General features: G+C 34.2%; 1 protein-coding gene across 3 annotated transcripts; it reads left to right on the top strand.

Moving 5' to 3' along the window:
- The first annotated feature begins 33,924 nt into the window (after window positions 1–33,924).
- Window positions 33,925–69,956, top strand: LOC114178510 (DNA topoisomerase 1). Of its 3 annotated transcripts, none has more exons than XM_028064458.1 (22): window positions 33,925–34,100; window positions 34,233–34,730; window positions 35,758–36,122; window positions 38,241–38,892; window positions 39,017–39,103; window positions 39,397–39,443; window positions 39,988–40,097; window positions 40,189–40,289; window positions 41,664–41,756; window positions 42,715–42,783; window positions 44,518–44,601; window positions 46,957–47,025; window positions 48,326–48,385; window positions 53,241–53,312; window positions 53,708–53,815; window positions 53,965–54,041; window positions 57,453–57,536; window positions 61,190–61,301; window positions 61,381–61,470; window positions 64,831–64,896; window positions 65,754–65,849; window positions 69,496–69,956. In XM_028064458.1, exons 1-22 carry the CDS (start codon window positions 34,020–34,022, stop codon window positions 69,622–69,624), a joined length of 3,150 nt encoding a protein of 1,049 aa, XP_027920259.1. In that variant the 5' UTR covers window positions 33,925–34,019; the 3' UTR covers window positions 69,625–69,956. The 3 variants fall into 3 exon arrangements, with proteins under 3 accessions (XP_027920259.1, XP_027920256.1, XP_027920255.1); XM_028064455.1 differs by having other exon boundaries at window positions 34,227–34,730; window positions 35,761–36,122; XM_028064454.1 differs by having other exon boundaries at window positions 34,227–34,730.
- The last annotated feature ends 2,133 nt before the right edge of the window (window positions 69,957–72,089 follow it).

Genomic DNA, 72,089 nt, shown 5'->3' with positions numbered 1-72,089 from the left:
AATCTTATCTGTCAAAATCTTTGTACAATCACATTTAATGTTATGACATCTAATGCTTCCTTCAAGTTCAAAATATTTAGATTGTCTTGTTGTTGAGACAAACTCTTCAACGCTTATTACAAAAGACTCATTCAAGCCTCTTTTACCACTCTAGCAATGACCATATATTCAAGTACGATAGAAAGAAACATCGTCCATGTTTTGGGACAACAAATATAACATAGTGTATTAAGGCAAATTTTAATCTATACGAGAATCAATACCTTCAAGTGAATTCAAGGAAATGGGAGGTATATGAAAATGTTAAATCAAAGTAGAATATATCTCTAATTCTAACAAAAAAAATCCTAATCAAGCTAATCACTCATCATTTGTTAATAATGTATTAATAAAGTGTTTTTAAAGACGTTTTCAAGTCTAATTAGTATTTTTGTTCTATAATAGCTTTCGTTCTACAATGGCTTTTAAATGTGTTTAATTCCTATATTAATCTGCATCATTGTTCAGTGGTTTAGTTTTAGTTCATATTTGCATAGTTGTAATGGTATTTTCCATTAGGTGACCCAATTTGTTAACTAAAATCTATAGAATACATTTTTTGGATTATTTGCTAAGTATGGTGGAAAATATTTGAAAAACATTTAGTTAATTGCACATGATATGGATTTGTTTTATTTATTTACTAATTTGCTTTGAATTTATTGACACTTGTCACATTATACTATAACCCACCATCACTCACTTGTGGATAGAGAAAATAGAAAAGGATTTCATTGAGATCACCAACACAAAATGCAATCTCAATTGAACATTGGTCCTAATAATGCTACTTGGACCTATAATATAATATATAATTTGGATTTAATTAAAACTTGCATTTCATATCAATCCATTTTAAAATAATGAATATTTTAGGTATACATTCTTGGTAATAGTTATACACAGGTAGGGCTGTACAAAAATAACTTAACTGTATTGTACTTAAGTTAACTGTACTATTTTAAACTAAAAATAACTGAATTATTAACAGTAAAATAAAACTGTACTATTTTGTAGTTAAAGTTAGAAAAATTGTACTGCAAACAGTTAACTGTTCACATCCAGTACACTGAAGTGTGATTTTTTCTTTCTCTTCGATCCCAATCAGTCCACACACACTTCTTCTTTTTTTCTCCACCGAGATTCAACCACGACCAAGACAGATCCTGTCTCCGTCGCCTCGCCGTCGTCGAAGGTTTCGCCGTCGTCGAAGATTGTTGTCGTCGAAGGTGATCTCTTTTTATCTTTAGGTTTTCATTTCGCTTCTTCTTTTTTCTCCAATTCGATCATTCTAATCTTTTATTGGGATGAACCTGTTAGGGATTTCTTCGTCAACAACATGAAACCCAGTTGAGAAACACAACCCTGTGCACTTCAGATTTTACTGTCTCCCAATTAGGATTTTTGGCTTCCAACTTCAGGTCAGTGAAGTCGATTACTGGAATAGATATGCTACATATTAAAACATTTATGTTGTTCTATTATATTGTTGTGATTTGAACATTCTATGCATTAATAACTTGTGATTTGAAACAACCAAACATATCAGGCTGACATAGAAAGCAAAATTAGTTGGGTTTCTGGTTCAGGCTCTGTTTTAGGCTTATGTTATGGAGTTTTTTACCAATCAATTTGTTGCAAACGTTGAACAAAATAGGTTGGGTTTCGACATCAGACTCTTTTTTGGGCTTATTTTAATGTAATGATTAGTATAAAAGGCAATGCTCATTTGTGATTTTGAGTTTTGATTGAATGGTAGAATGCTCAGCAAACACAACAAAAGCCTATACTCAGTCCAAGAAAACACAGTTGTTAATTATTTGCTAAAAGGATTAATATACATTTCTTTTTATCAAGTCCCTTCAATGTTTTCCCATACCAGTTTTGTTTTCTTATGCTTCTAAAGCCTACTTTTCACCACTTTTTCTTTTGCTGCCACCATTGATGAAAACCAAGTGAGGGAAGCAAGTGCTTTACTTGAGTGGAAAGCTAGCTTCGAAAACTAAAGCCAAGCTTCTCATCTTTTCCCAATCTGCTAACTCTGGATGTTAGTAACAACAGTTTCAGTGATACCATTCCTCACCAAATTGCTAACTTGTCCAGAGTTTCTGAGTTGATAATGAATACAAATAATTTTAGTGGTCCAATCCCCATTTCTATGACCAAGTTAGCTACCTTGAAGATTCTAAACTTGAAATACAATAGCATTTTTGGCCCTCTTCCCAAAGAGATTGCAGAATTGAGAAACTTAGAGCGTTTGTTATTTCAATCAAATCACCTTTCTGGTACCATTCCTCCAACGATTGGAAGGATGGCCAACCTGGTTGAACTTAATATGCAACTCAACTCTATCATTGGTACAATCCACCCTTCAATTAGAAACTTGACAAATTTAAAATTCCTCAAGCTCCAACAAAATAGTCTTTCTGGCCCCATTCCACATTTCATAGGAGAGATGACCAATTTGCATGTTCTTGAACTTGATCAAAATAGTCTTACAGGACAAATTCCTTCCAATATTAGAAACTGGACAAAGATGGTTAATCTGTCCCTGACCCGTAACATGCTTTATGGACAATTCCTCCCTCCCAACCTAATGTTAGGAATGTTCTGTTTTCTTTTTTCTGAAGTGAATAAGCAAGCACAAGATATATTATATGTGTTTTGAAAGTGATCATAAAGCTCCCCATTCAACAATCCTCTCCCAAGATAGATCTCCATAATCTCAATCCCCAAGTGTTTCTTTCCCTGTTTCCAATGTTTGGTGTTTGATTACTTTGGTTATTAGGTTGTTCTCTTTTGATTTCTTGCTCCAGAATAAAACCATTATTTACCCATGTTAAAAGAATAGACACAAGTGGGCTATCTTGTGCAAATATTGTTGAGTGAGTATAAGCTTTTTTTACTCCATTTATTATTCTTTGGTTCTAACGATTATACTCCAACCTATTCTAGCTTGCTTTTACGTGAATTTAGACCATAAAAAAGTTAAATGGTTAAAGAAAAAATACTAGGAAATTCTGTAGAAGTCAAAATAGTACTATTTTTGTATTTTTTTTTTCCATTACTTGATATAAACTTTGAAGGCCTTGTGTATTGATTGAACAATGATGCTTTTAGTTGAAGAAAATCATTTTATCAATGTAATTAGTGTAAGTATGTGTTTTGATCTAAGTGCATGATAATCATATGTATTAAGATGTATAAATATTTTGATTTTGGTGTATTGAAGTATGATGTATATTTCAAGTATTATTTCCTAAGCACTTTCAAATTATAAACTTTATATTATTATTGCGTATTACAATCATATGTAATTAGTGTAATTCGGTTCAAAATAGTGTAATTCAGTTCAAACATAGTGCAATTCAGTTCAAAATCAATGCAATTCGGTTCAAAATAGTACAATTTGGTTTAAAAATAGTGAAGTTTATTCAAAATTAGTGCAATTCGGTTCAAAAACGGTTCAAAAATAGTGTAGTTAAGTTAAAAATAAGTGTAGTTCAGTTAAAAAATAGTGCAGTTCAGTTCTGATATAGTGCAGTTCATAAAACAGTTCTGTTTATAACAGTTCAGTTCATATTATAATGTAGTGCAGCGCAGTGCAGTTCAGTTCAATTTATTTTTAAGGAAAATAGTTCGGTTTAGTTCGTCCGAACTATTTTTCAGTTCAGTGCAGTTCATGCGAGCTGTTTTTTAGTTCAGTACAGTTTTTGGTAGTTCAGTGCAGTTTGATTTATTTTGCCCAGCCCTATACACAGGGCTTTAAAGTAGGGGCAAGAACGTTAAAATCTAAAATGTCATACATGAACTAGAAAGTTGACAAGTAATTCATTTTTGTAATTGACAAGCCACACATGGCTTCAAAGTAGGGGCAGTCCAAAACCAATGAACTAAATTACAAGTCAATTGAAGTACAACATGTGAAACAAATCCAATGAATAAGAATACCATAATTGCAACAATGACAATCATATTTTGTCTTTAAACATGACAACCATAACTGATGTAATGAAATGAAAACTATACTACCATGGCCAAACTAAATTCTCAGTATATAAATGTTAAACCTACCAAACTAAATCCTTAATATATAAATGTTAAACTAGAGGTGTTATGATGTAGGACGATTTCAATCCAATTGAAAGTCGTTATTGCACCTAACGATTTCTTTCAAATTGAATGTTGTCACCATGCATGACGACTTCACTAGTTTAAGATTTTGTGGAAAAGTTGTCCCTATGCCATACGACTTTAAAATAATATTATGACGTCCTTGTTTCAAATTGAATGTTATCACCATGTAATGAACTCACATATATATTTTGTACTTTATAGTGTAATATTATGAGACAAAAGCAATACATTGGTTCTGCTTTAACAAGTAAAAAAAAATGGTTGAGATTCATGATATGGGTACTGTAAGAGAATATTCATATTGTAACATCCCTTTCGAGATGTCATGTGAAAAATTTTTTCAATACCAAACAAAACTTTAATATCATCCTACACTTAGAAACTTAGTAAAATTACTTCATAAATACTTGTCCAAATTTATTCAAGTGAAACACCATAACTTTTTTTTCCAAACATCATTAAACAGTCCATTACAATTCGTCAAATCTAAGAAAAACCAAAGAAATAAATTCCAAACGAAGTTCGAAATCCATTTGCAAAAGTCTTCCAAATCTCCCAAAGTTCTCACCATCGCGTCTCCTCGCATTTATGCATTTGCACTATTATCTGCATTCACATATGTTTCCGTATAATACACACATTATACGATCATCACACAACCAGTACAATTGCAATGGGTGAGCTTAACCAAAAAAAAATACAATATACAACCATATTGTGATATGATACAACTCACCTCATAATCACAACATAATAATTCACCTAAATCATGTTACCATCAAATAATATCACATAGTATATCATTCTCTCACACCTAACCATTTCCTTTCATGCGCACCGCCTCCTCTTGGAAAGAATTTCTTACCTGCTTTCCATAAGAATTACAAGCAACAACCCTTACCTGCTCACCAAAGTCGTAGGCAAAAGCACTTTTACTAAGCTTAAGCCAAAGTCTTACAGTAGAATAAAATCTCTTTTTACCCGACTCACCAAAGTCATCTGGGTAAAAGTGCAATCTGGTTTTACAATTATGAGACAATTCATATTGTTCTATCACATATGTGTATATATGCACGCATCATCTCATCACATGGTTAACATACCTAAACTCAACATGCAACTACATTATATCATGCCACATCATACCATACCATATGTATATGCATATAATTCTCATAATTAGATAAGTAACCACACATCATTATCATATCACATCATCTCACGTAATCCATCATCCATCAATTCATCATGTTCAAACATCCATTATACTACAAGCAAGACCCATGACAATTTATCACAACAGAAGTATCAACACAATACAATCGGAAAAACAAGAATCATGCGTGTCATATATCTCTAACCACATACATCCAAACGAAGATCACACCATTCGAACTAAAGCACAACATGGTATTGACCAATTGTCAAAATTTTAGCTCAATCAGCGGTTAATGAATCGATAACACAATTTTATGAAAATTACACAGACTAGAAAAGTCAATGGTGCCCGATGCCCTGAACCTAGCGCCCAACGCCCAAAAACGAGAGGCCTACCCCCTGGCACCCCAAAATCCCAAAAAATAACGTCAAAAGCAAACCAAAACCCATTTTCAACACATGAAAACATCCAAAATATGCAATCATACTTACCCAACATCTAATCAACGTAATACTTCGATTCCATAACCTTAAGACAACCAAAAAATTTCTTACTCCAATAAATCATCCAACCCAAAATGTTCACAACTTCCAAATTCATTATAACAAAGAAAATCATGCACTTGTAATCAAATTACAATGATCAACCATCAACTCATTTTATTCTTTAGTTAACAACCTTAAAGTAAATATTCAATTTTTTCCATATATTTGTAATTCTTTCATCATTGATATCTTTAGAGTATTTTCTTATTTGTAATCATTTTATTGGGATACTCTTCACATACTCAATCTTTAATCTGCCCTTGAGATATCTTCCATATAACCTTGTGATGAGATCTTTCTTTCTTTAGCTTCAACATAGATGATTATTATAGAACACAAATACAATTTATTTCATATTTATATTAATCGATATTCAAATCTTCAATGTTGATTTCAAATATAATTTTCTTCTCTTTTTATTTTAAGTTAATCAAATCTTTAATCAATGGATTTTTCTTTAATTCTTGAATCATTTAAGGAGGTACTTAATATTTAAAGTGTTGGTATGATATTTTTTTTAACGTTCAAAATTTTCTTCATTAAATAAGTTAAGTCACAATGTATCAAACTTAACTCTATAGTCATTTGGTGAATTGTTTGGCCAATATATAGCCTTATGAGCTTCACCTTCTTGGCTTTTTCTTTAATTATTTTAGTTGATTCTTGTTTCACTTTGTCTTATTAGCATTATCTTTTGAATCATATATGTAGGTAGATTCGTATGATAAATTTTCTCATTCATCTGTCCAACTTTGACTACATTATTGGTTTGGTTAACTCATACTTGATTCGTCTAATGAATCACTTTGTTTTATTTCTTTTTAGAGAGCTTTCATTGTCTGACAGTGACTATTTTTCTATCATCTAGTTAGTACATTTGACTTGAATGTTTGGTCATTGTAAGACCCAAGAAAATTAAATAATTAAATAAATAATTATTTAATAAATGTAGGTAGGGGGAACCTTTATGTCATTTAATGTCGGCATTTATGACATGGAATAGTACTAGCTCAAATGGTTGAGAATACTTGGTTATTATGAAAGGACTTGGTTTGAGTCTTGTGTATGTCATTTGTGTGTTATTTTAATTATTTATTATTTTTAATAATACGTTTGATCATGATGAGTGATAATATAATCCTAGATGTATAGGAATTATCATGAAACATGAATTGGTTATTTTGGTCGTGCACATGCTTTTGAAATTGTGTGGTTGTGCGTTTGAACCTTGACTAACGCAAAATAGGTTCCTTTTTGCCAAATTTCTTTTTGGTATGAATGAGAGGGATTAGAAAACCCTAGCCGTCTAAGAGGGCAGTTGGAAGGGGTTGGAAAACCATGATAGAACAACCATTGAATGACAGTTAATCTTATTTTTAATGTAATTTTTCGTTTTCTTGCCATTCAACCTAATTAAGATGTAGTTAAGAGCCTTTGTGTGGGAGAAGAGTAGGTTTTTGAGACTACCATAGTGTGAGGACTGTTGAAAGAGTATTCTGGACACCAAGTAGAAAGAGTATTGAGGGTTGAGAGCAAACTTGGAAAGGAGACAAGGGCTAGAATTATTGTGGTGCACCTAAGACTTTAGCAATTTCAAAACTTGAGCAACGAAACCAGGTTAGGGGTGCTGGCTGAATTCATGTTTTAGTCATGTTTATAGTAATTGTATAAATTGCATGAGTTGTATGAATATTATGTTTAGTTGTTCTGGATTCTATGCTAGTTTTCTAGAAATTTTCCAAAAACTGTCTGGCGGCATTGACGGCCCGCGAGGTGACTCATACCATTATGTGAAGATTTCTAGGATTTTACCAGAAACCGCCTGGTGGCACGAACAGTCCGCCAGGCGACCCAACCTAAACAACCATGTTTCTGGGTTTTGACATGAACCGCCTGGTGACGATGAATACCCACAGGCGACGCAAGCAAAATTGGCTCGATTTAGGGTTTTGTGTGTTCTAGGTTGTTTTTGAGTGGTGGAAAAGGTGTTCTTAATTATGGGTTGATTGAGGGAAGGGATTATTTGTGAAATTACGATGTGGTGCGAGGGGATTGGATGAATATGGTTATATATGCATATTAGGGTTTGAGAATTTGGGGGTTTTGAGGTTGGATACAAATTGTGTGATGAACAACAATAGCATTATGTGTAATTGCAATCTAATGTAATAATTGTGAACTTAAGCACATGATTGGTGTGTATAGAGTGTATAATTGAGAGACTGGTATAGATTGTGGGGAAGAGGGTTTGCGAAAGTGTAGAACTAAATCTGGAATTTTAACAGAAAGTGGTGCACCGCCTAACGGCTAATGGCTTGCCGCCAGGCAATACCTAGGAGGCGAGAATTGAGGAATTTCTGGGAGGGCCGAAGTGGGTATCAGACTTTAGGAAAATATGTGAAATTGGAATCATTATAGAGTGGTATGGCTTAAGACATAATATTGAATCTTGATTGTGATGTTGAGGACATGGAAGTAGTACAAAATTGTGGCTACAGTTTGGGAATATGTGTTGTTGTGTGAAATATAAGCATGGGTGGACACTATGGGCAATTTTTAGGAGTTCAAATGTCTTTTTTTGTCCAAGCACATGTGTGTGGTATATTGAATGGTGAATATTTAGGTTTTCCTAAGTTGAATTGGAGGTCTTAGGAATTGGTTTGCATATGACTTGTGGGTTGTGGAATATCATTGAGAAATGGCAACTGTATTTAGATTCTTAAGGGTTGGAAATGTGGTGGAATATAACCAGTAAACTCGTTGTATTAGTGTAGCGCCTAGCGGTGAAGTTTGAACCGCCAGGCGATAGCTACAATTATAGAGGGGTCATGAAGCGTTAACGCTTAGTGTAACATCCCTACTCGATATTACTTATTTAAAATAAATAATTAAGAAAAGAACATCAAACTTTTATTATTATTCCCAATTGCGAGAAAATTCATAAATTATTCAAAGCGCTAAAGAGCAAGTAAAGCTAAAAAAAACTAGTCTTATTACAATTTCCAAAATCTAATAAAGATAACAGAAAACATAAGTAAGTTCCTAGCTCGAATCCCAAGCTAGCCCCTCTCTCTGTCTCAAGTGTTAGCAGCATCACCTGTATCCTCAACTGCTTTCGTATAAAGAATTACACGATCATTGCCAAGCACAAACAGAAAGGGTGAGCTCAATAATAAACGGAAAACGCATCAACTAAATAATATAAATACCCCTAGTTATATTGTTATAGTTAGACCTTGGCCAAGTTCTTAGTACCCAAAGGCTTCTCAACCTTTAATTCACATAACAAGGTTAGCCATAGACTCAGGATTTATGATGCTCACACGAACCTGTCTGGTCATGGTCCTGCCTCTACGAACCTCCCTGCTCGTAGTCCTACTCTACGGACCTGCCCACCCATAGTCCAACACACTTGATCCACAAGCTACGTACCTCCTCGCAAGCAACATCTCTCAAGTGTGGGCACGAAACATACGAACCTACCTCGCTCGTATCCCCACACAAGAGTACTGGATATGAACCTACCCGCTCATACTATCATGTGTTAAACACCATCCATGAACCTATCCGCTCATGGCACAACATCTCATGATCCACATCCACATCAATGCATACAATAACGCACACAAACTGCACTAAATTCGCTTGGGCTAGAAGCCTTAGCTTAAGCGACCAGGCCTGACTCGCTTAGGCTAAGCTTTCTCGCCTAAGCAAGCGTGCTACAATGGCTTACTTGCGAAGCCTGGCTTATGCGAGCTCATCTTGCTTGGGTGAGATCTCCCTTCGCCCAACACAAACATCTCTCGCCTAGGCGGCAAGTTAGCAGAAAAACACTCATCAGGTCATGATTTCTCTTAGGCGAGTACCTCTCGCCTGAACGAGATGCTCTGTCGCCCAATCCATGGGCTCCTCGCTTGAGCGAGACCTTCGAGCACAACCTCACAACTTCTCGATTTCTTGCTTAGGCGAAATGCTCTTGCCTGAGCGAGATACTCGAACAAACCAGGTTTTGTGTCTCTGCTAGTTTCGTCTAGGCTTGTCTTGCTTGCCTGAGCGAGAATAGCAGACATTCTCCTTGTTTACGCGCGCACAAAACCAAAATTTCAGGCCAAAACCCTAATCCAAACATTATCACAAAATTCTTAGGCAACAATAATTCTTATGGACATGCTTTAAACCTAATTGAACCATCACTTTAAGCTTGAACAACAACAGTCATATAATGCAAATACCCCCATCATATTCATACCCAAATGTATATGAGGCCTTTCCAACAATGCCAACACATCAATTCACACAGCATATCACACAGGCACAAAAATTCCTTGTCAATAAGGCATAAAATTATGAGACTATGGCTCTCAAACATGCGCATAGCAGTATACACGAAAATGGCTCCCCTTACTTGGAAAATCCTTGCTCCTAATGGTCTTTTTTCCCCTTTTTTTTTATGATACCAATTAGCCTTCCTTTGCCACTCCAAAAACTCAGCTCTCACACTCCCAAAACAATTAGAATGATTCTGTAAAACTCTTTTCTCAGCCCCTAACGAAATTGCAGTCTCAAAACCCTCATAGTTGCCTTATTTTCTCTTTTTATATGGTCCTAATTATGATTAAATAAAAAAAATGCTTTTAATTGACTATAATTTCCTTTAACAACCCATTATGGGCTATTTTCCCAGCCTCCCTTTGGTTGTGTCCACTATCTCTAGGGTTTCCCCACCCTTTCTCATTCAAACCACAATTATACTAGCAAAAATAAAGAGGTTAATTTCATTATGAGCAAGGCTTGAACACACAAGCCTGCAATTACAAAGTCAAAGCACAACCAATTCAACCAATTCATGTTTCATGATAATTCCTAAATTCTCAGAATTACATTATCACTATTCCCATTCAATATATAACCTAAAAAAATTGCACCAATTAAAATAACATACAATTAACATACATAAGACTTGAACCCAAGTTCTCTCACACAATAAAGTACTCTCAACCATTTGAACTAGTACTTTTTCACGCCACAAATACTTGTATTAAATGCCATAAAGGCTCTTATTACCCGCATTTATTAAATAATTATTTAATTAATTATTTAAATTTCTCAGGTCTTACACCTAGAGATGAGGATTGTCTTGTCAGGCTATGAAAATGGATCCATCAGGCGATACCTTCAATTCTAGAGACCTTTGGAGCGTGTGACGCTTGGCGGCTTTTAGCTTCTGCCAGGCAGTCTGCAACTGGTTTTTGCTTGGCGAAGCTTGTAAGACCCGCGAAATTTAATTAATTAAATAAATATTTAATTAATAAATACAGGTAATGGGAGCCTTTATGACATTAAATGTTGATTGTTGTGACGTGAAAAAATACTAGCTTAAATGGTTAAGAGTACTTGATTATGTGTGAGAACTTGGATTCGAGTCCTATGTATGCCATTTGTGTGTTATTTAATTTATTATTATTTTAATAAAATTGCTTGATCATGATGAGTGATAATATAATCCTAGACTTATAGGAATTATCATCAAACATGAATTGGTTAAATGGTTGTATTGAATTGGAGAAAGAGCTAAGGCAAGTTGTTCCTTTTACTTCCGTATTGTTTAATTGCATCAAATGTATGATTAATTGGATGCATATACTATGTCCAGAAATCGACTGACGGGTAACTGCCGTCAGGCGACTCATCCCTTTTCTGCGTGATTCTAGGTTCAAACCGCCTGGCGGTATCCTTTATGTTCGAGTTAATGATTATATGTCGTTAATTGTTGACATACATTGTGACCGGAGTCATTTAGAGGGGATTAGAAATTTGGGGGTTTAAGGGTCTAAGATTAACTATTGTTTAATTAAACTGTAAAGTGTTACTGGATACAGTTTAAGCGAAGCAATTGTACACTGTGATCATGGGAATCACAAAATTGTAGAAATAAATAGACGAAGAAATTGGGAAAACTAGAATTGGGAAAACTAGGAGGGTCTTACAGGAGTTGGAAAAATCTAGGAATTTCCCATAAATGCATGCACTGCCTAGCAGCACGGGGCCTAGCGCCTAGAACGAAATTTTTGCATGGCTGTGAGGAGTAACGATGGATCTGGAATTCTTGAAAATCAGATTAATGTTGAATGTGGGATTGAGAAATTGCCTAGACAGAGATTTAGGGTGATTATATATATATATATATATATATATATATATATATATATATATATATATATATATATATATAACATGTTAGTATAAATTAATTTGAAGGTTAGTGGAGAGTGGGAAGCATCATTATCATAATAAAAGCACCATAGGGAAACAAAAGAATTTTGGGAATTGAGAGCTATAGTACAATTAGGAATTGGAAGTACTAAATGAAAATGCACTAGTGGGATATGCAATATGGGTTTATTATATGATAAGGTTATTACGCAGGAAAGATTCCTATTGGAAGTGGGCAAATTGGGTTGTGCATGACTAAACAGAAATGTGGTAATGGTGAATTTGGATCCTATGGTGTAATGAAATACTTGACTTAGAGAGTTGATAGATATAAAGATAAGGTGTATCTATTGATTAAGTGGAAAATGATGAAATTGTGGTATATGAGTCACACAACATGATGGAATCACCTAATTCAGAGGGTAAGTATGTTTGCAATGATTTGGGAAACGTGTGAAAAAGGGGTTTGTAGTGCCTAACAAAAACTAGTACTACGCAAGTATTGATGTAGTGTCTGGCGGTATTGGTCTCCGCCAGGCGATGTTTGTAGATCAGTGGGCTCTGAGGCGTTTGGCGCTTAGCGGCACGTGTTTCCCGCTAGGCGGTCTAGAAGCGAGTTTCGCTAGGTGGCTCAAGAGCAGTGCCAGGCGATATTACAGAGGCAGAAACTATGTTTTGGTTGCTGTGAGTGTGCGTGATCTACAAAGCTTTAGAGATACCTCGAAGGTGGACTTGTAGTGTTCCTTGAGTTGTGGCTCGAAACATATCCCTTGAGTTGTGGCTCGGGATAAGGATTAAGCACGTGGCATTCCTTGAGTTGTGCCTCGAAATGGCATATCTTGAGTTGTGGCTTGGGATGACGGATGAACACGAAGAACTCTTGAGTTGTGACTTGGGTTGGCGAGTGTTGTCAGTGTGAGTGTGCGAATTGTGGCGTACAGATGGGTCCAGATACATGACCCTCCTCAGTATGTGGCTGACGAGTTTGGTAGTCTTAGGACGTTATGAACTATGTTTCTATTGGGAACTCCACCTGGCGTTACGGAGTATGGTTCGTAGTAGATTTCCCGCACGTGTTCTACAAGTTGTGGCTTGTAGGTGAGGCAACAATACATCTTGAGGTATTCGTCTAAAGACGTAGATCACGGGTAACATGGTGATGGCCATGTGGTATGGAATCAAAGGAGGGAATTCCTTTGGTGTGTTTGTATTTACATATGTTTTGTATGCATGTTTTATATATTGTTAACTCACCCTATCTGTAAGACCCGTGAAATTTAATTAAATAAATAAATAATTAATTAATAAATGTGGGAGGGAAAAACATTTATGACATTAAATTATGGTTAGTATGACGTGGAAAAGTATTAGCTCAAATGGTTGAGAGTACTTTGGTTATATGAGAGGATTTGGGTTCGAGTCCTATGTGTGTCCATTGTGTGTTATTTACTTATTATTGTTTTAATATTATGGTTTGATCATGTTTCTTATAATATAATGCTTGAGTTGCATTAGTTAGCATGAAACTTAAATTGGCTTGATGGTTTGGCATTGACTTGACATGTGCATGGTTGTGGTATTTTGGTAAATTGTATGAGTTTTCGCGTTTTTGGAAACTCTCCAGAAACCGCCTGGCGGGCTGCTCATAGCCGCCAGGCGGCACATGTCATATTAGTGCATTTTCTGGGTTCCATGAGGAACCGCCTGACGATGAATCCTTGTACCTATACCCCAATTTCTGGGTTCTATGATAAACTGCCTAGCGGTCATGCACACCCGCCAGGCGACGCGAGTCAAATTGGCTCGGTTCTGATGTTTTGTGTGATCTGGATTGATTCTGATCGGGTAAAATTGTAGTCCCACTTGAGGATTGATGATTTGGATTATTCCATTGAAGGGTTTTCCATGGTTTAATGTTTAATTTGAGAAAGTCCTATGAAAATATTTTGTGGTCGAATGTTGGGGCATATCGTTGTTTAATTAGACATTGAATCATGTAAAATTGTAGCTAGAATAATTAAATGAAGTTATTAAGATTTGAATTACTATGATTGGGATGGAATTTGGATGAAGAATACAGGAAATAGCAAAGAATGGTTAAGTGGTAGGGATACGGGTTCTGGAAAAGAATCTGGAGTTGGTAGATGGTATGCACCGCCTGGCGGCGCGGGGCTTGCCGCTAGGCGCCGACGCAGAGGTCGTAATACTGCATTGACGATATGAACGTTGAGGGTCTGGGTAGTTGTCCTGGATAGAATTGATTCAGTATGATGAAATTTGGGGTCGCGGGATCAAGAGGTCATGACTTGCCTTCTACTTAAGTGGTAGTTAAGTGTGTTGGGTTACATATATGCGAATGTTAGAATATGAGAATTTTAGGACATTGGTGGGAGGCATAAATCTGATTTCACCAGGTTGTATGGTTTTGATGAGGCTGGTTTGACAACCATAGTAAATACAAGGGTTAATAAGATTGGGGTATGAGATGGTGTGTTGGTTGTAGTATGTAAATAGGTCATGAAAAAAATGTAAAAAGGGGAGCAAGCTTTTACTACGATAACGGTTACTGCCTAGAGTAAGGAATAAAACACCTTGATTGGTATTAACGATTCTGTTAGCTTGGCGTTTCAGGTATTAATCATAATAAAGCTTTAGAACGGGACTGTGAAATTGGGAATCTATGTGGTTGGAACACATTAGTGATTAGCTTAACTTCTAAGATTTGACATAGTATGGTAATTTGGTAAGTTTACAATTGGTGCTAGAAGTCTAGTAATATTGAAAAATTCCAAGTTGTAGACCATAAACCAGAAGACCCTGTTGTCTTAATACAGCGCCTGGCGAGAGCAGGAATCCGCAAGGCAGTAGTCATGAAAACGAAGAACACTGGATCGTAGGCGCCTGGCGGCAGAAGTGGCTCCGTCAGGCGATGATATGATAACAGAAGGTTACTGGGACAGGTGCGCCTGGCGGTGGGGGCCTTTCTGCCAAGCGGTACTAATAGTGACGCTAATTTTAAGGCATTGGGCGCTTAGCGATACGCGACACCCGCCAGTCGGTCTATGAGCTGGCAGCGCCTGGCAGCACGTGTCCCCCGCCAGGCGATTTTACTGCTGTAGTTTGGGGTGGTGGAGTACATAGATTGCTCTACAATGCTTTTAGTGATTGCTTTAAAGGTGGGATTGCTGGTGTTCCTTGAGTTCTGGCTCAGAACGTATCCCTTGAGTTGTGACTCGGAACGTATCCCTTCAGTTGTGGCTCGGGATAGCGGTAAGCACGTGGTATTCCTTGAGTTGTGGCTCGGAATAGCATCTCTTGAGTTGTGGCTCGGGATGGCGGATGAACACGAGGAACCCTTGAGTTGTGGCTCGGGTTGGCGAGTGTTGCAGGTGTGAGTGTGCTGGTTGTGGCCAATACGGACGGATCCAGATAGATTGCCCTCCTCAGTAGTTGGCTGACGAGTTTGGTAGTCTTGGGACGATACGAACTATGTTCGTATTTGGGAACTCCACCTGGCGTTATGGTGTATGATCCGTAACATGGTTTCCGGCACGTGCTCTATCGATTGTGGACGATAGGTATGACAACAAGTCATCTTGAAGTATTCACTAGAAGATGTAGAACACGAATAATCTAATTGTGGTCAGGTGGCATGAATTAAAAGATGGGACAATTTGGGATGTTTGTTTTTCGTAGTGACATGTGTGTGTGTGTGTGTGTGTATATATATATATATATATATATATATATATATATATATATATATATATATATATATATATATATATATATATATCTGTAAAATTATATATGTTTTGTCTGTTAAGCTCATCCTATTTGTTTGTGTTTGGCGATGATCGTATACGTGATATACGTGAGCAGATGGTGTTAATGCAGGTGGTTCTGGTGAAGCTTAGCTGCGGGGAGGGGATAGCTCGGGGAAATCTTATGTTTTGTTTTATTTGGTTTTGAGATCAGTTGTAAACCCTTATAGGTGTTATTATAACTTTTGATTTTGGTGATTGATGGATTTGAACGCTGTTTAAATTATTTAATAAAGATTTAAATTTTCCCGCGTTTTGGGAAAATGAGGTATTATTAAATGTTGTGTTATTAATTTACTTCTTTATTTTATAAAAAAAAAATCAGTAATATCCTGACGGGATGTTACACTATCTGCTTGTGTTTGGCGATGATTGTGTACGCAGTACACGAGAGCAGTGGATCTGGTGAGACATAGAGCCGGAGCATGGCTAGTTTGGGAGAAGAGTTTTACCAGAGTTTTATTATGTTTTTGAATAAATTGTAAACTTTTATATTATCATATCAGAATATTTTATTTGAATTTGTATAAGCATGGAGTTACACTTATTCTATAGTGGAATAAAGTTTTAAATTTCCCGCATTTTTGGGAAATGAAGTTATAATAAATGTCGTTGACTTTTTATTTCGTTTATTTTATTTAAAATTTGTAATATCTGACTGGGATGTTATATTTGGTATCAGAGCCATGGTTTTCAAAATGATTTTTGGGGTCCATGGGGAGTGAGCTTATCGTGTTTCGCTTGCGAGACTGTTGTTGTGATTTGTGTTAATTTTAGTTGTATAGTCATGACTTAAGCTGTGTGATTTGAACAGCTGAAAAATGTAGCGCGCACAATCTATGGCAAACAGGGGAAGAAGGAATAATGTTGGGACTGATGACATTGCTCATGCGATTCATCCAATGGTGGAAGCGAAGCAGCCTATTGCAGCGCAACCCAGATTCGTGGTTGCACCTACCCGCTGTAACGTCCCAAATAAAAAGATAAAGCTCATTAAATAAAACGTCACATATATAATATCCTGAGGGTACGAAGATTTGGAATATGAAGCACACTATACCCCAACATAACCATGAAACATAAAGGAGGCCCCACACGACCTAGAGTAAAGTACACTAGTGAGCTAACAGTACGAGTCTAGTACAGATGAGAAAATATAGCAAATAAAGTCTTTAGCGATGGGCCCCAAAATGGGCCCGATGCCCGTCCGGTCCATCAAGCTGTATCGCTCCTAGCATCATTACCACTGCCAGATGCTCTACTATATGCTCACATCAACAGAATTAATGATCATCGCAACTAAGAGACGAGCCACATACAAGACAACCCAACAAACAAACAGGGTAAGCTAGTACAAAGAAATCCTATATCACGCAAGTCAACATACAATCTCAGAGTCAAACATGAGTAACCGACATTCACACATAAGTTACTGAAACCATCTAAGATCCCCCAAGACTTGACTATCCGGATATTCATAATGAGGCACCACCACGTGGCAGTGGAATTATGTCTTAGAAATGAGGCGTCACCGCGAGGCCTTCACGGAATTATACCCTTACAGGAGGCACCACCACGTGGCCTTTGTGGAATTACACCCTGGCCCTGAGGCACCACCACGACCCCCCGTGGAATTACGTCCTTTTGTCGAGGCACCACCAGGAACTCCCCTTAAGAGGGTCCATGGAATTATGTCCCACCCGATGAGGCGCCACCTAGATCTCTTACTACGAGAGTCATGGAATTATGCCCTACCCATACTTTAAACATGTTCCACCCACAAATCATTAATTTCCTAAAACATAAATATCATGTATAATCAACAATTCATGCAACTCGTGTTTTCTCATTCATATTCCATCAATCACATGCCATTTCCATTTCAAATGTATACATTAATCATGCCATCATCACACAACCCTTCTAGTAAAGCATTTGGGCCAGATAAGCAAGCCACACATCAGTGAACCATTTAACAACAACATCAAAACCTGCCCGCTGCCTCGCCCAAGCTAACAGGTCTCGCTCAGGCGAGAGGGATCCTCTCACTCAGGCGAATCCCAGCTCGCCTAGGCGAGGGCGCGATGAAGGAACATGGGGCTCTGCGGGGTCTCGCTCAGGCGAGCCCCTTCTCGCCTAGGCGAGAGCACCCCTCGCTCAAAAAGATCACAAGTCGAGTAGGCGACAATTCGAGTGGCAGATTCTTCGCGAGCACCTAATAATCTCGCTTAGGCGAGTCTAGCTCGCTCAGGCGAGTCTAGCTCGCTTAGGCGAGAAAACCAGCACTCGCCACTGTTTTCTCGTTCAGTAGCCACAAACACGAAACAAAACATGCTTTCACATAACCTAGATCAGATACAACGACAACCAAGTTATACAAACACGAACTAACAACAAAGTACGGGAAAACATAAGAAAACGAGGGTCCTAGCTTCCCTTACCTGGAAAACAAGCTAGCGGGATACTCCGACACGAACACAGTGCACACGGTGGTCCTAAGGATGGCCAAGGAGCTGAAATGAACAGTAAAAGTAGAAACAGGGACAGATTATTATCAAACCCTACTGGCAAACAGTGGTTCTAGGCCCATAACAAGGGAATCGTGAGTTGAGAAATACTTATGTGGAGCTACTTCTGCAAGAGTGAAAGTGCAAATTAGGGCAACTAGGAATGGTTTTTAACCTTTGGGCCAACCCTCAAGCCCAACAGACGCAAGGCAGCCCTTAAAATGCTAGGGCAGGAAAATTGGGCCTTACACCTGCCCTGTGACCCTGGAGGATTTCATGAGGCACAGGCCAACAAAATTCTCTGGCAAGGCCACTCTTGATGAGGCAGATGCTTGGCTACGAGAGTGTGAGAAAATTTACAGAGTTATTGACTACATGAATGCGTAGAGGCTGACGTTTGTCACATTCCTTCTTGCAGATGTTGAGTATTAGTGGTAGAAGATACAACAAGTGATGCAGACCCATAAAGAGCAAGTGACCTGGACTACCTTCAAGATGAGGTTCCTGGAGAAATATTTTCCAAACAGCGCGGAGCATGAGCGAAAAGTTGAGTTCTTTACACTTCAACAAGGAACTATGACCGTGCAGGCCTACACTGATAGGTTCGAGTATCTGACGAGATTCTACTTGCCAGTTGTCACAAAAGAGTGGAGGTGTAGAAAGTTGAGGGCGGACTTAAACATGAGTTGCGCAGGTTCTTCGTGCCACTCAAGATCAGAGAATTTCCAATTTTGGTCGAGCAGGCCAAAGCAGTTGAACAGTTGGAGATGGGGCCCAACAAAGTGGCAAGACCGTAGAAGGCCACCACAGACTCTAGACAACAGAATAAACCATATAGTAGACTATGGTAAAGAGCATCTAAGGAGGGACTTCCCAAAACCCTCTACCAGCTTTGGTAGCGATATTAGCACTGACAAGTGCTATATTTGTGAGCAGACTAGACACTTTGCCTGATAGTGTCGTAACAAGAAACCAGCTGGTGGAACTCCAACAAAGAAGCCAGCAGGAGAGCGACCCAGAGCATTAGGGTGTGTGTTTGCACTAACTAGATCCGAGGTGACTTAATCTGGTGCACAACACTTGATTGCTTTTTGATGACACTATTATGGTATTGTTTGACTTAGGAGCTACCCATTCATTCGTATCCAATGAATGTGTGAGGAGGCTCGGACTTGAGATTCGAGAGTTGGGGTGCGAGTTAATAGTCGCAACGTCAGCATCTGGGTAGGTATCCACTAACTCAATTTATGTGGGATGCCCTATGGAAGTGACAGGTCGCAGGTTCAAGGTGAATCTCATATGCTTGCCGATGAGGGTCTGGACATGATTTTGGGGATGGATTGGCTGTCCAATAACCACATTGTTATTGACTGCGGATGGTGCAGAGTGGTGTTCCTAAATACAGAAGGACTGGAGGTGATATCGACTAACCAGGCGCTGAAGGAGATAGAAGTTGGAGCTACTTATTACATGATAGTGGCCCAAGGAGAAAAGAAAAGTACAATTGAGCATATCCGAAGCATACTAGTGGTAGATGAGTATGCAGATGTGTTTCTAGACTAAATTCTTGAGCTACCACCAAGCAGGAATGTGGATTTCACTATTGATATCATCCCTAGAGTCAGCCCAGTATCAATGGCACCGTATCGGATGGCGCCGGTAGAGTTGGTCGAACTGAAGAAGCAGATTAGGGATTTGCTAGAGAAGAAATTCATTCGTCTGAGTGCATCACCATGGGGAACACCTATGATATTGGTGAAGAAGAAGGATGGCAGCTCAAGGCTATGTGTTGACTATCGTCAATTGAACAATCTGACCATCAAGAATAAGTATCCACTACCGAGGATTGATGATTTGCTAGATTAGGTGAGAGGAGCAGCGATGTTCTCAAAGATAGACTTGAGATCTGGATATCATCAGATCTTGGTTAAGCCGGGGGATGTACAAAAGATAGGTTTCAGATCATGTTATGGACACTACAAATATGTGGTGATGCTATTTGGGGTGACGAATGCTCTTGCAATATTCATGGACTGCATGAATAGAATTTTCTGACCTTACCTAGATAAATTTGTTGAGGTGTTTATCGACGATATTCTCATCTATTCCATGGATTGGGAAGAGCATGCGAATCATCTGAGAGTGGTGTTAGCAGTTCTCAAAGAACATCAATTGTATGGGAAGCTATCAAAGTGTGAGTTCTGGCTAGAAGAGGTACAATTCTTCGACCATGTAATATCAGCCCAAGGAATAGCAGTGGACCCGGTGAAGATTGAGACGGTAGTAAAGTGGGAGAGGCTGCAAACAATTACAGAGGTGTGAAGCTTCTTGGGTCTAGCAGGCTATTACAGGTGGTTTGTGGAAGGTTTCTCCAAGATGGTGAGTCCATTGGCACAACTCACCAGAAAGGACCAGCATTTCTCTTGGACAGACGAGTGTGAAGCATGTTTTGAGGATATGAAGAGAAGGTTAGCCACCGTGCTAGTGTTGGCTATTCCAAACACGACTAAGAAGTTTGAGGTGTATTGTGATGCTTCATACACGGGTTTGGGTTGTGTCCTGATGTAGGACAAAAGACCAGTGGCCTATGCATCGAGACAATTGAAAGTGCACGAGAAGAATCATTCGACGCATGATCTGGAGTTAGTTGCGGTGATATTTTCCCTCAAGACTTGGAGGCACTTTTTGTATGGTTCACAATTCCAAGTATTCAACAATCACAAGAGTTTGAAGTACGTGTTCGATTAGAAGGAACTGAACATAGGACAGCGCAGGTGGATGGAATATTTCAAAGATTATGACTTTGAGGTTTTATACCACCCTAGTAAAGCCAATGTCGTTGCAGACACCCTAAGCAGAAAGAGAGTTCATATGTTTGCTATGATGATGAAAGAACTAGAGCTGATTAAAAAGCTACGGGATATGAACTTGGGACTACACACAGGTGCGGGTCATATAAGGTGTAGTATGTTAAAAGTCACTAATGAGTTTTTGGAGGAAGTTCAGGTGGAGCAGGGTAAGGATCAGGAATTGCAACAAATCGTCGAATGGTTGGGCACAAATAAAGGAAAGAACTTTAGGATGGACACAGACTGCTAAGCCCATTAGATGAAGAGAGGACATGCTTTAAAGTTGTGCTAAATGCACCAAATTTTCAAAGAAAAATGTAATATGTTATGATCTTTAAAGTTAAATTGTATCTTGTACAAAGCTAAAAAAAAAATATGTTCTACCACTCAAATTAAATTCCTTTTAGTGTAGAATCAAACTCAATTGGACACCTGTAGAGAAAGTTATGAGCAAAACAGTTAGCAAAGGCCAACGTGACATAAAGTAATCCTTCTGGTTGTACTGGGCACCAATCAGCTAGTGCCGGATAGTATTGAAACTCCTTAAAATTCCTTAAAATTACAAATCTAAGCTAAAATTGAAGGTTAAAACACCTTTTTGGTCCCAATTTTCGTCAAGTTTTTTCAAATAAGTCCTAATTTTGGTTTTGTGTTCAAATAGGTCCCAATTTTGTTCAATTGGGTCCTTTTTTGCTAACACCTTTTAAATCATTAACGACCATGAACAGTGACTGCCACGTGTCACTTCGTGGTTTTTTTGAATTTTTTTTTATTTTTATTTTTTGAATTTTTTAAAATGTACACGTGTCAACTCAGTAGCGTGTCACGTGTCACTTTGTGGTTTTTTTTTTTTTGAATTTTTTGAATTTTTTTTTAAAATGTCCACGTGTCAACCCAATAGCATGCCACGTGTCAAAGTCAATGTTCTATATTCAATTTGATCCTTATATTTGTTATTTTTTTTCAATTAGGTCCTAGTTTTTGTTAACATTAACCAATTTGGTCCCTCTCCAAATTAAAACCAAATTTAATTTTTATATTAAAATTCATATTTTTTATTAAATATTTTTATATAATATATTAAAATTCACATCATTATAACTTTGATATAAAAATTAAATTTGGTCACATCTTCGATAGGGGCCAAATTGGTTAATATTAACAAAAATTTGGACCTAATTGAACAAAAATAACAAATATAGGGACCAAATTGAATATAGAACATTGACTTTGACACGTGACACGCTACTGGGTTGACATGTGGACATTTAAAAATTCAAAAAAAAAATTCAAAAAACCCACGAAGTGACACATGGCACGCTACTGAGTTGACACGTGTACATTTAAAAAATAAAAATTTAAAAAAATTTAAAAAAAATAAAATAAAAAGAAAAAAAATTTAAAAAAACCACGAAGTGACACGTGCCAGTCACTGTTCATGGTCGTTGATGATTTAAACGGTGTTAGCAAAAAAAGACCCAATTGAACAAAATTGACGAAATTAGGACCTATTTGAACACAAAACCAAAATTAGGACTTATTTGAAAAAACTTGACAAAAATTGGGACCAAAAAGGTTTTTTAACCAAAATTGAAAGATAAAAGTAACAAAGGTGCTAAGGGAGTGTAATAAGCCTCAATATGAGGGTATAGAAGTTCAGTTATCAGTTGATCAAGAACTAGATGTAGTCTGTGATATCAAATAAACCAATATAAAAATACAAAGTAATATTTCTTTCCTTAACTTATTGTATCACATGTTACTTGACACACACTAACTTGAGAAATAAGAATTTGTTGAACTTTATCTTTCAAAAAGGCTTTGATAAATCATCTCTAAAAATGAAATTTATCATCTAATTCCTACAAAAAATTGTAAAAATTCTTAAAGCATAATTCAACCATCACTTGCATTTTTATTTTTTCTATGCATTACAAATCAATGAAGTCACCATGAATTTTATGTAGCAAGACTCATTACTTGTTATTGTTTCACAATCAAATTAGGGAGTAGATAGTCTAATGTGACATCAAACTATCCAATGTGAAGACCAAGAACATCAACTACATAAAAAGTTAACAACAATAAAGAATATATCAGATAAGTCAAGCCAAAGTAGTTACCTAATCAATTCAATTGAACTTTTAGTGAACCAAAACTTAGAAACGTCTACAAAAAGCATAAAATTATAGGGATCAATAAAATGAGATTGTTGTTGGAAAAAACATTAATATAGTGAGAATAGTACAATTATAGAAACAAACTAATTGTCAGTTCATTCACATCTCAATTTTTCATTAATTATCAATAATTATCGTTCATTCAATTTCAAGACAAATCTAAATTAACTAAATAAGCGTAAATTAATTTGTTAAGCACCTCACTCTTTTCTGAGTGTATACTATTTACACTAGACAAAATAAAACCCCAAAGACAAAGTGGTTTTGATGATAACAAAACATATATCATCAAACGATACATGATACAATGTTGAAATATACTGACCATACGAGTTAAAATTCAACTGATGAGAGACACAACATTGGAAATCATATTAACACCAATCAGACGATAGTACGAGAACAAGTGATCAGATGCATCAATCATTAAACCAATACAAATGCCTCATGAAAACAATAATAAGTCAAACCTTTAATTCTACTAAATTTATATTATTTCTCTGAATTACAATGATGAATTGAGTGTTAAATAATTTAATGCTTAAGTAATAGTTTGGTCCTAGTTTTCGTTCGGTTTTTTCAATTTGGTCCTAATATTCGTTAATTTTATTCAATTTGGTCATTTTTACTAACACTGTTAAAATAGTTAACGGAATGTGAACAGTAACCGCCACATGTCATTTTGTCATTTTTTTGATTTTTTTTAAATTTTTTTAATTTTTTTAATTTTTTTTAAATTTTTTTATTTAAAAAAATGTATAGGTGTCAAGCTCATATTATGCCACGTGTCATTTTGTGATTTTTTAATTTTTAAATTTTTTTTTTAATTTCAAAAAAAATCCACGTGTCAAGCTAATATCATGCCACATGTCAGAATCAAATTTTTATATTCAATTTGGTCCTAATATTCGTTATTTGTTTTCAATTTGTTCCTAGTTTTTTTTAATTTAGCATTTATGTTCCTCTCCAAAGACAAAATATAATTTGTATATAAATTTTATATGAATATTCTTATTAAAATGCATATTTTTATTAAATATTTTTAATTTAAAATTAGATTTGGTTTAAAATTAAATATTTTTAACCTCTTAAAAATTTAAATTAATGGTGTTACTGCTTTTTTTTCGTTTTAATTTTAAACTAACTCTAATTCTACATTAAAAATATTTAACAAAAATATGCATTTTAATATACACAAATTAAATTTTGTCTCAATTTGGAAAGGAACAAAAATGTTAAATTTTAAAAAAAAAATTAGGAACAAATTGAAAACAATTAACAAATATTGGGACCAAATTGAATATAAAAAACTAACTCTGACACATGGCATGATATTAGCTTGACAAGTGGATTTTTTTTGTAAATTAAAAAAAAAATAAAAATCACAAAATGACACGTGGTATGATATGAGCTAGACAAGTATGCATTTTTTTTAATTTAAAAAAATTTAAAAAAAATCAAAAAAAAATCAAAAAATCACAAAATGACACGTGGAGGTTACTGTTCACATCCGTTAACTATTTTAACGGTGTTAGCGAGAAGGACCAAATTGAAAATTGACCAATATTAGGACCAAATTGAAAAAATAAACAAAAGTAGAACCACATTGAAAAAACTGAACGAAAATTAGGACCAAACTATTATTTAAGCCATAATTTAACTATCAAAGAGGAACGTCAAATTAATTGTATTTCAAAGTCAATTACTTTCAGATGATAAATAGTCCTTTTATCATATTCACACACACGCACAAACACACACAAACACAGACCAAGACACACACCGCACACAAACACATATAGACATATATATATATATATATATATATATATATATATATATATATATATATATATATATATATATATATTAGGAATTGTACAATCTGAAATGGTATATTTAGGTTATAATATAATTCGTAATATATTCAAAAAATAATATATTTTGAATTCTATAATTTACAATATATTTTTAGGTTCATAAATATATTTTGGAATGTATAATTCAAAATGTATTAATTTTTGAAATATGTTACGTATTGTCTACTTCAGAATATATATGTTGATATGAAAATACCTATCGGATAAGAAAACATATTTTGGATTGCATAATTAAGAATGTATTACTTTCTAAAATACATTTCGGATTGTGTAATCCAAAAAAAAATTGGATTATAGAACCCGTAATGTAGTTTAAAAAATAAAGGATTCTTGATTGTCCAATTCAGCAAACATTTTCAGATAAACAAATTTTAAATTTTTATTATTTTTTTACTAAGGGTAAAATGATCATTTCATGATATCTATGGGGTAGCAAGAAGAAAAATGTAGGTGAGGGGATAAATTCCCAAAATCGCATATTAGAAAAGAACATTTCTTCCCGCACCCTTTTTTTCCTTTTAGCACCCCTACAAAATATTTCCCTTTTCTTTTCACATGATGTTCCTCTTTCTAAAATACATTTGCATAGAATTCTTTTTTCTTTTGATTAAGGCCTAAAAGAAGTACAATGATAGGCTCTTTCAGAATCATTACTTATCAATTTTGTTCCACTAATTGGACATGCAAGGGGAATTTGTTCGGATTCTAGTCTCTCATCCATTATCTATGTTGTTGTCTCTTAATCACTTGGAAGCAATGAAGCCCATATTTCTCACATGCACAGACTATAGGCTTTGAGGCACACATGACAACCCATACATAACAAACTAAATTAAAAAACAAAAAAGCATGCACTTTGATAGAGGGCTTTTATGTCGCATAAGCCTCATCAATAATTTTCCCCCTTAACTAGTGTAGTATAAAGGTTAACATAGGTCAGTCCAAGGAATAATGTCATGTGAGTTCATCGATTAAAATTTATTTAATTTTTTAAAAAGTTGGGGATTGCATTGAGTTTGATAGAAAATAGAAAATGACAAATGAGAAATTCAAAGCATCAAAGTTCAAATTTAACGATTGCAATTAAAATGCAGTAAATAAGATTGGTTGACATAATATAAATTGGATAAAACGTAAAATGAAACTAAAACATCAATGTCAATGTAAATGGTTTGATGCATAAATGTAAATCAATGCATTGTAAAAGTAATATAAATAGCATTGAAGTAGAAAATTGGAAATTGAAATTGAGCATAAACATCAATTGTAGCACAACCGAAAATGATAATTACAAAAGAAAGAAGAAAGTAGAAGAAAAACCATTTTATATTAAAGAGAAATTGGAAAATGAAATTTATTGAGCTCCAATAGTCACCCAAAGCAAAGAAAACGTGAAAAATATTATAACCAACCTATCTTTTGCATCTTGTTCTGCCCATTGCCTTCATAGTTGTTGTCTTCCATTCCAAAGCACAAAAATTGACCTAATTTCTTTCCTTTTGGGCCTTTCACTCTTAAAATCACAGTACAAGTCTTAGAGGAATGAAAATAAAGCCTATGAAATTACAAAGCTACCCCTACTAACAAGAAAAACTAAAATAATGAAAGTAGTCAATCCTGATTAACGTCTGCGATTTTGTAAATTACATTGCATCTTGCACAGAGCTCCAAAAAATGTGTTCTACCACTCCAATTAAAGCACTTTGAGTGTAGAATCCAACACAAAAAGAATCAACTCATTTGGACACTTGTAGACACAGTTATGATCAAAACAATTAGCAAAGGTAAGTGCTAGAAAATCAACATTTTTACGCAATGTCGAATTCCACTTTGGAGAGCTGGGTGCCAATGTGACAAAGAGAAACCCTTTTAGTTGTGCGGGTCACCAATAAATGGCGTCAAGCGATACCAATTCAAGGAGCAATATTCAGAAACGCATTAGGTGTGAATGAATGACGTTGGACGATGTTGCAACTCCTAAAGTTTCCTAAAAATTACAAATCTAAGCTAAAATTGAAAGATAAAAGAAACAAAGATGCCAAAGGTTAGTAATAAACTTCAGTGTGAGAGTATACAAGTTAGGTTATCAAATACCCCCACAATTAGACTTCTACACTCTTAGGCAAAACTAAATCTAAATAACCTATGACACTAGACTCATACAAGCACAAACACAATCATCAACAACGGAAGATCAAGGATTGGAAAATTAGGTTGAGTCCATGGAGACAACAAAGACAAATAAGAACTAAAGAAGATGAGCCTGAGCCAAGAAAATTGCAAATATTATGAGCACATTGTTTCAAAATTGAGAGTAGATATGTGAGCAAGAAAAATTCATCCATCAAATTTAGAAGCATTCAAACTAGTTAAGAACATGTTTAAAGCATTAAAACAAGAATCTCAATCAAATCATATTTAGGATCAATTTTTCCCATTCATACACTCTTCCAAACTCCCACAATGCATCAAAACAACACTTAAGATTCTCAATAGGGCTCAAAATAGTTCCAAGGTTCCTCACAACTCTAAAGTTGGGTTGATCATGGTTTTAAGGTCAAAGGCTTGTAATGAGTTGAGAAATCACCAAGAAATAGGTTAATTAGGCTCAATGAAGGGTGCAATGAAAAAAAAAGTAAGGCAAAGATGTTTGGCTATGTGTCAGGTTCACAAAAATGGCCTAGATCCTTTCAAGATTATAAGAAAACAAGTAGCATAAAAAAGAGTTCAATCAAGTTCTGGATCACATTGCAAGCATGAGTAAGTCACACAATGAAGAAATTTGGCTCAAAGCTCACTAAGGTTAGCATTCATCAAATTGGATCCATCATCTAATTTTTCATGAGAATCCAACTAAACATAGTGCATGAACATGTCAATTAGAAATTAAAGTACTAAATAAGGATGAAGAACCTCACAATTATTCACAAATGCTCAAATCATTCTTCTATTTTCAATTTAGGAACAATGGAGGCTAAACAAGGCTCAATCATAACACTAACAAACATGACTAGGACAACAAAGATAATCATACCTAATCCTAAACAAAAAACATAGAAACATGAAATGAAAATAGAAATCCCCCCCTACACTAAAGTCCAACATTGTCCTCAATGTGAGTGAAGGTGAAATGCAAAAAGAAAACCCAAAAGAGCAAATAAAAGTTACAAAAACTAAAAAAAAAAACATAAATGAAAGTTGAAGCATAACTAAAAATAAGAACTAGAACAAAAACTAAAATGGGGAACCAAAATGTAAATTAGGACAACAACTCCATTAGCTCCAAAATCTCCACAATCTCATCCATAAATTTTGCACATATACTATGCAAGGCTTTCCTCTCTGCTAGGATGCAAAAGGGGGTTGCACAACCACAAAGAGATTAAATAGTTGCATATCAAGGTTTAGAATCTGATAATTAAAAACCATGGTGCAAGGTTTGAAAAGTAGAATTATTTATCCAAAACTAAACAAGGAAAACTGAACTAAAATAAAACTAAAATAGACTAAAAAAAAGAAAAGAAAAACCTAAACTACCAAAAGTAACATCTACTCAATCTGAGGATAAATCAAAATTAATTATTTTCATATAGAAGTAGTACAACCTACTTTCTACCATGTTATTCATTATACTATATTTACTATTGTTACTCACACAAACTAAAGAAAATAACAACACTCTACTCCTAAAATTGCAAACAAAGGTTAGAAGTTGATTCCAACACGTATCATTTTCATGCTCAACAATTATGCTTAATTTGTGTGTGCATTTTCTCAACTGATTTTCTCATGCGCCCTGCTACAATTACAGCAACACCTTATCTAGTGAAGGTGTCCACAAAGTATAATCCATAGTAGCTTGTGGTAGTAGCAGCAGATCTAAATCAATAGCTAAAAAATCAACATTAGTTTGCATTGTGAACAAAATTAGCACCAATAAAAGTATATTAATTTATATCAAGATGAGCCTCAAAATCATAAACAACAACTTTAGAATCAGGATCAATAATAGGAACATTGAGATCAACATCACAACCTTGTGTATCATAATTACGAGCAACAATACTTAAATCCTTAAGAGTAGCTTTAGCAACAACTAAGTCAGAGTCAAATTGAGCATTAAAAGCAGGATCAATTGTTGCAATATTGTGCACATCAACATGAACATCAACACCATCACCATCAAAAATTGAAAAATCATTGATGCCACTAATAGTTGGAGGAAAATCTGCACCTGCAAGAGGGTTAGAATATGGATGTATTGCATGATTAATTCCAACATAAACAAAGAACAAACTAGAATCACAAGCAAATGCAACAGAATTTTCTAAAAATTGAGATAAATCAAAATCCAAATCTAAGTTGTTTTCATATTGATATTGTTTTTCTCTTTCTTCTTCCAATTTTGGAAGAGGTTTCAAATCCAATTCTTTTTCCTATTCTTCAATCACATGTTGCATGATTTTTGTAGGTTTTTCAAGTTGCTCCACCTGCTCTTCAAATTGCTTCACATATTTTTGTTGTTTCAGCTTAGTCATCTCAATAGCTAGCTGTCCAATTTGGGTTATATGGTCTTCAATAGTGGCTACCAAATTTTGTTCAACCTATGTAGCCATCTGAGTCAATCTATCAGCTATATGTCTCGTGATCTCTTTAGTCACAAGGTCTGCATTATCCTACAACTATGTTTGCAAATATGACTCAAAAGAATGGTTATAATATGACTTGGAAAATTGTTCTAGTGGTTGAGAGGAAGGTTCAAAATATGATTGTGGCAGTGACTCAAAATGTGGCTCATCAAAGTGATTATATAAAGCTCATAAAGTTGTGGTAGCTACTAGAAAAATTGTGACTCACAAGGCTATAAAGGCTGCTTAAAATATGGTTGGAATGATTTTCCATATTATGGTTTAGAAAATTGCAACTCATAATGATCAAAATGCATGTTAAAATTTTATTGTTGAACATGATGAAACTCATAATAACTTTTAAATGTAAACTGATTATTTAAAGGGAAAGACATTATATACAAACAAAAGAAAGAAAATCAATCAATGAGACTCGATGGCATTCCCTAACAATGACACCATTTTGAAAGAGGGCTTTTTGTCATACAAGCCTCATAAAATAAAAACTAAGTTTCCCCCTTAACTAATTTAGTATAAAGGTTAACATAGGTTAGCCCAACGAACAATGTCATGTGAGCATTGATTCAAATTTATTTACTTTCTTTTATGGTTGGGGGATTGCATTAAGTCTAAAAGAAAATATGAAAAGACAAACAAGAAATTGAAAGCATTAAATTCTAGATTTAATAACTAAAATTAAAATGCAGTGAATAAGATTGGTTAACAGAATGTAAATGAAATAAACGTTAAATGAAACTAAAACATCAATTGCAATGTAAATGGTTTGTTGCATAAATGTAAATTAGTGCATTGTAAAAGTAATGTAAACAACATTGAAATAGAAAATTGGAATCTGGAACTGAGCATAAATATCAAATTGCAGCACAACCGAAAACGATAATTAAAAAAAGAGAAGAAAGTAAAAAAAAAACTGATGATGCTTTATTGTCAAATCTTTGTACAACAAGTGTATTGTTGTATTGTAGTTGAAAGTCGTCTCCACAGGGACTTGCAAAGGTTTATCAATAATTAGATCATAATCATTACACATTTAGAGATTGACTTTTAATTAGAGATGATGATAGTTGAATGATGGATTAGAGGACAAGGTTGATTGCTTTTGTCTTCCCTTTTACTTCATATTGTAATTTTCCTTCCTTTGTCTAAAACTTCTTCAAGATTATTGCTTTGGAAGCACTCTTCTTAGGTAGATCTAGATGCATCCATGTTATCTAGAACCTAGGGAATTTAAACCCAAGGTGATCTCTCAACTCTTGGAAGAATAAACCCCTGCATTACTGCTCGAGCCTTTCCCTGCCTAGCATACCCTCTAGATACTAGTTTTAGCACCAGTATAGGTACAAGAAGCTTGTTGGACCACAATTCAAACTACTTTTCGAACTTAGTTTGAACTAGTTAAAATTATCACAATTAATCTAAACAACATGCAACCAATGATTTTAAGCAAGAAGAGATAAATCAGAAAGGAAATTTATTATAAAAGAAAGAGAATTCAATTACAAACAACCTTACCTCTTTGAGGTTTTAGCCACTCATGGTGAGCATTGATATTCTCCTATAAAAACAATCCATCCCTCTTTTCACCTATACAATTCATCTACTGATCTTTTAGTAAGAAAGAGTAGAAGATAGACATTATTCTCTACATATCTGTCTCTCCAGCAAGGGGAGGGGTCACTGTTTTATAGCCTGGTATGGGCGATGCTCAACCAGTTTTCCCAGGCTCAGTCACACAATCTTCATGTACTAGATCTCCCTTTTATTTGTGCTTAGCCCAAAGTTTGGATCAGTGCTGAGATACCTCTGTCATTGGGTTCATTGATTTCTCCCCACCATTGGTCCACTTCCAAGTTTGTGGCTTAGCAACGTTCTTTTGGCTTAGCAAAAAGACTTATGAATGTGTTTTGTGTTTTTAACTGTTGTGGTTAAGTTGGATTGGCGTGGCTCAGCCAATTGATACCTTTTTCTATTATTTTCCTGTAAAAGAGTGGCATTTCATTTAGATTCCATATTGGTACCATTCTGAATGTTGCAATCTAGTTTCATATATTTCTTTTATATTGGTGCTGAGATGAATGATTGATCTTGCACAATGAACTCCACTATAGTGTTAATTTCTAAACCATTTCAATTGCCACTGGTTCTACATTGTTTTATTATGCTATTTGCTGCACTTTTCATTCTATGTTATGGTTCAATTTTAATTTTGAGATAGGTTTTTTTTTAGTTCACAATTTTCATGGTTATTAAAGTATCATTTTCATTCAATCCTTTGGTTTATAGTATTGGTTTAAGAAGCTTTAATTGGTGTTGTTTTGTTTTTGCTTCCAAAATATAATTTTCTTCACTTGATATGTGTCATTTAGTGGTGTTGAACATTGTTCCTTTGTTTTTGCAAGCACCAATTAGAGCATTTGATGTTTAATCATTTCCTCATTTTAATTCTTGTTTTATCTCTTTGTTAAGAATGCCTATTATTTATTTTGGGCTACAATTTTAGAATCAGTTCTTGCATCATTTTAGCTCTAGGTTGCATAGTAGTTGGTCAATTAATGTTATGTTTCTCTCAATTCTTTGCACAACCATAATTTTTTGCATAAGATTTCATTCATAGCCCTGAAAAATGTTAAGTTTTATGTTGCACATTGTTAAAGTAGTCTAGTTTAGTTTGTGGAGTTAATTTATAGCCTCAAGTTGTTTCCATTTGTTCAAATTAAAATGTGTGATAATCCAACATTTTAAATGAGTTAGTTTCGTTAGCTTAGCACATTGCAATTGCCTTTATTTTAGTTTCATTGTCTATTTTTATGCTTTTAAAAATCCAAAAAAAAAATATGTATCTTGCATTCAATCCACTCATTGCATTGGCCCTATCCTTAGACTAACATGAGTTGATCCTTATACTACATTAGTAAGGGTGATTAATTTAGTTTGTTTGGGATAGTTTAGGCGAAAAAAGTTGTCTACCAGGCCTTTCCCTCTTAAGCCCACAATACAAGTCTAAGAGGAATGAAAATAAATCCTACGAAATTACAAAACTACCTTTACTAACAAGAAAAACTAAAATAATGATAGCAACCAATCCTTTTTTATTTATGCGATTTTGTAAATTAAACTACATCTCGTACAAAACTCAAAAGAATATGTTCTACCACACAAATTAAAGCTCTTTGAGTGTAGAATCAAATGAAAATAGGATCAACTCATTTGGACACCTATAAAAAAAGTTATGATCAAAATAGTTAGCAAAAGGTCAGTGTTGGAAAATCAGTGTTTTTTATACAACACTAGGAGCCACTTTGGAGAGCCGGGCTCCAATGTGACAAAGAGAAACCCCCTTTATCTGTGTTGGGTGCCAATAAATGGCGTTGAGCAATACCAAGTCAGGGAGCAATGTTAAAAAATGCATTGGGTGTGAATGAATGACAATGGGCGAAGTTGCAACTCCTAAAATTTCATAAAAATTACAAATCTAAGCTAAAATTGAAAGATAAAAGAAACAAAGATGCCAAGGAAGTGTGATAAGTCAATATGAGAGTATAGAAGTTGAGTTATCACACCTTTGGATTTATCAATTTATGTACATTACTAAATTTGGGAGTATATCGGATTGGATAATCAGGTATACACTCCCAAATTCAGAGGTGCATTCCGAATTGACCAATCCAAAAATATTTCTATGAATATAAAATTGGTGATGAGCGAGGAAGATGATGAAGATAGCAACATGAAGGTCAAAAAAGACGACGTGTCAAGAAAGAGGAAAGAAACTTAGAATTTTTATATATTTTTATTCACAGGGTAAAAATATTTTATGGAGTTATAGGGAGAAAAAATGGGGTGCATGAAGAAATGCTCATTAGAAAAAATTGGCCCAGCCCGGTTAGTCTCCTTCCATATACATATCCAAACCGATGCAGCTTTTATCACTAGCAGAGACAGCGCCATTTTTTTGCCGTTACTCTTAAACCCTCTTCTTTATTCAACAAAACCCTCCCTTCACTCATCACCATCTATGAAATGAACACACCACTACAATGATTCAACTTCACAGAACCTTCTTCTCCACCTCAACCTCAGTTCCTTCCTCTCACACTCTCTCGTTTCGTCACTTCATGGTCACTCACTCTCTCTCTCTCTCTCTCTCTCTCTCTCTCTCTCTTATTCCCTTATTTTTTTTTTTAAATTTATCTTGTTATCGTGGCAATAACGTGATTGTGTTTCGGTTGGGCGTCGCATCGCAGTTGCAGTTCAGGGCGCTGCAGCCTCCGACATACGCGCTCTCACCACACGCCTCATCAACCATCACCGGCACCACCTTCCAATGTCGTCGAACGTGTGTACTGTTCCCTCGCAGCGTGACCGCAAAGAGGAGTCCCGTCCGTTCTTTCGCAGTGAAGTCCACGGCGTTGTTTGGTGACTATTTTAGTTTTCCGTTCGCCGCGAACTGCACGACGCCGTTTGACCATGGGCTCTTCTCGAAGGGATTCTCGACGAGCGTGGCAGATAATGGAAAGCAAGGGAAACGGGTGAAGGCTGTCGTCGTTCGCGGAAAGGAGAAGGACGGGAGTGTAATAAGCGACGGTGCGAGTGGAAAAGATGTTGCGAAAACTGCAAAGAAGAAAACCGTGAAGAAGAAACCTTCGCCGAAAAAGAAGGTGTCTGCTGCCAGCAATTCGGCGCATGAGGAGTGTGCTGCAGAAGTTTCTGGAAAATCTACCAAATTGAAGAGGAAGAAGGTTTCCAAGGTTAGCAATTGAACCTTTTCAATTAAGGAAATAACGATACCTCCTACTGAACTGGTACTGAAGTAATGTCAGTATGGACACTGACAAGTGTACTCATACAAGAAGAAAATCAAAAGAAAAACTAAATTAGATATAGCTGTAATTAATTTATGCAGTTGAATAAAAAGATAATAAAAAATGAAGTTTTATTTTTGTAAATTTAAATTACTTTATGTATAACTTAAAATAAATGGAGAAGTTACATGCGAGAGCTCTTATTGAAGCTGAAGCGTATTATTTGGCTTTAGATTATATGAGAAACATAATTCATTTTATACCTGATGTCTTAGGAGAAGGATTCAAAGGTTAGTAATGGGTAGTTAGCTACTAGTTTTCAAATAAGAACACAGTAATGCACGTTATTGAAGTAATGGCATTGACGTTCGCAGGAGAAGAAAATAGGAAAGGGAAAAAACGAGATAAGTTTATTCATAAAACCGATTTTAACTTGTGCATAAGTTTATTTTAATCTATGGCAGGAACTTGCTTTATTTATTTTTCTTCTTTGTAAGTGCTTATAAAAAAGTTTATCCAATTAGAACCTTGATCTTATCCCACTTTTAATTTATTGTGTTGTGGCTTATGGTTTGGTTAAAATTGGTAGCTTTTGAGAACTTAAATCAGAATGCTCTTGTAAAAGTTGAAATTATAAGTTTATTTTATCCCTTTGGAGAAACTTAATACATTTTACTTGTTTATTTTCTTATGTTCATTGTCTTAGAAATTTACTGCATGGTCACTTTGAATAATTTTTGTTGTATTGTTATATATAGATTGTTTAGAATTTTGTTTTGTACCAGTACAAATCAAAACACTATAATAATTTGGATAGCTTTTAGTATTTATTATGTCTGTGACCAGTGCTTACTTTTAAAACATTATTTCTCGTGATTTATGTTTTTTTTGTTATTTTTAGATGATTTTGTATATCATATTTTTGTCCTGTGTTTGTACATCCAAGAATGACACTGATACTGTGGTTATTCAGAAGAGTTCAGTTGACAGTGCAATTGAAGAAATAGTGGATAATTCTGCCTCTGTGAAGGATGAGTTGAATAAGAAAAAGGGGAATTCTAGTCTTATTGAAGAGGCGAAACCGTTGTGGAATTTTACGCACAAGCCATTGTTTCCTCCCTCTGGAAAGTCTGTGGTGGTTGTGGAGTCTGTAACAAAGGCAAAGGTTATTAAGGGATACCTTGGTGATATGTATGAGGTCTTGCCTAGCTATGGTCATGTGAGAGACTTGGCAGCCAGGTCTGGGTCCGTTCGACCGGATGAAGATTTTAGCATGGTGTGGGAGGTTCCGGCACCTGCCTGGACTCATCTGAAGAGCATCAAGGTTGCTTTGAGCGGGTACATTTCCCCATCCCTCATCCCACTTGGTTTTGCTTTTGGCAGCAGTGGATGGTTATACTAGTATAATTTTATTGGGGTGTGTGTTTTGGTATTACAATTTTGTTAAATCTTTTTGGAGCTAATCTTGGTGTCTTTTCAATATGATGTTACTAGAGTAATGCAGATGTGTCATTATTACTTGTGGTTTTGTTTCCATTCCATCTTTTAATGCATATGCTGACTGTGCTGCATGGGAGTGGGTGTGGGTATGTGTATTTGGTACAATATAGTATATAAATACGACAGTTTTTCTTTTTAAATGAAGATACGGGCACAACACATCTTGAGTAAAATATAATCATTGTTATACATTCCCTAGATTTTATTAGTTTGATTGATTTACTATCATCATTGTGTTAGAAAAGCATAATCATTGTAAAAAATAAGAAATGAAGAGTATTTTCTAAATGGGCTTGTGTTTTTAAGTCACCCGGCAGTAGCAATATTTCAATTTATAGGCAGGAGGATTGCAAGATAATAACGGCAAATACAATTCAAAAGTCAGTAAAAATTTAAAATTACAGTACTTTCTATGGTACATATTTCCTATGATACATTGGACTGAGTATGATTGTCTACTAATATGATTTATGCTTCGCACTGTTATTTCAATTTTCTATACTCCCCTTCAAGCTGGTTAGTGGGCATTCTCCATTTCCTGCTTGGATACTATTCTTTCAAAAATGGGGCTGTTATGCTTTGTCTTTATTATATCCAGAAGTTGTTCTTGGGAGTGTATATAGAAAATGCAAATCATTCCCCAGTTGAGTTTTTCTTTGATAATGCCCGTCCACCTGAATATGTTTAGTTTGATCATGTTAAGAAAGATTGAGTTATGATTTCTGACTAATTACATAAACCTTCGCTAGTCCATTCCATATAATCTTCAAATCTTCTAACATAATCTTGAGCCAATGTTATGCACAAATGCCTTGAGCCATAGTCTGAATCTCAGCTTTAGCACAGAACTGGTAACTACAATATGCTTTTTATCGTCATAGTTACTAGATTTCTTTGGTGAAATTACAGTGCCTTGTAAAGGTTCAGTTAAATAATGGACATTGCATAATTGGCATCATATTAGTTCAATTCCCATTTCTTCTATATAAAATTCCTCTTTTAGCAGAACTTGACAGCACATAGTGCCTAGTTACGTTTTCAGGGTCTCTTGCTCTCTCAAAATGCCCTGCCAAGGTTTTTACAAAAAGTTGGTTTTGGAAGTAGGGTTCCCTCAAATTGGGAGCTTTGATACCATGTGAATAAGAAATGAACAAAATACTTTTGAATTTGCTTGAGTGATTAACTCATCTGGCAATTGTCAATTTACAAGCTGGAGGTTTAAAAGATAATAAATGTAAATATAATTCACAACTTGCAATACACGTTTTAAAATAACTACTTCCTACAATACATTGATTGACTGTTAATATGATTTAACTATCAACAACATACTTCAATTTCGGACAATTATTATCAAAATAAAAATATTCTATTCAACTTATGATAATTATCATTTTACTATTTGTTAGAAGTGAGTTTTAAGCTTAACTCAACTCCACAAAATCGTCTTGTAAGGTGAGGATTGCACCCACTTATATATTATGAATTGACCTTATCTCTAGTCGATGTGGGACTTCCAACACACCCTACTCACGCCGAGGTATATTCATCTCGTGCGTGGGACTAGAAATTAGTAGGTGGTCCGTTAGCGGTCCGATAATGGATGGAATAGAATGTCTAAGAAAGTTTGCTAGGATAGACTCTAACTTGGCTTTGATACCATGTTAGAAGTGGGCTTTAAGTCTAACTCAACCCCATAAAACCGGCTTGTAAGGTGATGATTGCACCCACTTATATATTGTGAATTGGCCTCATGTGTAGTTGATGTGAGACTTCCAACACTATCTAAATAAAATAATTTATATCAAAAGATTTTGAAGATAACAACCAAGGCAGCCAATTTTGGGTATCCACTATGGTAAAATGCATATATATGATGCCAATTTTGAAGTATGTTTGCATTATAGGCAGTTGACAACATGTATCTTGCTTAATTCATTTTATGTTATTTGGCAGAGCAGAAAACCTTATTCTTGCATCAGATCCTGATCGAGAGGGGGAGGCTATTGCTTGGCACATTATTGAGATGTTACAACAACAGGGTGCTCTACATGATAACATATCCTTAGCACGAGTAGTCTTTCATGAAATAACTGAAAAATCTATAAAAGGTGCCCTACAAACACCGCGACAGATTGACATAAATTTAGTTCAAGCTTACCTTGCTCGGCGGGCTCTTGATTACTTGATTGGGTTTAACATTTCTCCTCTACTATGGAGGAAGTTACCTGGTTGTCAGTCAGCTGGAAGAGTTCAATCTGCTGCACTTGCTCTTATATGTGATAGAGAAATGGAAATTGATGAATTTAAACCGAAGGAATATTGGACTGTGGAGGTTCAATTGAAAAAGAAGGATTCGGGATCAAACAAGAACTTTACTTTTCCCGCTCGCTTGACCCATTTTGATTCAAAAAAGTTGAATCAGTTTTCAATTACTTCTGATATTGAGGCAAGACATATTCAAAGCAATATAAACTCAGCCAATTTTCATGTTGTTTGCTTGAAGAAAAGCAAAACTCGAAGAAATCCTCCAACACCTTACATAACGTCAACACTTCAGCAAGATGCTGCAAACAAGTTGCATTTCACGGCAAGTTACACAATGAAGGTACTAGAATTTTTATTCATGCCTAATATTTCCATGTTTATTCATGTATGTTGAATTAATATTTAAATTTCAAAACCTACTAGACTTATTTTTATCATTAATATGAAATGCCTTTCAAGTGCAGCTTGCACAGAAGCTCTACGAAGGAGTTGAACTCTCTGATGGTGTAGCAGTGGGTCTGATAACATACATAAGAACTGACGGATTCCATGTAGGTATCTCTTTGGTTGCATAAATATGATTAATTTGTCCACAAAAGCTGATTGTGCCATCTCCAAATATTCTTGTATGTTGTATCCCCTTCCCTCCCACCCACATTTCTCTTTTGTGTCAATCATGTCATGAGTCTTGTCTGTCTAAAAGTGATCACCAATCACCCATGATTTTCCTATAACAATTTTTATTTTTTACTGTTTGCCATGTGGATGACATGTTTAGAGTTTCTTTCTGTGAACCCAGTAATCTTGTTTAGTTCTGTTAACAACTTGCCTTGAATTTACTTAGATTTCTGACGAAGCTGTTGCTAATATACGCTCGCTGATCATTGAAAGGTAATCTTCATTTCTCCAAACCACTTTTATTCATGTATTAGCTATCAGAGTTTCATTATTACTACTGAGTTTGTATTATAGATGTATCTATGCGACCCGAGTGACCCCATTACTAGCTATTTGACTTATCACAGATATAAGACGGGATTTAAGCCTTACAGATACAATGATTCTAGTGTATACTATAACATTATATAGTTTTAAAAAAAAATTGATTAGTGAGTTTTACTTTGAAAGGAAGGAGAAGGTGAGGTGGGAATATAATATGGACGTCTTTGGATAAACCTTTCTATAAGCATTTCTAGGAGAAGAAAAGAGGAAAAAAGTGAAATATACTTCTCCATGAGCACTTTTGTAGAAATTACCTCATATTAGCTTTTACAAAATCTGATTTTTTTTTTCCAATTACTTTTTCCCCAATGAATGCTTATGGGAACCCTGATCCAAACAGACCTTATGCTCTTAAAACAACAGAAGTAAAACCAAGCCATAGAAAATATTTTTATTGTTTTTCATGTGCATGAATTAGAATTTACTGTATCAGGTATGGACAAGATTTTGCGGCACAAAGTGCTCCGAAATATTTTAAAAAGGTGAAAAATGCACAAGAGGCCCATGAAGCTATTAGACCAACCGACATACGCACGTTGCCATGTATTACAACATATGCTTCTTTTGTGAATATTTTACTTGAATGGTGTACTGAGGTGACTGCTGGTAATATTAATTGTTGATGTTTTTTTAGCAATGCTTGCTGGGATACTTGATGAAGAATCTTTGAAGCTCTACACACTTATTTGGTCACGAACAGTTTCATGTCAAATGGAACCTGCTGTCATTGAGCAGGTTAGACTACTGAATATCCTTGATATATTGTATATTTGCACGGACCTTAAACTGCATAATAAACTAGCCATTAGTTTTATAATTTGTTCCTAGAGTATTCACTTAGATTAATTTAGAATTCAAAATTGTGCTACTTTTTTGCTTTATTGGAAGGTTAATGAAATTATAAGAAAAGGATAGAGATACCTCTTATCAAGAAAGCAGAACAAAGAGTGAAACTAGAACCAAGGTGATAAAGGTCAAACATGCATTGGAAGAAAGGTGGTCAAAATCAAGATCTTACATGAGATCGGAAAGGGTAATATGGATTGTAAATTAGGAGATCATAACACAGACCGGAGGATCCTGTAAATTTTATGAAATTCATATGTGCACACAAAATCCTTATATCTCACTCAACTCATAATTGAACTTCAATTCAATATGACAAAAATAATATAATAAATGTATAAAACAATAAATCATTAGGTGTAAACACAACATCCTAGTTATAGAGGAGTAACTCCTTCCTTGTTACAGAACAGTAATCTAATAGCTCCATCCTATTTCCAAAAGGAATTCTATCCTAGTTACAAAATAATAATCCATCTAAAGCAAATAATCTTGTAAGTTAAAATCATAATCTCCATAGAGACCTTCAACTCCATTTCCATCTTCACCATTCAAATCAGTATTGTCAAAATCCTGTTGATGTAGTGTTTCATCCAAGTTGGACTGGAACCAAGTTTTCATCCAAAATCCAAGTTGTCTACATCCAATCCTAATGCTTCATTTTTCTCATCTTCCATAATCCACTCATCATTGGATGAATAATCATCAATATTAATTTAAACTGGTTTTCTTATTTGCTTCTTCTTAGCTAATTTTGAATTAGCCATAATAAAAACATCATTCATTGGTATTGCTTTAGCCTATTTATTATCTGTGTGTACATAAACAAATGTAAAGACAAATATGATAGGCAAGTAGTAGACCGGTAATTCTATTCTAGAGATATATTTTAATATTAACTTATCATCTCAAAGGAACTCTAATTCTGTTCACATGTGAAGGAGCTACATGTCTAAGTCAATGCATGAATGACAAATTTTTGGAGTTCTGGATGCTCTTCACCATAATAATCTCACCATTTAAAAGATAGCTTGATAGGATCTGTTTGCTCTGTTGTATGGCACATTAATTTGTTAGAGATGTTAGTTATTCATGGTAACTTCATTTATTCCATGTTTACTGATGGTATATTCTTTTTGTGTTTTACGGAAAGAACATGAAAAATTTCTTTGTTAAAATTACATTTGTGTTCAGATATTCATCTGCTTCTTCCGGCATTGTTATGTTTGACCAGACATTTTCATGACGTTTTTTTGATTCCAGATACATCTTGATATTGGAAATGGTGATGAGTCTATTGTATTACGTACTACGAGTTCAATGGTTGAGTTTCCTGGGTATCAGGCAGTTTATACGGTATGGTTGGTTCCAACAAATAATTGATGTTGGTAGCATACTATCTGTAACTATTCATGTAGTGATGTTGACAGTATAGCAAATGAGATGACTTTATTTTTTGTGTTCATGATTATGGTTATTTTCAATCAACTAAATTCTTATTATTTTTACTATTAGTATTGTCTTGAGTTTTGTGCAAGTTACTTGCTGCTGTGATAAAATATATTGCAAATTTGCAATTGGATTTACAAAATAGTGCTTTTTGTAAAATTAAATTCTTAAAGTTACTGGACTTGGAATGTGTTTTCTTCTTACGGGTTAATATCCCGTTTCGATGCTGAACAAGGTCTCATAAAATTGAGCATAAAATGTTTCGGAAAGACTTTTTGTCTGGTTTGCTATAATGCATGCAGAGGTTACTTAAGAGTTTCCTCATCCCAAAAGATGTATAAAATTCTGAATGAATATCCTTGTGGTTCTAATTTGTATGACTAGAAAGAATTAATATAAAAGAAAAAAGATTTTTATTCAATTGGTTTATTTGAATCAGTACATTAGTCTCTATATATAGAACTCTAACCCTAAAGTAATAATTACAAGGAGATCTCTAGAATCTTCTATTAGCTTCTAGTAATATATTTAATATTCTACTAACTTCTAGTAATGCATTTAATATCCTTCTTACAACAGTATGCTTTACTGGGTAAAAGGGACTGAAATATTGGTCAAATTTGATTCAAATCTTTATTATTTTTAGTGGCTCTCACTTGACGCAGAATTTTTGTTTCATTCTTTTGCTGGGTGTTCCATATATGTTTTTGTGAGATAGCTACCCTTTAGGTCAACATGAAAGCTGCCCAAAACTGGTTTTGTTTGTGAGATAGCTACCCTTTAGGTCTTCATGTGCCTTTATATGACTAGGAAGCTATAACTGATTTGTTTTCCTGACTTACGTGTGGTTTATCCTCCCTTCTAGGATGTTGAAGATAAAGACCGTGATGAATCCAGCCCTGATCAAACATTTGGAATACTAAGTTCTCTCAAGGTAAATATTTCTGAAATCTCAAGATATAATTTATACTACAGAAACCATTTGATGTTTTCTTCATATGACAGTCTGCCATTTCTGTTTATTTAGATAGGTTGCTGTTTCTGGTTTCCTTATGGTTTGCTTTGTCATTTGTTTTCTCTAATAAGGGGAGGGGGCTTTGATTGACGTACAGATAGACCCACCTGTACCCTTATAATAATATTAATAATAATAATAATAATATCTTCTATTTTCTTTATTATTGTTTTCTCTTGTTGGATAAAAATAAATTCCTGAGAGCTTATTCCTATTGAGAAGAAAAATATCTGAATATTGTGCCAGAGAAGGTACATGTGTGTACTATTTATGATAATAAGTTAGAACACAAATGGAATTAATCATAAATACAACTGAAATCCCTAATTGCAGCAAATGACTATTTTACAAGTGTTAACATGTGCCTTCTTTTCTTAATACTGATTTCTTTAGGGACATATATCATTTACCTTTTTCTAAGGTTGTTTTGCTTTTATTGATGGGTTTGGTTTGGCCCCCATCATATGTATAAGATTAATAATATCCAAGTATGCTGGAGATGATTGATGTTGTCTGAGGTGCCAACCTAACATAGTGATGCTATTGCATTCTTGCTTTTAAAATAACAAAAAAGGTTATAACCATGCATACAATATGCTATTTTAACTCCCCTCTCTCAAGCTGAAGTATATATGTTATATTTTGCCATGCTTGTTACAAAATATATACACCTGCAAATTCGTCAACAATAGTTTTGATGTGAGACAAAGAATCTTCCATCATCTTGTCATTGAGAGATACACAATGAGTATCAATATATAGTTGTCAAGCACGTGCTTTTGTTAGAATATTAAATTACTCATGAATTGTGTCCTAAACCTTGTCGGAGTTTACCGAACCAATAATGTGAGAGAGAATCAACTTCATTTATGTTGATTAAAGCCATGTAAGAAGCATTTGATCCTGAATTTCCCAGGATTTATATGCGGGACTCACAATCAGCATGATCTTGATCAAAGAGGGATATCACAGAGGAATTGTAGGAATAGCAATGAATGACTGAAGTTGATGCAATTTAATAACGGGTTCAACTTGTTAACACCAGTGAAAATAGTTAGAGTCATCAAGTTTTTCAGCAAGGGAAGTGGGAATGGAATAAGGTGTGAAAGTGGTGGGATTAGCAGTAGCGACGGATGAAAAGGAATAGCCAAGGTTAAAAAATTATATGGTGGAAATCTCTAGATACCATCTTATAGAAAATATAAAACCAGAATAAAAGGATGTAATATTCTATTATTTCTGTGATGCGTAAAGTAAAATACAGAGGGAGCATTATAGAATAATATGAATAACACATAAGGCTTAAGACTATTAGATTACAAATCAACATTTGCCTATTCAATTGTAGCCATGTATAAGTAAAACATTTTAGATGGTGGCTCAAGAATGTTTCCATGTCTCTAAAATAGCCCTTTTAACTTTGTTAATTGCTCTCACTTTTTCTTAGGCTTGGTTTGCTATGCATCCTTTTGTTTTTTTTTTTTTGTGAATTCCATTTTATTATACTGATAGTCATATTATTCCACAGGACCTGGACATATGCCTTTAGCAGAATGAGACTTATTGTTGACTTATTTTTTGTATATGTCTTGCATAATTACTCACGATTTGTGTCCTTTATAACACAACTCTTCATTAACTTCTATTTTGTAGACAGGGGATCCTCTATGCGTGGTTCAAACTGAACCTTGTGAGCACCACACACAACCACCACCACGGTACTCTGAAGCATCATTGGTAAGGCATCTTGTTTTTGTCATTAATATTAAAGGAGTGGTGGAGTACTGTATACTTTAGGGGCCTCTTTACTTTAGAAAATGTTGGTATTCTTTCTTTGCTTTTCGTTATAAACATGACTCTTTATTTGCTTTATTTTTTTAAAATATTATTTCTACAGGGAAGTATGAAAACAATAAAATGCTGTTTTCGTTGTTTCTCATATGAATCTTTGAAAACAGAAAAAAGTGACACTTTTGTAATTAAAAGTAAAAATTGGAAATAAAAACAGAAAACATTTTATGCTGCTTTAAGCTGGTACTGCTTTTGTTGCATGTAGAAAAAGCCTAATATTGGATAATTCTGACAAGACAAGGCTATACACAAGTCTTGTATAGAGAATCAACAGTTTATTAGAGAATGGGTTGACAAAAAATCAAACTTTAGATGACTCGGCCATAGGTTTTAATACCACGTCATCAACCAACTGGCCCAATTTGCTAAGGCTTGAACTATGAAGTGAAGACTTTTCATCTCTTATTGGTTCTGTGCATGGCGATTACATTTTATTGTCAAGGAAGTGTGTTAAATACAGCCATTGAACTGTGTGTTTGTAGGTTTAGAAATGTACTTTTCTTTGCTGATGTGTTATTTTCAAGAAGTTGAATGATGATGATATGATTCTATCATTCTTTCTGTGTTTTGACAAATACACAACAAATGGTTTGCCAATCGTTGCAGCAAATGGGATGCGTATAATAACTTCTGAAAAGACCTTGTTTCTTTCTATCATACTCTTGGTTGTTTTTTGATTATCTGGGCATCTCGGGTACGACAATGTTTATTTTTGTGAAACATATTACTCTGATCAATCCATTAGCTGGGAATATTTGCTTGTGGCTTTGCCAGTTGCGTTTAATTGAAGTAATACCTACTTCGGTTCAATGATCTTGGAACTTTATATTCTTATGCTTTTCTTTTGTTTTATCAGAGTAATTGAATAACACCTCTGTTTTTGTAATACCTAGTGACATTTGCTACATTAGTAAAGTGGTTATTTCTGTTACATCTTACTGAGTTTAGTCCCACAAGCATAGTGATCATTTTAGTTAAGTTACACTTACAACAGTGAAGCTTTCTTTACAAGCTTCATGATTGTATTTTATAAAACGTACTTTTCAAGCAACGATTGGGTTGATACCAACCATTGGGTTCAATACCTGTAAACAAACTTGTTAGATCTTCATGTCCAAAGACGCACCAGCAAGTGGAAAACAAAAATGCTTTGATTCTTGAGATAGAAATATGGAAAAAATGCTGAAGAGAGAGTGTATGATCTCTTGGATCATCTATTCATTTATAGGAGTTCCTTGCATCCAAGATACAGAAAAGTAGTGATTTAAACAAGTTAACCAATTCTAGCAAGTTAACTATTTTAAATAAGTGACAATTCTAACTCAACTGTAGTAATTTACTGTGATAAACAATTGCTTTAAGTCATTGTCAAATCCAGTTCATCATTCAAGAACAAGGCATATGGGGCTAGATATCCTCTTTGTCAGAGAAAAATTTCTCAAGAAGTCTTAATTGTGACCTATGTGCCTGCTGCAGCTCAAATTGCTCATATTCTTTCAAAGGCACTGTATAAGTCTCATTTTACTTCTTTACTGGACAAACTCAATCTTTCGAGTTCTTCACAAACCTCAGTAATAGAGTAATTGAATAAGACCTCTGCTCTTGTAAAACTGTGACATGACATTTGCTAAATTGGCTATTTCTGTTATGTATTCTTGAGTTTAGTCCCACATCAGATCTTGGCTTACAAGCTTCATGATTGTATTACATTAATTGTAACATTCATTTTGAGAATACAGAAAAGAAATAACAGAATCAGAGTTTTTCAGATATACATCTTCTTTGTTTTTTTTTCTTTCGATTTAAAGACTGAACTGAAGACTGTAGTACATAGAATTTTATGCTTTCTGCCTTCATCTTCTTTCCAAGCACAAGAGTACTGTGTTAATTTTATCCATTACATAGTTAGCGATAGTCAATAACTCTTTGTCAAACTTTATACACTATAATATTTGCTCATTGACAGGAAAGTTATAATTTTAATCCCGTGATAAAGGAATTTGGTTCATGATTTCATGTTGAGACCTATATTTGCATCGTAAGCATATGTTAAAATTTTCAATATGTCAATATTATGATTTATAATTTTCAATTCTTTAAAATAAATAGGCGTGTTGCAACATATAATATTCACCCTGAATTTATAACAGGATTTGTGCTGTCAAGGAGGGCAGACTGTTCATTTCTTTTGCACTTCATCTTTTCTTTTCTCCATTTAAGATTTCCAAATGATATTAATAGGTTAAGAAGCTTGAGGAGCTAGGGATTGGAAGGCCATCAACATATGCATCCACAATAAAAGTTTTACGGGTATTTTACTTCTGTAGCAGTAAATGTCATTAATATAGCATATCTTATCTCTTATCACATCAAGTGTAACAATTTAAATTGTATGTTGTGATCTATTTAGATAATTGTATAAGTTATTCTGGTCTATTGATTTAGCACTAGTGTTTTTACGAATCTGGGGTTTGTTTGTTGTCTATTTATGAAAAATATTTTTTGTTTATAAAATCAGAAAAAAAAAAATTTGTTTGACAAAAGTAACTTTTGAAAATAGTTTTAGAAAAACTCTATTCATTTTTTTAAAGCAGAATTTATGTGATCTGTTTTAGTTTTTTAAATTACAGTTTTCTATTTTTTGTCTTCTTTCTTGTAGTGTTTCATCTTCTTCCCGTTCTTATTTCTAAATTTAGTTTTAAAAAATTGTTATAAAATAGTTTTCATAAGCTAAAAAAGAAAACACAATCAAAACACCTTAGTAACTTAGACTTTACTCAGCTCCTTTGCTTCAATATATCAGAAATTGCAGAGGTTCAATTAACTGATGAATCCATCTAATAGCTTGTTTGGATTAGATTGTTTCAAAGAGAATAATTGCTTTTTAAAATCTCTATCTAGAAGCTGATTGATTAATTCTTCAAAATAAGTTGAGCGAAACATTCTTCCTATCCAAGGTAGTTTGTGCGCATAAAAACTGTAAAATCGCTCATTCCTGAATGATATTTGGTTAAAAATAATTGTTCACTTATGATCATTTGAAATAGTGTAATCAAAGAAGTGTTGCTTCAGGTATTGAGCCATTTTAGATAGATCACTTACCCTCTGGTTAAGATGAAATGGAAGGGGGAGAGAGGATGGAATTAATTTAGAGTTTATGGTGTAAAAGAAACAGAGTGGAACTAATTTTAAAATAGTAGGACTCACTATACTATTTTACAACCTATTTCTTCAACCAAACCACTTTTGTTCTCACCTATTTCTTGTCATCCAATTCAATGAGTGTAGTTTGTATAAACTTTCTGATTCATTCAGCATAACAACGCACATTTGTGTGGTATAAAATGAATGTGCTCTGATCTGAAGATAATCTTAAGTACTGAATACCTTGTACTAGTACGGAACCTAGTAAAAGTAGTGATGGGTATTCTTATATATCATGCTTTTTGACGTACGCTTGTCTTTGTTGAGCTTGCGATGCAGTGATAGGTATTCATTGACACAATTAATGCGTTGCATTGTAGAATTAATATTTATTTCATTTTAATTTTATCTTGCATTGAAAATAAAGTTTTATAGAATTGAGTCCTCAATTTTTTTGTTCTCTCAGGACAGAAACTATGTTACAGTAAAAAATCGAGTTCTGTCTCCGGAATTTCGTGGACGCATGGTAAGCTTTGGGCAATTTTGAATTTGTTTTGTTTGTATGAAATTGCATTGTTTAATAGACATGGGCCCCCTTTGGCTTTTGAAAACTCTCAAGTTTAGCAGAAAATAATTTCTCTCTTATTTAGTCTCATTACATACATCTTATATATATATATATATATATATATATATATATATATATATACATACATTAATTGGATAAATTTGGAAATAATTACTGCCTATTCTAGGAAACAAATCCCTAAGAAATAGGGATTGATATACTACTAACAAAATCAAGATACAACCAATATATAGAATTAAAAACAATAGGAGTCAAATCTAAAACTTCGTAAAATATCTTAACAATAATCTAAAGTAAACATATAATTTTTCTAATGAATGATGGTCTATGGTCTTCATTTAATTTTCTGTTTTCTTTATGTGCATATATATTTTAGTTAGATAAACTAATAGATAGAAACCATATGATCAAGTTTGTCAAACTTGAGAGTTTATGTAAACTCATGAGAGCTTCCTAAACTCGGAAGAGTTTACTTTCCATGAAAAATATTATAAATAACATATTAATTCAAATATTACAATAAAATAATTAAAGAAGATAAGTCCATTCAAATACAAGTTCAATTCAAAGTACTCTAGATATCTAACCATTTTAAGAGCATTTTTACTTCTATTTTTAATAAATAGGATACTTAGACTGCTCTCAATTAAATTTGATTCATTCCCAAATATACTTTAAATTGATTGCTAATTTCAGTTTTGAACTACAACATTAAAAAACATATTATACAATTATTAAATAACTAAAAATAATCCCTAATTCTTAATTAAAAAATGAAATTAAAAATGCTAATTAATTAAAAGACCTAATTCCTAATTAAAAAGCCTAATATATAATATATATTACCTTTCCTGAAAGCTGCATCAAAGCATCTAATGAATAAATATCGCCTAATCCCTTTCTCCAAAATGGTGCGGTGCAGTAGCTGACCAACAAAAGGACCCACCTTTTCGGAAAAGAGAACAAGACCCACGATACATAGCTGGAGAAGAACGAAATGGAGACAACCTTAGTGACACAAACGACTATGTGGTGAGCGAGCAACGATGCGACGAGCGATGACGCGGTGAGCAAGCGGTGGCCCAACGAGCAGTGAGCAATAGTGACACAGTGAGGAGGCAATCATGTGATGAAACCCTAATCTAATCACGATGAATTCTTTGTCTTCTTTTCTAGTCTCGTACACCAAACGACTATTGTTGTTGTTGTTTTGGGTTTAAAAAATTTCTCTTTGAACATGCCAACTTGGTTGCAAACTCATGAGTTTGGGCGAGTTGACTGAGTTCGCTCCTGATGCTGCCGAGTTTACACCAAAACAAGTTTTCTGTCGAGTTAACGTGGAAGCTGTGTTTAGAAACGTAAACTCGTACGAGTTAACTTACGAGTTTGATAATCGTGCATATGATTGTTTGATTGGGCAAAATTTAAGGACAAACAACCTTTTGACTAATACAAAAGAAAGAATAATAGAATAATCCCTCATTTCCTTCTTTCATTAGTGAAAAGAGTATTTAACTAAGTACAATAACAACCATTGGCTCACCACATTTGTAGGAAACAAAAGGGATGAAAGTGCAAAAGGAATTAATGTAGATGGGAGTTATGGCAAACTCGACTGTGTACAAATTCCTTACATGCCACTTAAACCTTTCTAGATATGCATCTAGGTACAAAGGTCCCCTTGTGTGTGTTTTAGATGTGCCTTTGGGCTCATTGCTCTCAGTACCATCCTACGAAATATGCACCTTGTCATAGGATACATGTAGGCTGGAAGCATATAAGCATAAGAACATGAATTAAACAAGAGTTGAATCTCCTCAACTGAAATTCTCATGAAATGATTTCATGTTCATTTTAGAGTCAACAATTCTAATCACAAATTGAGATTAACTCAAGAACATTGTAGTAACAAAAGAACTAGAATACGAATAAGGATTGAATATGAAATGGGTGGATGGATTAATAAAAGATGAAAAGACTTAGGATGGAATGAAGAAAGGTGTGCCATTTGTTGAAGTAGAAAGCAACTCCATGCTTCTCCTAGATAAGGCTTAATGTTGAATCACCACTTACCTCCTAAGAATTATGATAAGAGTCTAGAATATCCTTTACACACTCTAAGTGTTAGAAATGAATTCTCTGATTCAATATATTCAAAAGTTGTCTTAGAAGAGCTAGGGTGGCTACTTATGGGAGAAGCCATCTTTAATCCTGTGTTTGTTTCAAAAGATGTATTGTTACCAAGGGGAGACACATGCACATCCTCATCCTTGTTTGATTTTATCAATTTGTATTGATTTAAGAGGATGGAAAAGGGGGAGTTCATTAAAATGGGCCCCCTACTTTTGTGAAAGAACTGCAATGAAAACCAGCTGTAAATAACACATTTACGTTTCTGCTCTTGCTTTGTTTCATGAATGTATGCATGGGATGACAGAGAGTCCTTTGGTTTGATGGTGCATGCATGGTTGAATGGGAGTCGACTCTGGTGTGGAGAGAGGAGGGGAAGAAAGGTTGTTGGGGAGAGATGCCATTGTGATATAAAAATTAATAATAATAATAAAATTATAAAGAAGTTTTATATCATGATGATAAAAATTAATAATATTAACAATCGTAATTAAAATAAATTTCTAAAATAGTAATAATAATAAAAAAATATAGTAGTAATATAAATAAATTTATATCTTAATAATAAAAAATAATAATAATATAAATATTTTTTACCATAGGGGTATTTTGATCGTATAATTTCATCTATTAATTTTCTATTTATTATCTATATTAATCAAATCACTCAAACTTTCATAAACTTTTCTCTCATTTTCCTTCATTTCTTATCATCTTTCCTTTAATTCATCTCTTTTTCACCTCAAATCCATCCTTTTCCACTCCCTCAAATCCATCCTCTAATCCAAACAAAGGTTAAATTCAAATGCTAATTAACATGGAATGAAATGCAAATTTTTAATCTAGATGCATCTATCTTTGCTTGGCCATGAATTCAAGTGAGAAAATTTGAATCAAATTCAAAATTCAAATCCTATGTTGCAAGGAACATGCTTGGTTATGGTTTCCATGCTTACTTTTATAGTACATGCTTTCCTTTTCTCCTCTTTGTACCCATCAAGTTCCAAGTATACTCCCCTCCTTGGCTGGCTTGGAAATAACCCTAGTCGTATTCTACAAACTATTATTTACGCTTATGAATTACAAGAAAAGAAACCCTTAATTGCAAGTCCAACAAATACAAAATAAAGAAATTAACGAACTATTTTTTTTTTTGAGCAAGAACATGTCTTTTCAGGTTTCTGGGTATTCTTCTTGGGATGATAGGTTCTGCTCATTGTTTGGTGTTCCTTCATGCACTCATCATAAGGACAAATATGGGCCTATTTCTCCTAGCTGGTATCTTTACTGGATCAAAACCATTCCTATTAGAAAAGGAGCAAGGGCAAGGGCATGAGGGCCTTGATGTGGTTTCAATAAAGAATAGTGGAATAGTAAGTCAATCTTTGAAGTGTTTGGCTGTTAGAGTTTCTAAGCACAACCACAATATGTTGAGTAATCTAGAAGAAAACATAAAACCTTTTGGAATTTCTATGTAAAAAGTACCAACCGTTGAATGCCATTAGTAATGGCGAAATTTGACATATAAAAAATCCCTTGTAATTGCACATCATGTTGCTTTGCATCCATGTTAAATTTAATAGCAGCTATGACCTTAGTGAGTCGGTGGGTGAGTAGAGCATGGAGGTTTTCGCTAGTTGATAGTAAGGCTTCCATTACTTCCACCAAAGAAGAGCCAACAAACGAAGAGGATGGTGGTTTATCATCAATGACTTCATAAATTTGCAGTCATGTGCAATGAGGTCTTGTTGGATCACTCTTCTAAGGACTTCCATTTGTCTATGGGATTTGTGATGTGGTAGGATGTGCTCATGCATGATTTAGCACCGCAATTTTTAACAAATTACACCAAAATTGATTGATGAAAATGAGTTCCAATCCAAAAAAACCATGAAGTTGTGTCCGTACATGGGGAAATGACCCTAATGTGAAGTAAGGGCACTCAAGTGACTGCCCTTGGAAAATCAGGTAACCACAACATGAATCAAGTGACAGATTCCCCCAATTTTGAACATCATGAGACATACTTGTCCAAAATAAGTTAGCTTTTAGTTAATGGAGAGTTTGGTAACCCCATGCCCCCTAAATGAGTAGTTTGAAACTTGATGCAGAGGAATGATTTGGAAAAGGTTGAGCAAATCCAATCAAAGCTTGCCCCAAAAGAGAATGAGTTCATTGTAAAGCTGGTATCAAAATATCCGGTGGGCGCTTGCACTGTTTGTTTTCAACATGGAAACTTTGCAAGCTAAGAAATGCAACTTTCCCATCTCATATGGGAAGAATTGCGGGGAAAGTATGCTTTTCCTTAAACATTTATAATAATTTATATTAAAAACTAATTTCATAATTATTAAAAAAATAACAATATTAATAAAATAATATAAATAACAATAATATAAATAATATAATAATATAAATATAATAATATTAATAATAAACATAAATAATAATAATCTTCTATTCTTATCAATTAATATATTTTTTTACTCTATTTAATTTATCTCATCATTCATTAACTTTCATAAATTTTCATATTATTCTTTGGAAATAGGATATATTTTTCTATTCTATCATACGTTTTATGACTTAATTCATGCTAGGCTTGTTGATTACCACTTTCTTTATGATGTTTATTTTATGCAAGTTTTTGGGTGGTTGATAGGTTTCAGCTTTTCTGTCGCATCATTTTTCAGAGGTCACGGACTACAGTTTTACTGCTGATATGGAAACTGAGGTATCTACTGTGATTGGGTTGTGGTCCCGTTTGAGCTTTCCATTATATGTGCATTTTAAATTAGCATGACCATGTGATTTGAATTCAATGAGTACCAACACAAATAGCATGCATTGGGTTCATGTGTACAGGAATCCATTGCGTATGAATATCATTACTGTTACTTGCCCTTGTTTTCTTTAAAAGCTGGGAGGAGTAGATATACTTTAGTACCCTACAATAACCTACCCATTGTCATCTCGAATTTTAAAGATAGGAACCTGTATCATTATTGTAATTGACTCCATTTGTTGACTCGTTTTCCCTCACTATTTAAATCTGATTCTTTTATCTACAGTTTGATCTAGTTGGTTGTTATTATTGTTTGTATTTCTTATGTCTACTTCTTGATCCAGCTTGATAATGTTTCCGCTGGGTTGACTGAATGGAAAGGCCTCCTTAGAGACTATTGGACACGATTTAAATTATACTGTGAGCGTACTTCGAATGTTCATATTCATCAGGTGTAACATCTGTTTTCGCTCACGGATTGGAATTTGTTGATCTAAAATTCTAAATTTGTTGCTATGTTCTATTTGGCAATTGTGAATATTTCTACATGCACCTGTAGTTTTATTTTTTGGATCTTTACTCATGAAATGGTTTTTTGTAGGTTGAGAAAATGTTGGAAAAAAAGTTTGGCGATTTTTTATTTGCTTCTCTTCCAGATCAGACTCGGGTTTGTCCAAGGTAAAATATTCTATTTTTGGATGGTATTAGAATTAACTAATAAAGTGTGGAATGACGTGTTGTAGGTTCTTCTGCAAGTGTTTCTTATTTTGTTTGGCATTTTTCAAGAATACTAGGCTTGTCGTAGGGAGGATATTAGAAAATGTTATTTGATGAAAAGCAGGATACCAATCAATGACTTAGATAACATACGAGTTCATATGATCATATAAAAACTCTTGAAGGAGTTGCAATTTTATGAGTTTTGGAATGTCTCAAGTTTAGAAGAAAATAATTTCTCTCTTATCATTACATCATTACATACAAACATATATATATATATATATATATATATACACACACACACACACATTGATTGGATAATTAGGAAACAAACACAACCTATCCTAATCCTCGAAAACAAATCCTTGAGTAGGGGTGTCAATTTGGCCAATGGTCCACGGGCCAGCCCTGACCCACTTTTCATTAAGTCTCTTTTATGGGGCTCAAAAGCCCTCTCTCAAGTGAGTTAAGGCTAGGGCTAAGGTGAGTTTGGCTCCCCTAAAAACAACACTTTGAGTCTCAGTCAAAGATCAAGCCGAGCTATCTTGAACTGGTCCAGATCGAAGATCAAGACTGATCGGTCAGCTCAGGCCGAAGGCGGAGATGGGCCAGCCTGGGCCGATGGCCAATACGGGCCAACGGTGTGTGGTCCCCTAAACTTTGTATTTAAGGTTGATCATATTCTAGGTAACGATTTCAACCCATATAGTGCTTTTCTAACCTTGCAAACTATGTTGGCTTTAATATGCCCTTTATGCCCCATGTAGAAATGCTTTTTTCACATCAAATTGGTGCAAGTTCCAATCATGGTTTTCTGCCAAAGACAAAATTACTCTAAATGTGTTCATTTGTGCAACTATTTCAAAGGTCTTCAAGTAATCCACAATGTAAGCTTGAGTGAAGCCTTTGGCCACCAGCCTAGTCTTATATCTCTCTCCTATCAGTCTTGTATTCTAAACCCTCTTGTACCAACTGGTATTTTTCCAAGTGGTAAGGTGACTAGTTTCCAATGTTGTTCTTCTCACTTGAAATAATTAATATGAAAGAAAGAAGATCTTTATTCAAATTGATTAATTTGAAACAGTAGATCAACCTCTCTCTATATAGAACTCTAACCCTAAAGTAATAATTACAAAGCGATCTCTAGAATCTTCTAACAACTTCTAGCTTCTCTATCAGCTTCTTGTGATACATTTAATATTCTACCAACAACTTCTAGTAATGCATTTATTATCTCACTAACAAGATTCTCCAACTTCTCCATTTTTTTTTGTCAATTAATGCCTCTTACAAAAGAAGGTATAATTGTGGTATTTAGACTTGTGAAAAAGGTTCCATGGGTAGGTGAAAATTATTCAAAGCATACATAATTTGTTAAAGGGTAAGGTGGTTTTGTGTAGACTCTGGTTCCTTATCTTAGGCAAGTGGGAGATTTAATTTCCAGTCTACACATGTAGTTGGTTCTACAGAAGGAAGTTGAGACAACCATTAAAAGAGTTCGTTTAGACAATGCCAAATGTTATTTCAAACAAATATTATCCTCCTTCTTCAATGAACAAGAAATAATTCATAAATATTCTTGTGTGAAGGTTTATTCCTTCTTCTTTAGTTGAGAACCCAAGGATCTATAGACGAAGATTGAGTCAGACCACCAATGCAACCAGAGGGTTGACGATATCAAATGAGTCAGACCATTTAAGAAATTCATTGGAGAGAGTAGATTTATCGACGATATCAAATGGAGGAGCATCCACAATAAATGATTGTGAGGGAGAATCAGTCTTAGCAACAGTAGCAAATTGAGGAGGATGACCATGTGCATAATACTTGTCAATCTTGTGGCTTAGGTTGTCAAAACAATTGCGATCATTACTTTGCACATGCAAAAGGTGGAACAAGTAGAAGAAAAAATGGGTATAACAGGAGAACACAAAATTTGATCACAAATATTCGAATATTTATCAACAAGTTCGTGTAAAGCCATTACAATGAAAAACTTTGACCGTTGCTCTATTTCTTGGGCAGTATGTAATTACTCATTAAATTCATGAAAAAACTCTTGAATTTTACCCAAATAATCAGCCATAGAGTCCTGACTTTGAGGAGCAACAATATTGAAAAGATCGTGACAAACAACGTAAAGACGTTGAGTATCATTGGTGTATAATAATTTGGCTTGTTCCCATATTTCAGAACATGTGTTGTAGACACGAAACATTTGTTTCAAGGAAGAGTGAATGGTATTTTTGAGAACCATGCATAACTGAGCATCAATTCTCTTTCAACGAGAAAAGTCACCAGGGGCAATATCAATTACTTTTTGAGTAAGATGATCAAAATACCTCGACTCTTAAGCCAAAGTTTAATGTCTAACTACCTGTTGCATAATTAGTTCATCTAACTTATCAATGGACAACTGCACATTGACATAGTATAAACTGACATATCATACAAATTGGTGGTGGCAGAAAAAATATCGGAAGAGGCAACGGAAGATACCATAGAGGAAAAGAGAGAAAAAAACCCTACAAAAACCAAAATCAAAATCCCTTGATTTATGACATAGTTAATATCTTTTTCTATCGTGTTAATTACATAATTAGGATATTTAATTACATTAATAATTAGGATGATTAATAGGCTGACATTATATGTTATATTTACTATACAAAAGATCATTGATCTTGAATTGTAGGGATAGAGCATCATAAATTAAGATTTTCAGTTACTATGTCTATGTATTCTATTTAAGAGCAATTTCTCCTATATAGATAATACTAGCAACAAATTTTCTTACACTAAACTTATAAAGTGATCTTTTAAGGGTTGAGTTTGGCCTAAAACACTTTGTAAGAAAGAAAGGAGGATTGCTCTTGGATGGAGATTCTTTATGAATAATGTTTTTCCTTGATTATTTCATTTTTGTCCACTAAACTTAATCGTTATTTTCTATTCTCTAGCTTCTATTTTGGGTTCTTGACATAATATTTGCGTCTTTTCTATGTTGTTCTAAGATTTGATACCTCAATGAAATATGGTAGTGTGAGAAACTCAAAGAAGCTGACAAAAAGAGAGGAAAATACTCAGATGATAGTGAAATATTAATTTTGTTAATTAAAACGGTTTCAATTTTACAATCAGTATAATTCATTTTTAGTTTGACTTGTGATGCCTAACAACAATATAACTACCCAATAGACTCAACACTAGAGCATAGTCAACTTTTCTAGAGAAGTCTCTACTAGTGAGAAGCATAAATCATATGAATTGTCTTATATTGTTGTCATTATACTAGGCTAAGTTTGTAGTTATGTGTTGCCTTGTATATTGATTACATTTTCTCTTGATTTTATGTGTGAACTCTTTCAGTTGCATGGAAGGCACACTTATTTTTAAAGTAAGTAGATTTGGTGCTGGCTACTTTATTGGTTGTGATCAACATCCAACGTGCAAGTGAGTATTTTATTGCATATTTGTTTCGTAGGTTTTGTCTCTAAGTTATTTGACGTGTTTATTGTGGTGCATTTCATAATATATGCCATATTTGTTTATCAAGAGTATTTAACTAAATACATTTTAAGCGTAAGACTAGATATTTGTGGTAGTCTGATAATGGTCCAATAGTGAGTGACACAATGGGACCAATAAACTTTATGGGAATGCACTTTGATACCAACTTCAAGAAGTGTATATGAGAAAAAGAGCTTGAGAGTATACTTAGATCTCTACTGATTCATATACACAGACACATATTTGCTTACATACATACATGCATGCTTATGTATGTGTTAGAATAAGTTGTCTTAAATAGGATTTATTGGAAAGCTGTTGTATGTGATACCTAGTTCCTAAATATGACCTTTCTTATTCTATTATTTTCCCTTTTATACATTATTATTATCTAAATTCTCCAAAGTCATTATGAATATTATGTGTTCCTAAGAAAGGTCAATTCACTCTCTCATTCATTCTATCTTCTTTTGTGTTTTATCTCAAATTGGCATGAAAGCAAGTTGATCCTGCTCTGCTTGTGATGTAGGATTATCTTATTCCTTTTTAAGATTATTTTGATTATGATGTGATTTGATTAAGAAAGTTAAGTGAAATTTCCATTGGATATTAAAATAACATGCTATCTAGATGTGAATGTTTCTTTTACAAAGATCAAGAGAAGGTGATGATGGATTGTTTCAAAACAAAAAGGAAATGGAATGTGCATAAACACATAGAAACTGAAAACAATTAAAGGAAGAAGAAAACAATAAAATGGCAAGAAGGAATAGATTGATCTGAGAAGCTCGTCACTATAAGGCTAGGCTAGACGTCATGACAACCTTGTAGATGAGTGGATGTGTGCTGCCAATTGCTATGCAAGATAAGGCTTAAAAGTATTCACTCCCTAGGGAGGAAACTCTCACATATAGTTGATACACAAAGGTGTTTAATTCTCCCTACAAGTGTTAGAGGACCCCTTGTATAGAGGTGTTTAGGGGTCTCTAAGCAAAAGGACAAAGTTTTTAAAAGGATTACAATGCAAATAACAAAACCTAGAGTCTAGAAAGTAGGTCAACAAAGGAGTACATGGACACATTCTAGAAGCCTTCTTGGCCAAGGCAAGGTGGATGCTCCTTCTAGATTTTTCTAGACTTCTTGGTGGTCAAGGCATGTGGTCATCCTTTTTAAATGTTTCTAGAAAGCTTTGCTCCTTCTCTCTCCTCCTCATGTGCTCTTCAAAATCCCTTTAAATGCGCCACTAGTCCTTCATTGTCTCAACTCTTAATGAACCTACAAAACAAATTAAAATTGAATTAGCATGTGGGCTTAGGTTAAGCTAATCTTTGAGTCAACTAATCAACCTGAGGTCAAGGTTAACAAGTCAACTTAAAAATAGTCAACCTACCCAACTTCATGGAATTCAAACTAGAGTAAATAAAGGCAATGTAAAGGGAATAAGGAATTCCCCTTCTTCTAAGCATGTGCCATGGACCATCATCCTTGGTAGGGATCAAGCCTTCACCAGCTTGTCTCTGACCAAAAGAGAATTTGTGATCCCTTCAACGTTTGCCATCGTTCGCTATCGTTCGTCACCACCTGCCACTTGGGTTTGGTGCGTCTTGGGCAGCATGACCTAACCTAGGTGGCCACAGATCCAAAATCTGATCAAAGTCGTCATCATCTTGGCTGTCCTAGGAAAGTGTGTCTCAAGCCCCGCCTTCTAGTGGTTGAAATCCTTTTGGACCACCATAGTTCATGTCGTTGAAGTCTTTTAAGCTCATTTCTGCCCTTAAGTCATCCACATTTGTTAAAATTAAAGATGGTTTTGAACTTAATAGTCTCCAAACATTTAAATGTGAATCATGTTTATTAGGAAAACATGTCCAATCTTTTTTCTTAATCATTTTGAATCTAGATGTAACTTTGCTTTTTGTATCATCCATTTTGATATTCAGGGCCAAACCGAGTATCATGTTTTGGTTTTAGATATTTTGTAACGTTTATTGATGAGTTTTCTAGATGTAATTGGATTTAGCTAACTAAATATTGTTTTGAACTTTTGTCTATTTTTATATCTTTCCTTAATGAAATTTGAAATCAATTTGGAAAAGTAATCAAAATCTTGTGAGGCGATACTACCAATGAATATGTTTCCTCTAATTTCTCTAAACTCTGAAGCTCACATGGCATTTTGTATCAATTTACTAGCCTTAACACACCTTAACAAAATGGTATAGCAAAAAGAAATCATAGACACCAGGTCAAAACTGTTCGTACCTTATTGCTTGGTGCAAATATGCTTGGTCATTGTCGGGGTGATGCTATCCTAACTGCTTGTTTCATTAACAAAATGCGTTCTTCTTCACTTGACAATAAAGTTCCCTCCTCCATTCTAGTTCCAAAGGAACCCCTTTTTCATATTTCTCCATGTGTTTTTGGTTGAGTGTTTTGTTCATTATATGTCTCCAAGTTTAGATAAACTCTCATCTAAAGTCATCAAATGTGTCTTTTTGGGCTATTTTCGACTTCAAAAAAACCTATCAACGATACTCCCCTAAACCCATGAAGTATTATATGTTCACTAATGTCACCTTTTTGGAACCAACTCCATTCTTCCCTCTTTTGTTCCTTTGCTTGTGACACCCAAAATAACATACATAATCCTCTTGAAACATTGTCACCACCTTTAATTACCTATTAGTTCAGTGCCCCAAGGTGAAGTTGGCTCAACAATCACTTAATACCATGGCTCTTGATCTTGATGAATCGAGTTGGCCCATTGTAATTGCAAAGGCACTTGCTCTACCCGTAATCCTCATCCTATTCACAATATTTTGATTTACTATAGCTTGTCTCCTTCCTATTTTTCCTTTGTTTTATTTTGGCCTTCTATTACTATTCCTAAAATTGTGATGAAAGCACTTGATCATCCTAGATGTTGGCAAACCATAATTACTGAAAGACAGACTCTTTAACATAACAACATTAGAGTTAGTTCCAAGAAGAAGACAGTTGTGTGTCGATGCGTCTATGCCATTAGTTAAATGTGAAGTTGATCTCCTCAAAGCTTGATTGATGGCAAAAAGATATATTTGAATCTATAGACTTAACTACAATGATACTTTCTCTCTAGTGGCTGAAATGATTACTGTCATACTTGTCCTTGTCGTAGCAACCATTCGTCATTGGCTTCTTCATCTATTGGATATTCAAAAAGTGTTTTTGTGGCTCTCTTGAAGAGGAGGTCTAGATAGAGCAACCTTGTATGTCTTACAAAAATTTAGATGATCTTTTGAGTATAAGCCTTGTCTGTTATACCTATCTAGAACCTAATATTTTATATATGAATCTGAACCAGTACAGATATCTAAGTTATAAGATATCTCAAGCTGTTTTTCTCATATATACTCCTTCGAGTAATTGTAAGTACATTTAGTGTATAGTGTGTGAAAATTGTGCGTGTGCTAAGCTTATGGGATCTCATCTAAGTTTTATGATTGGTAGTTTTCTAGTACCTCGTTATGATGTTGACTTACCCTTCATTTTTAGTATTTGTAACCAAGATATACAAACGAATCTATGATGAGTTTTTCTTGTGTTGCTGAAAACAGGTACATTGCTAAAACATTATATGGTACAGAGGAGGAAGAGGATGTACCTCAGCCAAACACTAGAGTAGAGGAGCCAAAACTACTAGGTGTTACCAGTGCTTCAAATGAAAAGGTTTGTTTTTGATCCTGCTCTTGGTTACATCTTATAGCGAACTTCTAATTTTCTTTTGGGGCTGCTTATCTTTCTTCAGGTTCTTTTGAAAACTGGTCCTTATGGCTTTTATGTTCAGCTCGGAGAAGACAGGAAGGGATACACACCCAAAAGAGCCTCTGTGTCTCATGTATGTCACATTGCCGTTTTCAACACTTTGATTCTGTTTTAATATTTTCGATGCTATGTTGCCATGTATTCCGATAATAGTTTGTATCTGACATAAATAGAAGTCTGACATTCCATTTTCTTGAAAATTTAAGAGGAAAATGCGTTGCATGCCTAGATAATATGTTTAGAGATGTCAAAATAGGTCAAGCTTAATGAGATGGTTCGATTAACTAATGCATGTCCTGGTCATGTCCTGATCTGAACTTTTATTGGCCCAAACTCGGATGATCAAAATGCTTGGTCAGTGTATTTGCAAGATTTATGTTTTTAATTATTTACTTTGTATAATTATTAAAATCACGAATTATAAATTGAATGTTATGTGTTACTAATAACTATTTTAATGTCAATATTTCGTGTAAATTGATATGTTTTTAATTTCTATCACTTGTTTTGTTTGTTGTTATAATTGATGTACTATTTTCTTTCTATTATTTACATTTAGGTAATTTTTGTTGTACCAATGACACCTAATAGTTTTTTATTTTTTTAATTTTAGCTTAGAGCTATTAAAAAGCATTTTATTAATTAATTTTCATGATTTTTATCATTTTTATATTTTAGAAAGTTGGTGAACGATGGTGCTTTCTCTAAGAACATATAGAATGCAAAGTATGTCTCTGCGTACTTAGGAGGCATACTTTGTTCTTTCCACTTTGAGTTTAAAGCCCTAGAGGAATCTCTGTTTACACTTCTTTTAAAGCTTCGTGAAGAAAGACATCCTTCACATCTAACATGTGCCAATCAAAATGAGTTGCCAGAGAAAAAGCAATTCGAACTGTATTCATCTTTCTCTTTGGAGCGAATGTCTCCTCTTTGTTAATTCTAGAAATTTCAGTGTATCCCTTCGCAACCAGTTTGTCTGTGTCTGTCTGTTGTAACATCTTTCTTGTATTTCACTTTAAATATCTACATGCACCCTACAACCCTTTTGTCTCTTGGTTGTCAACAATCTCCAGTGTTAATATTTTTTTTTTATAATGCAATCATCTCCTCTTTCTTGGCTTGGGTCTAATGTTCACTTTTCATGGCTTATTGGACTGAGGTAAGAATCTCTAAGCCATCAATGGCAACAATAAAGCTTTGACGCTTATTAGAGAGATTGCCAGTATGGACATCATGTAGAATAGTTGATTCAATCTTTTTTTCCTTTTTCAATGCAACGGGTAAATTCTCAATAACACACTTACCTCCTCACTATTATATTCACGGATCCTCATCTCCGGGTGACACTACTTGTCTTGCTTTGTGGCCGAGTTGGGCTGTTTTCTTTTGTCTTTTCCCTCACTGTGTAAGTTAATGGTAAAAAAGAGACACCCATGGTGTTAAAAACATGACAACTTTGAGGATGATAATTAGTATCCCTTTTTGTTGGACGGAAAACAATAAGACACATTTCAGATGTCTAGGATCTAATTAACTACATTAGGATTATTAAAGTGAACAAAAACAACACATCCAAAGACAGAAGAGGAAAAAGCCAATAGGGATTCAATATGACTAATGTTGTTAAAGACATGAGTGGGTAATATGTTGATGAAGTATGTGATAGTTACACAATTTCTCCCCATTATGTTTTGGGAATGGAGCATTTTGTTGACGTGACGAGTGTTAATGTATATTAGTTCATGAGCAATACCATTAGGATACAAAAAATTTGAGATGCTTTACCCAAATTGCCTCTAGACAACACAAATAAAATTAACAAGGATTTAAAATATCCCATTTACTTTTCGTAACCTAGTCTTCAATAAAAGTAACAAACCATTGCATTCAGAAAATAGATTCTAAAAGGGGTCCCTAAACATCATAGTCATTTAAATTTAATGGGAAATTACTCTTTCCATTACGGTTTGTGATAGAGTGTATGACGTTGCTTTGCTAGTTGAATTGAATATCACAATTGAAAGAATTAACAAACTCTTCGGTAAACAAACGAGGGAACAAAAGGGATGTCCAATGCTTCTTTTATAAAGCCATAACTTGCCCATGTTTATGATGTTGTTTGTTGGCTTATGACCTCCTTTTATTTTTTATTTTTGGTTCTTAGACTCCAACAGATACCACCCACTTTGGTTCCAAACTATTAAAATTGTCTTCCTTGTGGCAAGGTCCTTAAACTGATAGTAAGAAGCGAAAAACAACTGCTGAACATGTTTGTAAGTTTCAATAATGAGATAAGGCTATTGGCCAATTTTGAGACATGTTACAATAGACAACTCTAAAGTTATATTCTCAGATCTGCTTATAGGTACACTATCACCATTTGCAACTTTAATGAGTTCTACTCTAGTCATTTTGACATTCAATTAAAGTCAAACAGCTTAGGAAAAGGAGTCATGTCATTAGGTGCTCTTGAATCGAGAATCTAAATACCCTAAGCAAAGGTCCAATATAGTATTGAATTTGGAATGGGCTTAGGAGGTCCCCCATGATGGTCTTCGTGGAAATGACAAATGGGACACAACTTTCTTGGCCCAATAAGGAAAAATATATGCTTAAATGAATAGGAAGATTTTGAACATAGTCTTTCCTGATTACTATTTAGATATTAGGAATATTTTTATCCTAATAATCTGCTATTTTCAACAGTAAACTCTATCACAATGTTTGTTAGATATTTCTAGAAAGGAGAATAGTAAAAAAATATCAGAATCCTGACGTAACTTTGGCATATTACCTTCACAGTTCACACCTAAATTTCCTGTAAAATTGGAATCCTCTAAAATCAAGTTTCAAAGGATCTTGACAAAATGATATATCAGAAATGTATCTGGTTGAATTTATGATATTATAAAATTTGGGAATTTGCTGCACTTTAATTGTTGGAAGCATTAATTCTACAGAGAATCATACTTGACTCTATCAGACCCTAATATAAGTATTACATTTATGTCCCTGAAACAAAAGATAATGTGTAGTTAAAGAATGACGAGATATCTTATGTTTTTGTAATGAACGCTACTGAATAGTTCACTAACTTGAAACTTACTTGATTTACAAAGCAATTTTACCTTTAGTTGTCAAGGCACATATTACTTGCCCTTTTTCTCTGTTTTGAGCAATTCGCTAATTATGCGTCAATTAAATCTTTTATTTTTATTCTGTTTAGGGTAGCCTTTTGTTTTGGTGTAGGAGGGACCCTTTTTAACTATTTTGTTAATGTGACTATTTGTGTTTGCTCATGCGGCGCATGTACTTGTGCAACCTATGGTTGATGTCTTGTAGGTTTTTTTGTGTTTAGAGCTACTTGTGCAAATATGACCAATTATTATCTCTTCCAATGAAAGGAAAGGAGTAACAATTTGGGTTGTTTCAGGTCAAGGATGTGGGTACTATCACTCTTGAAGATGCACTCGAGTTGCTGCAATACCCATTGACATTGGTATGTTTCTCACTTCTCAATTTGAGCCGTAGGTTCTTATCACGTTTATTGTAATGCGTTCTGGGTTCATTTATAAGTATCGCATATTAAATGCATTTAGTGTTTGTTGGAATAAGAGTATCACTTAGCCTAGGAAGCAGCTTTAGGAATTAGAGTATTTGCAAAACTATTCGACCTTCGCGGAACATTAATCCAACACTTTCTCCTAGTCACATTTAGTTTCTTGGAAAGTGAGAAATGGTTGTTAAAACGTGAAACCACACTTAGTTTACATAATCCGCAATCTTCATAAAACACATTGCATAAAAAACCAACATCGCTCATGCTATTCCATCTCATTAAATTCAAAATGTTATCTCGATCTTGTACCATTCTGTGACTTGTCCGATCACAATTTCTCCGCCACATTCCTAAATTATGGTATTCTAGTACTTTATTTTTTTAATATTGTCTCTTCATTCACATCCTCTAGAGTTTACTTGTCCCATACACTCACGAGCTATTTTAAAATTCTTCTTCGAAATGCTACAATATTGATTTAACAATTATAAATATAAGATAATCCCACATACAGTTGGTGTTATATGTGAATGGGTACTGTTTCAAAAAGAATATTTCATGTTAATTTAATAAATAATAATGCGTTACAAAAATTGTCCATAGTGAATGATATTTTATGAACATGTACAATGAGAACTTTAAATGAAGTGCTGTTTTCTCTTTCAAAATTTTCGACCTTCAAAATATTATTCTTTTGTATGATATTTTGATTTGTGTCCTAATGTTAATAAACCTTTTGCCTTTCCCTGTCTGCATTTTTTAGTCTTTGCTGAACTAATTCATTTGCTTGTGATTAGGGTAACCATCCCAAGGATGGACAACCTGTCATATTAAAGCTCGCAAGAGTTGGGTTTTCTGTTAGACATCGGCGCACAATTGCTTCTGTTCCTAAGGTATGATGGTGGTCTTAAGCATTTTCTAGTTTTAGAATTTATTTCACCTCCTGACTATACAACCATAGCGACATAGTTGTTGAACGTGTGTTTAGGATTGTCCTGACAATGCAAATGCAATTGTGGTTGATCTATATTTTAGTATGTAATTTGTTGGGATGCAAACAGCTACAGTATTGCCATACTAATAATCTACCATAGAACCATTAAAAGCTATAAGAAACTACATACAGAATTAAAATAAGATTGATATTGATGATGATAGGTAGCGAGAGATACAATACGCTAATGTTTGAGTATTTCTCTTGTCCTCACACAACAATCTTTGTACTAGAGCCTTTTTGACATATATGAAAATGCGAATCACAATATTCCAATGGTCATTGTGAAGATTCCGCATAAATTGACAGATCCAACTACATAAGAGATCTCAAGTCTTGGAGTAGTGAAATAAATGAGTTTCCCACTTGCTTTCAATATCTTTGTAGATCTAAAAAGGTTTCACCTTGGTCCCCTGTTAGCTTCTTATTTAGGTTTTGATACTATCAATTCGGTTGCAATTTTCTTACCCTATCACCTCAAGAATATCAACAACATATTTTCTTTGTGAAACTACAACAACCTTCCTTTGATTGAGCTATTTCAATAACAAGAAAGTGTTTTAGATAGCAAAGATCTTTGGTTTGAAAGTGATTGAATAACTACTCTAAATCGAGAAATTTGAGTGGCATCATTTTGTGTCATAACTATATCATCAACATAAAACATTAGACAAAAACACTTATTGGGAGAAGTATGACAATAGAAAACTAAATTATCAATCTCACTTTGTTTAATCCAAGGATTAAAGAATGATTATATGTTTCAAAACCTAGCTTTGAGTGGTTGCTTCAGCTCAAAGAGATTGATGTAATTACAAGCTAGGTCACCTCCTCCCCTTGAGTAACAAATATAAGAGGTTACTTCTATTGTAGATGGCATCAATTTTCCAGTGATGTACGTTAGGCGTGTCAAGTCAAAATCGAATCGTGGTGTTTGGACTGTCACGTTCTTAAGTAGAAAAGTTCCACCCTTTATTATCACCTATAGCTTTTATCCTAAGAATAAGTGCTCAATCCAACAATTAATATAAGTTCGATTCTCAACATGGTAATGTTTGAGAGGGAAATTATTGCAAGTGACATCATTGTTCACTCTTTGTTATAATTACGATTGTTCACTCTTTGTTAGACACAAGGGAGATTAACCCTATATAGTTTTTCTCAATATTCAACATGGTAACTAGAGCTTAAGGTTATCTTGGCATTTTTTTTTCCGTCGTCACTGCCTCTACTTCCGGAGTGTCAGTCAGACCGATGACCACATGGTTCTGATTGCCTCAGCCAAGCGACCTCATCGCCATCGGAATCGCCTCATCCTACTCTTTTTGGATATGATCTTGTTGATGCAGTCAGACCTCTTTGGTATTTTTTGGTTTTTCTCTCTTTCTCCATGGCATCTTACACAGCCTCTTCCAATTCTGAAATCTCTTCTACCACAACCAATGTGTCTGACCAGCCATCTCCACTATGTCAATGTGAACTTGCCCATTGGTAAGTTAGATGGCATGAATTATGCGACTTGGCCATTAGACGTTAAACTTTGGCTTGGGAGTCAGAGATATCTTGATGATCATCTTACTCAAAAAGTGATTCATATATGCATTGTTCTCAAGAATACGATCCAATCCTCTTTAAAACAAATGTTTCAGGCTTACGACACATGTTCTAAAGTCTGGGAATAGGCCAAATTATTATACAGCAATGATACTCAATGTTTTTATGGTGTTTGTCAAAACCTGTTTGATGTTGTTGCTCCTCGCAATCAGAAGATCCTATGGCTGATTATTTGGGTAACATACATGCCCTTTTTCATAAATTTAATGAGTTATTACCTCTTGTCTCTACTCATGCTCAAGAATTAGAACAACGATCAAAGTTTTTCGTGGTTTTGACTTTGCTGATAAATTCGATGGTTGTAAGGGAGCAGCTTGAACAACTGCAACAGATTGAGGACGACGACCATGACCATGTAAGGTATGACACCGGTCAGTTCTGTAATCAAGCTTGTGACAATGTAACAATTGTGTGTCCTTTGCCTAGCTTGCGAGGGTGATGGCGATTATCACTTTAAGATACTAATGTAGACTGGTCATCAAAGGTCACTGAAGAAGGTATTTCAATGGTTGGCATACACAATAAGGTGGAACATAACCTTGACTTTGATGTCTAACGCCCAAATATCATAATTAGTTGCCAATGAATAATGCACGTTGACATAGTTGTTATAGATTGGTAGATTAGACATAGGAGCAGGAGGACAAATAATTGTATATTGAGAAAATAATTACTAGGAGAGAGAAACAACCCTAAAAGGTGACACAATTGCAACAAACTTCGATCAAGATAAAAGTTACACATCTAGAAAGTGGATGGGGAGACGAATCTGACGCCGCTAGTTGCTTCTAAAGAGGATGCCAAAAGCAATGCCACCCAGTAGGAAGTGGTAGTAGAGGCGGTGAGGGTCGGGGTTGGCACGTCTAGCTATGTCGAAGCTTTAATCGTCACAATTTTTGTGGGTGTAGCTTGGATGATCACAATCAAGCAAAACGATGGTGAGACTAGACTAGGTATGGCAACATAGTGGTGGCAAAAAGGTTAGTGACGGAAAGAACCTAAGAACAATGCCAGAAATTAAAAGGAACAATATTTGGAAAAAGAAAAAAAGATAAAAAGGAAAGTAGCTCTAGTAACTAGTGGGTTGTTCATGGGTGAGACACAGAGTAAACCTAATTTTAGATATCATGTTAAAATAAAAGAAAGAAAATCATAGGCTGAATGCTTGTGTGTAGAGCATATAGGATTCATGCACAACCATATCAAAAAAGTTATTTTGCCCTATCTAGATTGTGCTCCGAAAGTAAAATGGATAAATCACTTTTACTATTGATGTCCATTCTAGAAAATGGTGTACATGGTTTTCCGTTGGAACAACAATGACAAGCAAATGTCAAGCCTGAGACTGAGGAAAGAAATGTTTCTCTTCACATTTTTTTTTGTTGGGAAAAGTATCGTCTTTATCTCCGAGAATTACTCTGTTAACATGGAAATAAGATAAATACAAGGATACACAAAGATATGTGAAAACTCCAAAGACAAAAGAAAATCACAACCGCTGTCTAAAGACAACAAGAGAATAGCATTATATAAAAATTTATACAATACATAGACCACTTTCTCATGTTCTTTGACTTAAGTACAACTACATTTTCCAAAGCAAGAATTTAAATCAAACTTCACACCACTTTACAAAAATATAAGAAATAAAAATAAGAAAAGTCAAATACAAACTTATTTTTGACCGAGACAAGAAACATATATAGTCACCAATGTCTACTCCCATAACTTATCCTAGTTGAAGCTCCCATAACTTATCCTAGTTGAAGTGGGACTTTCAAAAATGTAATATTTTCATCAACTCATCAGTTTCTTTATTTTCCAATCGGTAACCGAACACATCCATTTTCATTATTTTCGTTTAAACTGAGTTGGCTGAGTTTTCCTTTCGTATTGTAAGACTTTTTTTTTCTTTTGAATTTGACATTCAGAATATCAAGCCAACTGATGTGACCCTGGAAAAAGCCCTTGAATTTTTATCCGGAAAAGACGTGAGACGGTCTGGTCGTCCAAAAGGCAAATCTAAAACTCAAGAAGTTGAAGTCATTGAAGCATTTTAAGTTGGCCTATATTTATAGCATGAGTGCTGGTTTTTTCGTGATTGGCTACGTTAACATGTGCCTTTATCTACTTGGAATTTCCAACTATTCTCCAACCAAAGAATTTGTGAATCCAGTCAAACACCAGTCCTGCAAGGTTCTTTTATGCACCAAATGTATATTTATAATTGATTTAAGAAATTTTGTAGTCTTTCTTTGGTTATATGTACATTAGGCCAATATATTATTTAGTTTAGAGAAAAGAATATTTGTTATTGCCAATATTGGTTGAACTTGAATAAGCACTGAACGGTAAGTTTGTTTATCAGCAAGGATTGATATTCTTTTATCTACCTTATAAATTCATAGAAAAAGTTATATACCTTTTTCTTGCTCTTTTTTTTTTTTCTTCATATGTTTAGAATACTTGACGTTGCTAGGGTTTTCGACAGGCTTCTACAAAAATGATGAAAAGAGAGACTTATTATAATTTATGTAAAGATATATAGTTAAGAATATTCTTGTATTTGTGGAAAGAGATGGTGAGGTTCAGAAGTATTCCTCACTGTGGGGAATGCTTATTTAAGGTTAATACCGTGAAATGCATCAATGGTAGTTAGTTTTACTTGAATATGGAGATTTCGATTAAAATATTTTTATTAAAAAAATTCTTCTTCAATTAGCTAAACGATTAAAATTAAGCAATAATATGATGAACTTGTTAATGAAGATATTATATTAAAGAAGTTTATCAGTGGCAATAATTTAGATTATGGTTTTTTAAAGAGGGACATTAAATTGGATGGTTATCCCAATTTTTATTTGAGTTTTGAATCACTTGAGGGTTTACATGTATAGTTCATTTTTGGAACGTGTATTTGAGACTTTAAAATACGCTGAGTTGCATTTTCGACAATATGTAGATATTTAAAATGTTAATGTTAGCTATTTGATGAAGAAGTATATACATAAATGTGCAAAGAGAAGAAGTATATACATAAATGTGTAAAGAGAAATGATGATTTATTAGTTAATCTTGAAGAACACAAATTAAATTAGGGATTTACAAAAGAAAAAGAATGATAGGCTACTACCAGTTAACATTCAACAAATTAAAAAAATAAATAAAAAGTAAAAGTAAAAAATCTGTGAACTAGCTTTTGGGAATGAGCTTGCTGAGCATTTAGCTGGATTTTTCAACATGGTGTCTGGAATTATTTAAGATCTGAATATTTAGTAAGCGCAAATAGTTGTCATGGTAACTAAGTTTATGCTTCAACATTCTAACCCCAGTTTTTATACGTCATAGATTTTTAAATATTTATATTTTTCTTTTACTTCTATAAATATTTAAGATTTAAATAATGGAAATAAGTAATATTCATCTTTATTGGAAAGATTTATGTTGCATTAAAATAAAAAGAAACTTAATTAATTTAGAACATATGTTATTTAATATGATTTAAAATCTATGAAAATTTCAAGATTTTATTTAACTAAGTTTCTGTATGATAATTACTTCTCAAAACTTCAATAATGAACATTCATGGTGAATAAAAATTTAAGACATCTTCCATAACTTAATTATGTAAAAGATGGAGTATGAAACTAAAATGAGATAATATAAATCATATTTAGACGAATATAAAAGTTATTAGCAATGGTTCAAATTACAGACTATTGAAGAAACTTGTTTGCATATTAAATATAAAAACAAAGATAAGATTTAATTCACCATTTACATTAGAATAAATTAAATCTTATCACAACAAACTCCCCAACTCGCAAATTAGTCTGATTAGATTAAACATTGTAAAAGGTTTGTGTATTCTAGAGATTCTTAGGATAATTAATTTGTTGAATATAAGCATTTTTCTTTGGGTGAATGGTTACTAAAATCTAAGTAAGTTCACTAAACTTCCATACAACTTTTTTAGACAATCATCCAATACAGAATTAAAGTGATAAAGTTTAGACAATTAATAATATCATACAATAAATTAAATAATATTAGAATCATTGAAATGTAAAATCACTTTATAGTTAATTTGTAAAGCATATTCAAATCAAACTTTTACATAGAGTTTCTAGTATTACAACCAACCCTTTCTGTAATTTCAACAACGTATTTTATAATATATTTCACTACACCAATCATCTTTATCATCTTTCACAACATATACCAATCATAACTATATTTTACAAACCTATTTCACATGAGACTTTTCAACTACTATAAAACAGAGAAATTAATATTCATGTGCTAGAAATTCATACGTGTTGTTTTTCACAACACCTGAGCATAATAAATAAAATAATTAATTAATTATCTTTAAATACTTTTGTTCATTTTTCTTATAACATAGTCCCATATGTCACTAGAGACAAATGCCAATATTGCAATTTAAGAGTAATTCATCACACTTTATGCACATAGATAGTCTACAAACATGGGTAGTAGTGACAACTCCTAGACTATCCAATTC

This window comes from Vigna unguiculata, chromosome 3 (assembly GCF_004118075.2).
Source record: "Vigna unguiculata cultivar IT97K-499-35 chromosome 3, ASM411807v1, whole genome shotgun sequence".
Classification (NCBI taxonomy): Eukaryota; Viridiplantae; Streptophyta; class Magnoliopsida; order Fabales; family Fabaceae; genus Vigna; species Vigna unguiculata.
The sequence above is the reverse complement of the archived record's forward strand: the minus strand, read 5'-3'. Positions and strand labels throughout refer to the sequence as shown.

Coding starts and splice junctions, on each gene's coding strand:
- LOC114178510 (XM_028064454.1), top strand. CDS start 34,020: ATGATTCAACTTCACAGAACCTTCTTCTCCACCTCAACCTCAGTTCCT. Junction 36,123..38,240: donor ATCAAGGTTGCTTTGAGCGG/GTACATTTCCCC, acceptor GTTATTTGGCAG/AGCAGAAAACCTTATTCTTG. Junction 42,784..44,517: donor GAATACTAAGTTCTCTCAAG/GTAAATATTTCT, acceptor TCTATTTTGTAG/ACAGGGGATCCTCTATGCGT.